Source organism: the organism of the source record quoted next, unplaced genomic scaffold, assembly GCF_019419815.1.
Source record: "Pyrus x bretschneideri cultivar Hongxiangsu unplaced genomic scaffold, Pyrus_bretschneideri_v1 Contig84, whole genome shotgun sequence".
NCBI lineage: Eukaryota > Viridiplantae > Streptophyta > Magnoliopsida > Rosales > Rosaceae > Pyrus > Pyrus x bretschneideri.
In genome coordinates this window covers 228,500-300,588 of record NW_025999825.1, presented here as the reverse complement: position 1 = coordinate 300,588, position 72,089 = coordinate 228,500, and positions in this window count along the sequence as shown.

The following is a 72,089-nucleotide window of genomic DNA, read 5'->3' as shown; positions in this document are numbered from 1 at the left end:
CTAGAATATAAGTGAATTTCACCTAATAGTTATGAACTTATTTTCACAAGTAGTGGAGGTTGCTTATAAACAATCGCGTTAAATAAATTCTTGGCATAAGTTTCATGCAATCATAGTAACGAATGCCTCGTCAATACTTATAGTTTTCATGATGCTTAATGATTCTTGCTTGTATCTCTATTATGCAATTCATGTAGGGAACTTGTGGGGAATGCTTTGGGTTGTCGCATGCAATCATCCAATTCATTAACTTAAGGAAAACTTGACGGTTAATTTAAGCGGACCTAATTAACCCGGGGTGTTGAGTTTCATAATTTATCGAAAGACCAACTGAAAATCATTTTGTATGCAAGTGTAACATGTGTGGAGAAGAACCTTCTAGCTAGCATTCATTCCATATTTCATCACATTCATATTTAAATTCTGCCTTTAAATTACAATCTGTGCATTTAATTTATTTTCGTCAAAACCACAATCCCCCTTTACCTTAGTGTCTAATTTAGTTAGAAAGTGTCTTAATTTGTGTTTATAAATGTTTTGTATTCTGTGAGTATTTTGATTTGTTTGAGTGTTTTTATTGTTAGTTTTGCATTCTTTGAGTCTAGTTTAGTGTTTCAAACTTTATTTTACGTTTTTGAGTCAGTTTCCAAGTGATTTTGCAATCCCTCCTAATCCCCGGTTAAGAACGATCCCTACTTATTTATATACTACAATTGTCACAAGAGGGTTTTAATTTGTGTGCTTACTTAGTTCGCATCAGAACTTGACGGTTAATTTAAGCGGACCTAATTAACCCGGGGTGTTGAGTTTCATAATTCATTGAAAGACCAACTGAAAATCATCTTGTATGCAAGTGTAACATGTGTGGAGAAGAACCTTCTAGTTAGCATTCATCCATATTTTCATCACATTCATATTTGCAATCTGCCCTTAATTACAATCTGTGCATTTAGTTTAATTTCGTCAAAACCTCAATCCCCCTTTACTTTAGTGTCCAATTTAGTTAGAAAGTGTCTTAGTTTGTGTTTCTAAGTGTTTTGATTCATTTTATTACCCAAATTCGTCCAAAGTAGTCAAAGTGCTCAAAACTGCCCAGAATGTGTTTTTAAGGCAGTTTTGAGTGTTTTGGGTGCTGTTTGAGTCGTTTGGTTTGTTTTAGTGTTTTAAGTGTTTAGTTTTGCATTCTTTGAGTCTAGTTTAGTGTTTTAAACTTTATTTTACGTTTTTGAGTCAGTTTCCAAGTGATTTTGCAATCCCTCCTAATCCCCGGTTAAGAACAATCCCTACTTATACATATACTACAATTGTCACAAGAGGGTTTTAATTTGTGTGCTTATTAAGTTCGCATCAAATTTTTGGCGCCGTTGTGATGCGAGAATTATATGCACACAAATTAACCCTCTTGTTGTCAAATTGTAGTAAGGATGCAAGTAGGGATCGTTCTAGACCGAGGATTAGGAGGGCTTGCTAAAACCTCTAAATTGACTCAAAAACATAAAAACAAAGTTAAAAACGTTCACAAAGACTCAAAGGACTCAAAACAGGTTCAAAAGACTCAAAACTGCCTAAAAACACTAACTAGGCAGTTTCTGACCTTAAACACAAATTTGGACGAATTTAAGATTAAAGGTTGAATCAAAATACTTAGAAACACAAATCAAAACACTTTCTAACTAATCTAAGACTTCAAATTAAAGGGGGATTTGTTTTGGAGGAAAATTGAAATAACGAAACAAGTTAATAAACTAGACAGAATGTAAATATGAAATTGATGAAATGGAATGAATGGATGCTAGCCAAGGGGTTCATCTCCACACATGTTACACTTGCATAATAAAAAGATTTCCAATTGCATTTCAATAAATTATGAAACTCATCACCCCGGGTTAATTAGGTCCTCTTAAATTAACCTTCAAATCTTCCTAACGTTATTGAATTGGATGATTGCATACGACAACCCAAAACATTTCCCACAAGTCCCCTACATGATTGCATAATAGAGATACAAGCAAGAATCATTATGCTCTATGAAAATTATAAGTGTTGACGAGGCATTCGTTACTATGATTGCATGAAACTTATGCCAAGAATTCGTTTAACGCGATTGTTTATAAGCAACCTCCACTACTTGTGAATATAAGTTCGAAACTATTAGGTGAAACTCACTTATATTCTAGCGTCATATTCATGCATGAAAATTAAGCGTGCACTCTCAATAAACAGACATAAATAAGTTATCAATCAAATAGTTAAACAAATTGAATCCACAACTTATGAAACGTAATTAGAAGTAATCAAATCAAAATGCAAGCATAAACATATATTTCGAATCCCCCCCTAGCCAAGGGGGGGTTTAGTTCCTCGTGATACAAAACAAAGAGAATCAAAGAAACACCTAAACATTCCAACAACTCAAACTTGAATTGTATGAACGTTTAGGCCCTCTTCTCTTCCATTCCTCATTCGTACAAAACAAAGAGTATTGAAATTAAACATTGAAATCAAAGAAACACCTAAACATTCCAACAACTCAAACTTGAATTGTATGAACGTTTAGGCCCTCTTATCTTCCTCTTCGTTGTAGCACAAGGTCTAATGGATAGTTTGATGGTGTGAATGGTTTGGGGAGTGGTGAAAATGGAAGGAGGAGGCCACGGCAATGGGATGATTTCTGGTGTGGTGTTTGGATTATTAGGGAGAGAGCAGGCACAAGGGAATGGTTGGTGTTTGTGACTGAAATGTGTATGGAAGAATGAGATGAATTGAATGAATGCAATGCATGGTTTTATAGGGAGAGAAGGGATGGGAGAACATGTGAATGGCAGCTAGGAATGATTAAAGAAGGGAATGCATGTGTAATGACAACTAGATTGGTTGGTGGAAATCTGAAAATGGATGGGAGAGGGAACATGACAGCTAGGTAAAGTGAATGTGGCTGCATGTTTGAATGATTAAATGATGCATGTGCGTTGGAAATGCATGTGCAATGATTCTTTGGTGCTGAAAATGCATGTGTAAGCATGTGTTGGCTGAATTAAAGAATGTGAGGGAATGATGAAAGGGGAAACATGACAGCTAGGTTGAATTATGAAGAGTGAATGCATGTGGCTGATTTATGTGAATGATTATGGGTGATTATGATAAGTGATAAGTGGTGATGATAAGTGTATGATATGTGATTATGATAAGTGATAAGTGGTGATGATAAGTAATGATTTATGATAAGTGATAAGTGGTGATGATAAGTAATGATATGTGGGAGTGTGGCTGAAATGAAGGAGTGGAATGTTGGAATGTTATGCACGGCTAAGGATATAGGAAAGGTTTAAATGTCCTAAAACTAAAGGGAACAAGGTTCCAACACTTTGGTCTTCAATTAGGTCTTCAATTTCGTCCAACACTTTGGCTCCAAGCATAGGCTATCCATCCTTAGCCCAAAAGTGCTCCAAAAGTCTCCAAAATGCATCTTTTTGCTCCTTTAGCCCTTTGGACCTACAAACACACAAAAATAGCTTAAAGTACTAAAATAACTAAAGAAACATAACGTAAATGCACGAGAACAAGCCATTTAAGTCGTATGAATATGCTCCTATCACGTTGCCAGGGATTAGCAACTTTGCTAATCCCTTGGATTGTTACTTTCTGTTTATTTAGTTTTTGTTAAAGTTTCTGACCTTGTTTTGTTTTCTTGTTTTAGGTACTAGTGTATGACTCGGAGTTCTCAACCGATTCGTGAGGATATCTTGGACTTTGACAACGATTTTGAGAGGACTTTGAGACAAAAGAAGAAGCAACACGAATCAAATCCACCAAGCCCGGAACCTGACCTTGAAGAACAAGTCCTAGAAGAGGAAGAAGAAGCCACGGCAGGGACATTTGAAGAGCCCACGGCAGGGATCTTTGAAGAACCACAAGGCATGGCCGTAGACACCCGGACACTCAAGGAGCTTTCCGCTTCGGGATTGGATAATGCCGCACCCTTGTGTATCCAATATCCCCCATCGGTCGAAGGCAAGACCGAGGAGTTCGAGTTGAAGTCAAGTTTGCTTCACCACATTCCGAAATACCATGGGTTGTCCATGGAGGATCCGAACAAGCATCTGAAGGAATTCGAGGTGGTGTGTTCAAGCATGACTCCCGTCAACGTCGACGGAAGTATTTTGAAGATGAAGGCTAAGGATTGGTTGTACGAATTAGCTCCCGGAACCGTCACTTCATGGGAGAGTATGAAGAGGGCATTTTTGGAGAAGTTTTTCCCAACTTCTCGAATCATCCTTTTACGTAAAAAGATAAGTGGAATTCAGCAAGATGAAGGTGAGTCTTTTCCTACGTATTATGAACGTTTTAAACTCTTGTTGCTTCTTGTCCACAGCATCAGATGAAGGAGGAGTTGCTTCTGCAATACTTCTACGAGGGGCTCCTACCAAGTGAACGACAAATGCTCGACGCATCGGTGGGTGGAGCATTGGTGGACAAGACACCCATGGCGGCCAAGGTCTTGATCCCTAACCGAGCGTTGAACGCTCAACAATACGAAGGAGTAGGCCAAAGAGGACCCCCATGGCAGCAAGTTCATGAGGTAAGTTCCACACCCGACATTCATTCACAATTAGCTAATCTTACTTCCATTGTGTCTCAGATGGCCGAGGGAATGAGGATGCAAGGACCAATTGTATGCGGGGTGTGTTCTATGCAAGGCCATGCTTCTGAGAAGTGCCCACAACTCATCGAAAATGGTGGATGGGAAAGCGCAAATGCAATTGGATTTCAGGGCCAAAACCAACCAAGGAACGATCCGTATTCTAACACCTATAATCCAGGTTGGAAAGACCACCCAAACTTCAATTGGAGGGAGCCCCAACAACCACCACAACAAGGAGGCTTTAGGCAACAACCCCCGGGCTTCTTCACCAAGCCATACGCACCCACACAAGCTCCACAACAATCTGCCCCAAATGCTTCAGGTATGTCCCTAGACAATGATACACTTCTTAAGTTACTAACTAATTTGTCTCAGGGGCAAGAGAATCAAGCCAAAGCAATGCAAAATCAAGAAAAAAAGGTGGATCAATTGGAGAAACAAATTGGGCAGATTGCAGAGTTTGTAGGGCAATTCCGAGACCAAGGCAAGCTCCCAAGCTCAACCATTCCAAACCCGAAGGGAGGCTTTGAAACCACCAACGCAATTACCTTAAGAAGTGGCAAGGAAGTTGGAACCACCCCACAATGATAGGAGCATATTTAGGCAACTTAGTTGGCTTGTTCTTGTGCATTTACGTTGTTATTTCTTAGTTCTTTAAGTCTTTTAAGTTATTTTCGTATGTTTTCAGGTTCTAATGGCTAAAGGAGCAAAGAAGTGCATTTTGGAGCCTTTTGGAGCACTTTTGGGCTAAGGATGGATAGCTTATACTTGGAGCCAAAGTGTTGGACGAAATTGAAGGCCTTGTATGCACTTTAGGACATAAAACAAAGGGCTTAGCCCAATCATTCATCCCTTGCCGTGCATCACACATCAATTCCAGCTTCCCACTTCATCATTGCACCACATTCTCTTCCATATTCCCTCTTTAATCCACATGCATTCATTATCATTCACCCTAGCTATCTTTCACATGCTTTCACATTCATTTCCAGCATCATTCATCCCTTGCCGTGCATCACACATCAATTCCAGCTTCCCACTTCATCATTGCACCACATTCTCTTCCATATTCCCTCTTTAATCCACATGCATTCATCATCATTCACCCTAGCTGTCTTTCACATGCTTTCACATTCATTTCCAGCATCATTCATCCCTTGCCGTGCATCACACATCAATTCCAGCTTTTCTCCTTCATTGCAGCCACACTTCCACATGCATTCCCTCTTTAATCATTCTTTTCCTAGTTGTTTTTCCATCATTATTTCAGCCACATGCACTCTCAATCATAAGAGCCACATGCACTCTTAAACAATCAGCCACATATTCTCCTATTCCCCCTATAAAAACCCATGCATTCATACACACTAGACACCATCTTCCCCTTAGAACTTCATTGCCGTGCAAAACAGCATTCTTCCCTTCCAATTCCAGCATTCTTCCCTTCCATTTCCACCACTCCCCATCCCTCCAAAACACTACCCAACCATTCCCCACTCCATTCCACATACAAACACCAACCCAAAACCTATCCTTAGACCTTGTGCCACAACAAAGAGGAGGAGAAGGGCCTAAACGTTCATACAATTCAAGTTTGAGTTGTTGGAATTTTTAGGTGTTTCTTTTCCTTGATTTCAATGGTTAAATTTACTTATCTTTGTTTTGTACGTATGAGGAACTAAACCCCCCATTAGCTAGGGGGTGATTCGAAACCATGTTTATGCTTGCAATATGAATTGATTACCTTTGGTTGGAATTTCATGAGTTTCATAATTCATCGAAAGACCAACCGAAAATCATCTTGTATGCAAGTGTAACATGTGGTGAGAAGAACCTTCTAGCTAGCATTCATCCATATTTTCATCACATTCATATTTACATTTTGCCCTTAATTACAATATGTGCATTTTAGTTTAATTTCGTCAAAACCTCAATCCCCCCCCATATTTTGTTTAGTCTTAATCTATCTTATTTTGTGTTTTTAAGTATTTGGAGTCTTGTGGACTTATTTTGAGTTTTCGTTAAGTGAATTAAGTGTTTAAATATTAGTTTTATTTATTTGAGTCAAGTGTTTAGCACCCCTAGTTAATCCCCGGTTAGAACGATCCCTACTTACATCATTACTACAATTGTCACAAATAGGGTTTAATTTATGTGTCACATTCGTAACGCATCACACAACTGATAGGAGCATATTTAGGCGACTTACTTAGCTTGTTTTTGTGCATTTATGTTGTTAATTCATGGTTGTTTTAGTATTTTAAGCCATTTTCGTATGTTTTTAGGTTCTAATGGCAAAGGGAGCAATAAAGTGCATTTTGAGGCTATTTGGAGCATTTTTGGGCATGGATTGGATAGCTTAACCATGGAGCAAAGAGGATGGACGAAATTCAAGACTAGAAGAGCTAGGAAAGGCTACAAATCTGGTGGAAGAAGTTCTACTCCAATGAAGATAAGGAAGAAGCAAGAAACAAGGAACCTTATCCAACCTTATCTTATCCTATCCTAGAAACCTTATCCTATCCTATCCAAATCAGATTGGGACTTAAACCTAGCTAATTAGGGGGAATCAATTACACATTTAAGCACCTATTTCAGTTTCTAGAAGACTTATCCATACCAATGCCGTAAGACACCATTCCTTGTAGGTTTAGGAATCACAATCCTTTTCCTACTCTTATATCACATGTCCTAGGCCCTTTAGGATTAGGAATCTGCCTTAAACACAGTTTCTAGAACACCTTATCCTATCCCTACATGTGTGCCGCACTTAGCCTTCTAGAACTCCCTAATTCCTAGCCGCACTACCTATTCCAATTCCCACTTGATTTCTGCCATTGAATTAACCCTTTTTCAATGGGAAAGTGCAATCGTTCTCCTTCACTAAGTGTGCCAAACTAGCCTATATAAACAGCCTTGCCGTGCCATTTAATGACCACCACCCTTCACACAACAATCATTCATTCATAAACACAACCATCCTTTGTCGTGACCTTACAACCACCCATCCATCATTCCCCTACTTCCACACCTCCATCCCAACCTCCATACACCACCATCAACCCTTGCCGCACCACCATACATACCTAAATCCATCCAAAACCCAGAAAATCATCCACAAACCCACCATAGACCTTGTGCCGTGACTTAGCAAGGAAGAGGAGAAGGAAGACCAAACCTTGGGCGTTTGTGCATTCGAGTTGGAGTGTTGGACGTTTCTAGGTGTAATCTATCTTTATTTTCAATGTTTAATTCTATATTGCTTTGTTTTGTCATGAACATGAGAGGCTAAACTCGTTTTAGCCTAGGGATGCTTTGAAACCATGATTACATTTATAATATGAGTTGATTAAGTCCAGTTGTTATTTCGTAAATTGTGAACGCAATTTACTTAACTGTTTGACGGATAACTTATTCTTGTATGTTTATTAGGGAGGCCTACTTAATTTGCATGCTTGAATTTGGAGCTAGAATATTAGGGTGTTTCACATAATCGTCACAAACTAATATTCACAAGTAGTTAAGGTTGTTTTCACAATCATGTTAAGTAAATTCTTGGCATAAGTTTCATGCAATTCATAGTAACGAGTGCTTCGTCAATGCTTATGGTTTTCAAAGAACTTAATGATTCTTGCTTGTATCTCTATTATGCAATTCATGTAGGGAACTTGTGGGGAATGCTTTGGGTTGTTGTATGCAATCATCCAATTCAATAACGTGAGGAAAATCTGAGGGTTAATTAGTGCAATTCACGGTTAATCTGGGGTGTTCAGGTTCATGGTTTATCGAAAAAGCAACTGGAAATCATTTTATGTTAGAAAGTATCATGTGTAGAGAAGTATCCCTTGGCTATCCCATCATCCATTAGTTTTTCTCAAATTCGTCCAAAATCTATTTTAAAGTTTTAAGTTACTTGTTTTCTTTTAAATTCGTCCAAAATCAAAACCCCTTTTCTTACTTGTTCCAAATCTGTCCAAAAGAGTCTTTTTGAGTCTTTAGAGTCAAAACTAAGTGTATTTTCGTCCAAACTAAGTCATAGAGTCTAAATTGAGTCTTTTTGGTTGTTTTGAGTTGTTTTGAGTCTTTAAAGTTTGTTTTGAGTCATACAAGTTAGTAAGAGTCTTGTGAGTTTATTTAAAGTGTTTTAAAGCCTATTTTCACTTCTTTGAGTCAATTTTCATTAGATTAGCAATCCCTCCTAATCCCCGGCCTAGAACGATCCCTACTTATATCTATACTACAATTGTCAAAAAGAGGGTTTAATTTGTGTGCTATCTTTTATCACATCAACAACCGCCAAAATCAAGCCAAGAAGAGGATGAAAGGTTGCTGCAAGAGGAAGAAAGGAAGGGCAAAGCCACGGCAAGGGCGGAGCAACCTTTGCCGCAACCACTTCAAGCTCATAGGCCGTCCAACAAATGTAAGGTAGGTCCAAACTCAATTGTTTCTAATGTGATTCCACCAAACGTGCCTTTCCCTAGCAGGTTTATTGATGCGAGAATTATACGCACACAAATTAAACCCTCTTTTTATCAATTGTAGTAAGTACGTAAGTAGGGATCGTTCTGGACCGGGAATTAGGAGGGATTGTTAATCACTTGGATTTGACTCAAAAACGTAAAAACACAATATAAAACACTATACTAGACTCAAAGAATGCAAAACTAAACTTTAAAACACCAAAACAAACCAAAAGACTCAAAACAGCACCAAAACACTCAAAACGGCCTTAAAAACACTTTCTGGGCAGTTTTGAGCACTTTGAGTACTTTGGACGAATTTGGGTAACAAATTGAATCAAAACACTTATAAACACAAACCAAAACACTTTGTAACTAATTTGAACAATACAAAGACTCAAAGGACTCAAAACAAGTTCAAAAGACTCAAAACTGCCTAAAAACACTAACTAGGCAGTTTCTGACCTTAAACCCAAATTTGGACGAAATTAAGTTGTAACTTGACTCAAGACTCTTAAAAACACAAACTAAATTGATTTCTAACTAATTTGGACATTAAAGTAAGGGGGGATTGAGTTTTGGACGAAATTAAACTAATTGCACAGATTCTAATTAAAAACAGAATGTAAATATGAATGTGATGGATTTGAATGGATGGGATGACTAGCTAAGGGGTTCATCTCCACACATGTTACACTTGCATAATAAAAAGATTTCCAATTGCATTTCAATAAACCATGAATTCTCAACGCCCCGGGTTAATTAGGTCCGCTTAAATTAACCGTCAAGTTTTCCTTAAGTTAATGAATTGGATGATTGCATACGACAACCCAAAGCATTCCTCACAAGTTCCCTATATGAATTGCATAATAGAGATACAAGCAAGAATCATTAAGCAACATGAAAACTATAAGTGTTGACGAGGCATTCGTTACTATGATTGCATGAAACTTATGCCAAGAATATGTTTAACGCGATTGTTTATAAGCAACCTCCACTACTTGTGAATATAAGTTCATAACTATTACGTGAAACTCACTTATATTCTAGCATCAAATTCATGCATGAAAATTAAGCGTGAACTCTCAATAAGCATACATAAATAGGTTATCAATCAAATAGTTAAACAAATTGAATTCACAACTTATGAAACGCAATTAGAAGTAATCAAATCAAAATGCAAGCATAAACATATATTTCGAATCCCCCCCTAACCTGGGGGGGTTTAGTTCCTCATGATACAAAACAAAGAGAATCAAAGAAACGCCTAAACATTCCAACAACTCAAACTTCAATTGTATGAACGTTTAGGCCCTCTTCTCTTCCATTCCTCATTTGTACAAAACAAAGGGTATTGAAATTAAACATTGAAATCAAAGAAACACCTAAACATTCCAACAACTCAAACTTGAATTGTATGAACGTTTAGGCACTCTTCTCCTCCTCTTCGTTGTAGCATAAGGTCTAAGGTGAGTTTTGGGGTGTTGAATGGATTGGGGAATTATGGAAATGGATGAGGGAGGCCACGGCACTAGTTGGTGTGTATGGATGATTTTCTGAAATGGAAGAGTGAATGAGAATGAATGGGAATGAATGAATTGTGGCTGCAATGGATGCTTATTTATAGGTGAAAAGGAGGGAATATGACAGCTAGGAACTTGGTGGAAATCTGGAATGGTGATGGGAGATGCATGTGGCTGATTTGTGCATGTGATTAAAGGGTAATGACAGCTAGGTTATGATGATGAATGCATGTGCAAAGTTGGTTGAATGATTATGGGTGCATGTGGCTGATTTATTTGAAGGGAATGCATGTGGATTAAAGTGGAATGACAGCTAGGTTATGATGATGAATGCATGTGCAAAGTTGGTTGAATGATTATGGGTGCATGTGGCTGATTTATTTGAAGGGAATGCATGTGCAAAACAGCTAGGAAAAGTTGTGGAATGGCTTTAAGCATATGCAATCCATTTAATGCCCCAAACTACTCCATAACTGAATTCAAGCCTTTCAAATTCGTCCATCCTCATGCCTCCATGCTTGCACTATCCAATCTTGGCCCAAAAATGCTCTAGAATGCTCCAAATTGCTTCTTTTTGCATACTTTGACACAAAAACCTGAAAACACACAAAAAAAGCATAAAGGACTAAAATAACTAAAGAAACATAATGTAAATGCACGAGAACAAGCCATTTAAGTCGCATGAATATGCTTCTATCATTTATGCAAACAAAGAAGGAGGAGCAGGAGAAAGACATTTTGGAGACATTTAGGAAGGTCCAAGTAAACATTCCTTTACTTGATGCCATTAAGCAAGTGCCCAGGTATGCAAAGTTTTTAAAAGAGTTATGCATAACTAGGAAAAGAATTTCAAACAAGGAAGTTGTGAAAGTAAGTGAAAATGTATCTGCGGTTTTGCAACGAAAGTTACCTCCAAAATGTAAGGATCCAGGGAGCTTTACTATCCTATGCATAATTGGAAACACTAAATTTGAACAATGCATGTTAGATTTAGGTGCTTCTATTAATGTCATGCCATATTCCATTTATGCATCTATGAACCTTGGTGAGTTAAAACAAGATGGCGTTATAATTCAATTGGCCGATCGTTCTAATGTTTATCCTAAGGGAGTTCTTGAGGATGTTTTAGTGCAGGTCAATCATCTCATTTTTCCTGCAGATTTTTATGTCTTAGAAATGGAGGATTCGAGCCATGCTCCATCATTGCCACTCTTGCTAGGCCGTCCGTTCATGAAAACAGCTCAAACAAAGATTGATGTGGCCAAGGAAGCACTAACAATGGAGTTTGGTGGTGATATAATTAAATTTAATGTTTATGACTCTATTAAGAATCCTAACGATAGTCATTCTTGTTTTGTCATAGATGTGCATAAGGACATAGGGCCGAAGGGATCCACACCTATCAAGAAGGATGTATCAAGAACTACCATTGGAAATGAACTTGGAGTGATTGCCCTACAACCACCCAATATGGCCGAAAGTAGCCATAGTAACATTGTTGATAGGGCTGCCACTTTTGAGCCCTCACCACACTATGATTGTAAGTCTTCAATTCCAATCTCAATTCCTATTTCAACTAATAGGTTGTTACCTTCATTGGTGCAGGTGCCCAACCGATATAAAGGTGGTGGTCGGAATCGAAACACCACCATCAGGGAGGATCACTATCCCATCCCATTCATTGAGCCGTATTATGGAAGTGTTGAAAGGCATGTTGGGGAGGAGATCCCGTTGCATGCCGTGAGCCCTAGTGAAGATTAAAAAAGGTTTCGTCCGGCTGGAAGACGTTAAAGCAAGCGCTTCGTGGGAGGCAACCCATGCATTCAACAAGGAGAAGATGGAATTTACACTCCATAACCAGATTTGCGTCCCTAACCTCTTCTCTTTGTTATTTACATTCTGCCATGTTTAATGAGTTTAGTTGCTGTTTATGTGTTTGCTTGTGTTTGGTGTGATTTTAGGCTTAAAACATTGAGGACAATGTTTGATTTAAGTGTGGGGGGGTAACTAATGTTGTTGATGCAAATTCGTGGGATTTTATCACCCATAAATTCCAATGTTGTTCCTTGATGTTTTTAAATTTTTTTAAGCTATTTTAGAGTGTTTTAGTGTGTGTTGACTTAAAAATCCGAAAAAACCATAAAAATTTGAAAGATTGTTTTGAAAGACCCAAAAAGAGTTGTTTTTGTGTGTTGTTTGTGTCGTAGGTCACCTTCCAACACAATGATGAGGATTTGGTTTTTAATTGCATGATGGTTAAAGAAAGTTACAAACATGGATGGACGTTTGATATACTCTTTGGTTTATGCTTGGTTGTAGTTATAGTTTACGAATTCACATGTAATCACAAAGAAAAAATTAGTTTTTGTAACATGCTGATAACTCACATATTGCATGCGTTTATATCTTCCATATTTGGCTTCTTTGTGATGTTTTTGAATTAAACTGGTTGCATTTTACATTATTTGGTGTTATTGTGCAGCCAAGTGTGTAATTGATGCGAGATTTATACGCACTCAAATTAAACCCTCTTTTTGACAATTGTAGTATAGATATAAGTAGGGATCGTTCTAGGCTGGGGATTAGGAGGGATTGCTAATCTAATGAAAATTGACTCAAAGATGTAAAAATATGTTTTAAAACACTTTAAATAGACTCACAAGACTCTTACTAACTTATATGACTCAAAACAAACTTTAAAGACTCAAAACAACCAAAAACAACCAAAAAGACTCAATTTAGACTCTAGGACTTAATTTGGACGAAAATACACTTGGTTTTGACTCTAAAGATTCAAAAGGACTCTTTTGGACAGATTTGGAACACATAAGAAGGGGGGTTTTGATTTTGGACGAATTTAAAAGAAAATAAGTGACTTAAAACTTTAAAACAGATTTTGGACGAAAATAAGAAAAACTAATGGATGATGGTATAGCCAAGGGATACTTCTCCACACATGATACTTTCTAACATAAATTTATTTCCAGTTGCTTTTCCGATAAACCATGAACCTCAACACCCCAGATTAACCGTGAATTGCACTAATTAACCCTCAGATTTTCCTAACGTTATTGAATTGGATGATTGCATACGACAACCCAAAACATTCCCCACAAGTCCCCTACATGATTGCATAATAGAGATACAAGCAAGAATCATTAAGTTCTATGAAAACCATAAGCATTGATGAAGCACTTGTTACTATGATTGCATGAAACTTATGCCAAGAATTTACTTAACATGATTGTGAAAACAACCTTAACTACTTGTGAATATTAGTTTGTGACGATTAGGTGAAACACCCTAATATTCTAGCTCCAAATTCAAGCATGCAAATTAAGTAGGCCACCCTAATTGATAGGAGCATATTCATGCGACTTAAATGGCTTGTTCTCGTGCATTTACGTTATGTTTCTTTAGTTATTTTAGTCCTTTATGCTTCTTTTGTGTGTTTTCAGGTTCTAAGGGCAAAGTATGCAAAAGGGTGCATTTTGGAGTAGTTTGGGGCGTTAAATGGATTGCATATACTTGAAGCCAAGTAGATGGACGAAATTGAAGACCAAAGGAGGCCCTTTGTACCAGAAATTCACACCAACACATCCCATTTCAGATTGCATTCCAATCATTCCAGCCAAGCCACATGCACTCCCTTTAATTTATTCAACCTAGCTGTCAAAGCACATGCACATTCACCCTAATCATTCACATACACAATCTGCCATCATTCACACATTCATTCCACATGCATTCATCAACATATCTAGCAACCACTTCACATGCATTCCCTTCATATAAATCAGCCACATGCACCCATAATCATTCAACCAACTTTGCACATGCATTCATCATCATAACCTAGCTGTCATTACCCTTTAATCACATGCATAAATCAGCCACATGCATCTCCCATCACCATTCCAGATTTCCACCAAGTTCCTAGCTGTCATATTCCCTCCTTACCACCTCTCATACACATTCATTCACGCCAGAAATTCATTCCCTCTCTCTAACACAACCATACTTCACCATTCTTCATATTTTCTGCCCAAAAACACGCTAATCCCTTGGATTGTTTTATTTTCGTTTGTTTTTATTTTATTCCAGATTCTTAATCTTGTTTTGTTTCTTGTTCTAGGTACTAGTTTATGACTCAGAGTTCTCATCCGATTCGTGAACATATCCTGGAGTGATTGGGTTCTTCGTCCGGCTGCAAGACGTAAAAGAAAGCGCTACTTGGGAGGCAACCCAATGCACTGAATAAAACAAAGCTTGTTCTAAAAAAAAAAAAAAAAAAAAAAAAAAAAAAAAAAATTTATCAACAACAAAGAGAAAGATGGAGTCTTCACAAAGGTTGTTTGCGTGAAGACCCACCACGAGGCAAAACTCTAGAAGCGGAAGGCATCAGAGCAGAAGGCATCGGAGCGGAAGGCATCGGAGATAGAGCATTCGAGGCCTCAAAACCTGGCGGAACGCTGGATGACCCAGGAAAAAGGTGCCTCTGGAAGAAAGCCGCAAGCCTTTGACGATCATCAAGCTCATCAAGCTTCCTCTTCATGCCTGTCGAATAATTGTTGGCAAGCAGGTGCAAACTTCGATTCTCGTACTTAAGCTGTTTGATTTCTTGCTTAAGATTCTCCACCTCCGCCATCAATGATTCAACCTGACGGGAGCGAGCAAGTAGGCGTTGGCCCATGTTGGACACAGAGCCAGCGCACTGAACACTGAGAGCCAGGGACTCTTGAACGGTCAACTCATCGGACCGTCCTGAAAGCAGCTGACTATCTTTGGGAGTGAGGAGGTTCCGAGCTACTATTTTAGCTGTTGTGGCATCCTGCATCACGGAGTCTTCACCTGTAAAAGGACCGTTAGAAGATAAGAAAAAAGGGCGCCATACGTTACCTTGACGCGGCGCGCCCGTATCACTGCTGAGACTCAATTCTAAGCTAAGGTTCGATGGGTTTGCCATTTTTCAAAAGTGTTCAAAGAGAAGGGCTGGATGGAGTTAAATTTCAAAGGGCCGGAGACTATTTTCACAGATGGGCAGTCTTCAGAGTGTGTATGTTGGTGGTGATCGATAGCTCTATAAAAAGCCAAGGTGACGCTCTCTCGACTTTTCAGAAAACGCGTTCAACTTTGTCAAAAGATCTCTGACAAAGTTGAAGACACGTGGAGGCCATCATCGCAACTACACATCTTTAGCCGACAAGCGCAAAGTTCGGCGACGCTTTCTCTGCTTTTCAGAAAACGCGTGTAACTTTGTCAAAAATGGCACTCGTTCAGATATCGAAGAGGCGTCGTTCAGAAATCGAAGGGGCGCATTCAAAGATCGAAGAGTCATTACTATTTCAAAAAGCCGGATTTACGGGATCAAAACGTTTGTCGACAACGGTAAAAGAACAGTACCACCACTTGCTATTGGGAAATCCCTATATATGTCGACCTTCATCTTTTATGGCAAGGCAGACCTGAAGAAAATGCCCAACTCTTCCTCACCTTTGAGGGCACACTCCCAGCAAAGCCTTTCGAAACACTCAATTCTTTCTTCTTCCCCAAAGATGATACTAGATGCCTGGAGTACAGATGACCCAGGAGGAAGCAGCACAACAAATACATGTGCTGATTCATTCACCGCTTCTTCAAAAGCAAAGGTATCTCATATCATCAAGGTCAAAAGCAAAAGTATCTCATATCATGCTCTTTCCCTATCTTTTTCTTTGTCCTTGTTCTTACTCGCATGGAAAGTGAAAGAAGCAATCAGCCGGCACTTGGAGTCAGTCTTCCGATTTGGTTCCGACTGCCTGGAATCTATTCCCTGGTTGCTTACCTAGCGTTGCTCTCGAGTAGTCATCTTCAACGGTTGATACACTTCTAGAGAAGGGACCACTTCTGCAAGGGAGAGCAAGTAACGCAAGTAAAAATGATACATTGAAGCATGTGGAGACAAGCAACAACTGCATATGCTGAGCTATCCTCTAACCCTCTTCAATACGAATTGGAAAGATTGAACAAAGAAACAGATAAAAGGAGAAAGCTCAGACCTTCGGGGGAGACCAAAAGAATCCTGCTGCCCAGTTCAAGAGTAGCACAAAGGAAAATCAACGAGTGGAGGAGACCAAAAGAATCCTCCAGCCCAGTTCAAGAGTAAGCCTGTGGAATCACCAAGATCATGCCCATGCATTCAACAAAGGAAGGCCGAGAAAGCACTCCAATTCCAGATTTGCGTTCCTAAACTCTTCTCTTTGTTGTTGATTTTGTTTATGCCATGTTAGGTTGTTAGATGTTGTTTTGTTTGTTTGTTTGTTATTTGTGTGAGTCTATGCTTGAAACATTGAGGACAATGTTTGATTTAAGTGTGGGGGGGTAACTAAGTATATTTGATGCAAATTCGTGGGATTTTATCACCCATAACTTCAAATGTTGTTCTTTGTTGTTTTAAGGTGTTTTTAAGATGTTTTAGAGTGTTTTAGTATGTTTTGTTTTGATAACTCTGAAAATCACATAAAAATTTGAAAAACATGTTTTGAAAAGCCTAAAAAGAGTGTTTTGAGTCGTTTTTGTGTGTTTGTGTCTTAGGGTACCTTCCAACAAAATGATAAGGATTTGGTTTGTAATTGCATGACTGTTAAAAAGAGTTATAAACATAGAGAAAAGTTTGATTTACTCTTGGTATATGCTTGGTTATGGTTATAATGTATGACTTCACATGCAATCATAAAAGAAAAATTCGTTTTTGTAACATGCTTGAAGGAAGGAAGTCAAACAAACGCTACAACCCTGTGAGACTCGAGCCATTACCTTTTTTGGAGAGTTATAATCTGTGATTCTTTGTTTTCTAAAGTTGTTGCATGATCTCATTATTCCTTGCTTGGTTGCTACTTAGAATGCAATTGTATCATGATAGAACTAAATGCTAGAACTTATATCCGTTTCATTCAAAGCATGACATTGAATTGCATAACATATATCAAGATGAAGTTGTGTAGTTGCTACCATAGCCAAATAGCCTTACTTCCCATATTTCGTATTTGTTGTAAGTTTTAACCCCGTTGAGCCTTGTTTAGCCTTTATTCTTTGTTTACCCACATTATCCTCACCTAGCCTAGTGTAGGACAGTCCACACCCTTGTTCTTAAAAGATAGTGAGCATGACTTAAATGAATTCCTTTTGAGTACATTATGAAAGAAAATGAGTGTGGGGGAAGGAATGCTTGTTCTTAAGTATGTTTTGAGATTCAAAAGAAAAGAAAAACAGAAAAGAAAAGAAAGAAAGAAAGAAAAAAAAAAAAAAAAAGCTTGAAAAAAATGAAAGAATGAGTGATTGAAGAAAGGGTCCAAAACACCAATTCTGGCCCTAAATTGTCTAAATTCTCCCTTTTTGTTCAAAAGTTGAGTTTTCATTCAAAAGTGAATTCTAAGTTGATTAAATTGCTTTGCTCACTATTTCTTTAAGAACCTTTGTTTTCCATATCACTTCTTTGTTAGCCAAACACCCCAAGCCCCATTACAACCCTTATGCTTCTATCTTGAGTGTTATGTGTTTCAATTTGTGGAGTTTGAACTTGGTATGAGCTTATGGAATCACTGGTTCTTGTTCTAAGTAGTAACATTCCATTCATGAGATCATATTCATATTATTGTCATAAATCCAGAAAATGCTTTCTTTGATATAACATATGTGAGTGTTAGTCTTCATATTTACATCAATCTTCTCACATATACCTAGTGTAGGGTGTGAAGTCAGAAAATCTGTGTGAAAATAGAGTGCATTCTAGTGAGGAATTGAGCAAATTCTCTAAGGCATGTTACTACATTCAAAACATGGTTTTAAATGCTTAATTGTGAACTAGTATGTGGTGACTATGAGTAAGAATGTACTTAAGTGTAAAGATGGCTAAAATCTGTGGGAATAATGAGTTTTAACTTGTCATGTGCATTGGAAATCCCTGAGACGATTGTTGGAAGGTGTAGGTTGTGTTTTGTTCGTTTTGTTTTGTTTTTGGTTTCTTTTGCTTTGTTTTGCTCGAGGACTAGCAAAAGCTAAGTGTGGGGGAATTTGATAGGAGCATATTCATGCGCCTTAAATGGCTTGTTCTCGTGCATTTACGTTATGTTTCTTTAGTTATTTTAGTCCTTTATGCTTCTTTTGTGTGTTTTCAGGTTCTAAGGGCAAAGTATGCAAAATGGTGCATTTTGGTGCATTTTGGAGTAGTTTGGGGCGTTAAATGGATTGCATATACTTGAAGCCAAGTAGATGGACGAAATTGAAGACCAAAGGAGGCCCTTTGTACCAGAAATTCACACCAACACATCCCATTTCAGATTGCATTCCAATCATTCCAGCCAAGCCACATGCACTCCCTTTAATTTATTCAACCTAGCTGTCAAAGCACATGCACATTCACCCTAATCATTCACATACACAATCTGCCATCATTCACACATTCATTCCACATGCATTCATCAACATATCTAGCAACCACTTCACATGCATTCCCTTCATATAAATCAGCCACATGCACCCCTAATCATTCAACCAACTTTGCACATGCATTCATCATCATAACCTAGCTGTCATTACCCTTTAATCACATGCATAAATCAGCCACATGCATCTCCCATCACCATTCCAGATTTCCACCAAGTTCCTAGCTGTCATATTCCCTCCTTTTCACCTATAAATAAGCATCCATTGCAGCCACAATTGATTCATTCCCATTCATACACAATTCATTCTTCCATTTTCAGAAATTCACCAAAGTGCTCAAAACTGCCCAGAAAGTGTTTTTAAGGCAGTTTTGAGTGTTTTGGGTGATGTTTGAGTCTTTTGGTTTGTTTTAGTGTTTTAAGCGTTTAGTTTTGCTTTCTTTGAGTTTAGTTTAGTGTTTTAAACTTTATTTTACGTTTTTAAGTCAGTTTCCAAGAGATTTGCAATCCCTCCTAATCCCCGGTTAAGAACGATCCCTACTTATATCTATACTACAATTGTCAAAAAGAGGGTTTAATTTGTGTGCGTATAATTCTCGCATCACTAATAAACATACAAGAATAAGTTATCCGTCAAACGGTTAAGTAAATTGCGTTCACAATTTATGAAATCACAACTGGACTTAATTAACTCATATTATAAATGTAATCATGGTTTCAAAGCATCCCTTAGCCATGGGGGGTTTAGTTCCTCATACGTACAAAACAGAGATATGTAAATTTAATCATTGAAATCAAGGAAAAGAAAACACCTAAAAATTCCAACAACTCAAACTTGAATTGTATGAACGTTTAGGCCCTTCTCCTCCTCTTTGTTGCGGCAAAAGGTCTAAGGATAGGTTTTGGATTGGTCTTTGTATGGAGGAATGGTTGGATAGTGTTTTGGAGGGTTGGGGAGTGGTGGAAATAGAAGAGAAGAATGATAGAAATGGAGTGGGGATGCACGGCAAAGGAATTCAGGATGTGTTTTGTGTTGTGTTGTGTATGAATGGAGGTGTGGAAAATGAATGGATGCACGGCACCAAGGGATCCTCTTCTTTGATGGTGAGGGAATGCATGGTTTTATAGGGAGAATGGGAGAATATGTGGCTGAAATAATGAAGGGAATGCATGTGAAAAACAGCTAGGAAAGAATGATTAAAGAGGGAATGCATGTGCAATGACAGCTAGGTTGGTTGGTGGAAAGCTGGAATTGCAAAAGGGGAATGCATGTGCACGGCAAGGTGTGGAGAAAGGGGTGAATGGCTGAATGTGGTGCAATGATGAAGGAATAATGTCATGGTGGCTGAAATGATGAAGTGGGATAGCTGGAATTGCAAGGGGAATGCATGTGGAATGACAGCTAGGTTGCTTGGTGGAAAGCTGGAATTGCCAAGGTTATGCACGGCAAAGGCTTGTTTGGGTGCATGTGATGATTTATGTGGTGGGTTATGCACGGCAAGGCTGGAATGTGGTGCAATGATGAAGGAATAATGTCATGGTGGTTGAAATGATGAAGTGGGATGGCTGGAATTAGGGGTGAATGTGCACGGCAATGGTTGTGTGATATAGAAATGGGAGAAAATGGATGAATGATTAAGAGTGCATGTGGGTTATGGCTGAAATATGTATGACAAAGTAAGGTGTTTAAGTGTTTAAAATAGGGAACAAAGCCCTTCCTTGTATGGCAAGGAAGGGAGACACAAGGAAACACACGGCATGGCTTAAGGTTACAAGTTTTGTGACCTAGAATAGGTAGGAGCCCTTGATATTGCTGAAACTTGGAGTCTTTAATTTCGTCCATTCCTTTTGCTCCAAACATAAGCTATCCATTCCAAGTCCAATTTTGCTCCAAAATGCTCCAAAATGCATCTTTTTGCTTCCTTAGCCATATGAACCTAAAAACACACGAAAATGGTTTAAACTACTAAAACAACTAGGAATTAACAATATAAATGCACGAAAACAAGCTAAGTAAGTCGCCTAAATATGCTCCTATCAGTAATAGGATCAATTGGAAGGCAAATGAAGTAAAAACACTCCTTTTGGTAGCTGAGCATTATTCCAAACATGGAGAGGATTCTGGGGAATTAATTTGGAGTCCAAATGAGGAATCTAGGACTAATTTGGCTGCTGGAATTTCAGGAAAAGATGTGGAAGGAAAGTGGTGCAATTTGGCCATATTGGGTGGTTCTAAACAAGGCAAAAACGTTGGAGTCAGATTTGGTGGTTCCACACAAGGCAAGAAGGTGTAAACCTGATTTGTAAATTGTGAAAACAAGGAAAAAACGCTCAAAACACATGCCATATGTGGAAATACCATTTACATCAGTTTTGAGCCATTTAACTCACCTTAAACACTTACCTTGTTTGTCATCCTCTCAACCATATTTTAAAGTAGTGAAAACCTGATTTGGAGGTGGAAAATAAGGAAACAAAGTTCAAAACAAATGCCATTCTCAGAAATACCTTTAAATCAGATTCTAGCTTTTATATCACCATCAACACTTACCTTTTATGCATCTTTCCAGCCCCTATTTAAACCAAGCGAATTAGGCATTTCAGAAACAACTTCTTCTTGGCTTCATTCCATTATTCCCACACCCTAGCCGCTCCACCTCTGTCCATTTTCTCTCCCATTTGCAGAAACCATTCAACCCTAGCCTCTCCACCTTCATTTACAACACACTTGGAGAGCCAACGCCGAAGGCCACCCTTAAGGGTTTTCGATATCAGTTTTGCTTCAAGGGTTCCTTCTCCTTAATTCTATGTTCACTCATGTTGTATATTTTTATGTCAAACATCCTGTAAACATGAAGTGTAACTAATCTCTTTCTAGGGATTCGATGTAGCCTTGCAAGATTGCCATGTGGTTAAGTTAGAATGCTCAGTTGACCCATCTATTTCTTGTTTCATTCTCTTATTTAATTGTGACTTTGTGTGTTGATTTTAATGTTGATCACCATTTGAATTAACCACAAGTTGTTTAGCCAAGATTAGAGCACACATCATGCATATTCTTGGTGGATATGTGAATGAATGAAGGGAATGTTTTGCAAACAACCTGCCGAGTGTTTCCTTTGGTTTTATGAAAGTTTGTTTTGAGTCATATAATTTAGTAAGAGTCTTGTGAGTCTATTTAAAGTGTTTTAAAACATATTTTTACATCTTTGAGTCAATTTTCATTAGATTAGCAATCCCTCCTAATCCCCGGCCTAGAACGATCCCTACTTATATCTATACTACAATTGTCAAAAAGAGGGTTTAATTTGTGTGCGTATAATGCTCGCATCAAATTTTGGCGCCGTTGCCGGGGACTACCAACTTTGCTAATCCCTTGGATTATTACTTCCCGTTTAGTTTTATTTTGTTTCTGTGTACATATTTTAGTTTTGTTTTGTTGATTTTAGGTACTAGAAAAGCAAGACATGGCACTTGATAATGCTTCTCTTTTGTCACAGCTCATGGAAAGGTCCCAAATGCAAAGAGTTGGTACATTTGATCATAATCAATCAAGGAATGACGTGTTTTCCAATACTTACAATTCAGATTGGAGTGATCATTCAAACTCTATGTGGTGGGAACCTCAACATATTCAACAAGAAGGATATTGGCAGCCATATGAGGAGTTCTATTCAACGTCTATGCATCCACCACAACCTAATATACAATATGCCCAACCAAACTCAGGTTTGTCAATAGATTATAATCAAGTTCTTAATGAATTAATTTCTTTGGTGTAGGGCTCACAAAACCAAGTCAAGGAGGCTCAACAAGGAGAATATTGGCAACCATATGAGGAGTTCTATACAACACCTATGCAGCCACCACAACCTGCCCAAACAAATTCAAGTAAGTCTTTGTATAATGATACGGTTAGTAAGTTACTTACCAATTTGTCTCAGGGGCAAGAAGATCAAAACAAAGCAATGCAAAATCAAGACAAAAGGTTGGACCACTTGGAAAAGCAAATTGGGCAGATAGCGGAGTTCGTAGGACAATTTCAAGACCAAGGGAAACTCCCTATTTCAACCATTGCAAATCCGAATGAAGGATTTGAAACTGCCAAGGAAATCATCTTGAGAAGTAGCAAGGAGGTTGGAACAGACCCTAAACCATCAAAATCAAATTACAAGGAAGATGAAAGATTGCAATTTAAGGAAGAGGAACACACGCAACCTATGGCAAGGGTGGAAACACCTTTGTTGCAGGCACCTATTGCTCCTACGCCATCCAATTCAGGTAAGGTTGTTCCAAATTTAATTATTTCTAACCCCGTTCCACCGAATGTCCCTATTCCTTGCAGAATCATGCAATCCAAGGAAGAAGAGGGTGAGAAAGGCATCTTCGAATCCTTTCCAAAGAATCAAGAGCAAGATGTGACTGGGGAATGTCTAGAATTCATCAAAGAGGATATACTTGAGACAACAATTCGCAAAGAAATTGGATTTTACGACACAGGACAAGTCATAACTCTCAAAACACCAAATCTAGCTGAATTTTCTAGTCCAACAACTTTCGAAGGGGTGTTTATTCTTGAGTTTATGTCGGAGCACACAGGTAAGCCACCTCCCCGAATTTCAATTTTGTTTTATACTAATATGTTGTTAATGATTCAGGCACCCACTCTAGAATTTAAACCATTACCGGATCATCTCAAGTATCACCCCCCATTCAAAGATCAATTCCATGTCGTGGGTCCTAAGTGAGAAAAGAAGGTCTCGTCCGGTTGCAAGACGTAAAAGAAAGCGCTACTTGGGAGGCAACCCAATACACTGAATAAAACAAAGCATGTTCATTGATTTCCGAGAAATTACAAGTGCGAAAAAAAAAAAAAAATGCAGCCTTCACAAAGGTTGTTTACGTGAAGCCCCACTACGTGGCAAAACTCTAGGAGCGGAGGCATCGAAGCAAGAGGCATCGGAATAGAAGGCATCGAAGCGAGAGGCATAGGAGCGGGAGGCACCGAAGATAGATCATTCGAGCCCCAATACTTGGTGGAACGCTAGATAACGCAGGAAAAATGTGCCTCTGGAAGAAAGACGCAAGCCTTTGACGGTCACTTTGAATTCGACCTTGAGATTCTTGCATCTCATCAAGCTTCCTCTTCATGCCTGTCGAATAATTATTTGCAAGTACGTGCAAACTTCTATTCTCATGCTTAAGCTGTTTGATCTCTTGCTTGAGATTTTCCACCTCTGCCATCAATGATTCAACCTGACGGGATCGAGCAAGTAGGCGTTGGCCCATGTTGGACACAGAGCCCGCGCACTGAACACTAAGAGCTAGGGACTCTTGAATGGCCAACTCATCGGACCGTCCTGAAAGCAGCTGACCATCTTTAGGAGTGAGGGGGTTCCGAGCTACTATCGTAGCTGTTGTTGCATCCGTCATCACAGAGTCTTCACCTGTAAGAGGGCCATTAGAAGATAAGAAAGACGGGCACCATGCCTTACCCTGACGCGGCGCGACCGGATCACTGCTGAGACTCAAATCTAAGCAAATGTTAGATGGGTTAGATGGGTTAGCCATTTTTCAAGAAGTTAAAAGAGAAGGGTTGGATGGAGTAAAATCTCAACGGGCCGAAGACGATTTTCACGAATGGGCAATCTTCAAAGTTGATAGGAGCATATTCATGCGACTTAAATGGCTTGTTCTCGTACATTTACGTTATGTTTCTTTAGTTATTTTAGTCCTTTATGCTTCTTTTGTGTGTTTTCAGGTTCTAAGGGCAAAGTATGCAAAAGGGTGTATTTTGGTGCATTTTGGAGTAGTTTGGGGCGTTAAATGGATTGCATATACTTGAAGCCAAGTAGATGGACGAAATTGAAGACCAAAGGAGGCCCTTTGTACCAGAAATTCACACCAACACATCCCATTTCAGATTGCATTCCAATCATTCCAGCCAAGCCACATGCACTCCCTTTAATTTATTCAACCTAGTTGTCAAAGCACATGCACATTCACCCTAATCATTCACATACACAATCTGCCATCATTCACACATTCATTCCACATGCATTCCCTTCATATAAATCAGCCACATGCACCCATAATCATTCAACCAACTTTGCACATGCATTCATCATCATAACCTAGCTGTCATTCCACTTTAATCCACATGCATTCCCTTCACAAATCAGCCACATGCATCTCCCATCACCATTCCAGATTTCCACCAAGTTCCTAGCTGTCATATTCCCTCCTTTTCACCTATAAATAAGTATCCATTGCAGCCACAATGGATTCATTCCCATTCATTCTCATTCACTCTTCCATTTCAGAAAATCATCCATACACACCAACCAGTGCCGTGGCCTCCCTCATCCATTTCCATAATTCCCCAATCCATTCAACACACCAAAACTCACCTTAGACCTTGTGCTACAACGAAGAGGAGGAGAAGAGTGCCTAAACGTTCATACAATTCAAGTTTGAGTTGTTGGAATGTTTAGGTGTTTCTTTGATTTCAATGTTTAATTTCAATACCCTTTGTTTTGTACGAATGAGGAATGGAAGAGAAGAGGGCCTAAACGTTTATACAATTCAAGTTTGAGTTGTTGGAATGTTTAAGAGTTTCTTTGATTCTCTTTGTTTTGTATCATGAGGAACTAAAACCCCCCTGGTTAGGGGGGGATTCGAAATAAATGTTTATGCTTGCATTTTGATTTGATTACTTCTAATTGCGTTTCATAAGTTGTGAATTCAATTTGTTTAACTATTTGATTGATAACCTATTTATGTATGCTTATTGAGAGTTCACGCTTAATTTTCATGCATGAATTTGACGCTAGAATATAAGTGAGTTTCACGTAATAGTTATGAACTTATATTCACAAGTAGTGGAGGTTGCTTATAAACAATCGCGTTAAACATATTCTTGGCATAAGTTTCATGCAATCATAGTAACGAATGCCTCGTCAACACTTATAGTTTTCATGTTGCTTAATGATTCTTGCTTGTATCTCTATTATGCAATTCATGTAGGGAACTTGTGAGGAATGCTTTGGGTTGTCGTATGCAATCATCCAATTCATTAACTTAAGGAAAACTTGACGGTTAATTTAAGCGGACCTAATTAACCCGTGGCGTTGAGAATTCATGGTTTATTGAAATGCAATTGGAAATCTTTTTATTATGCAAGTGTAACATGTGTGGAGATGAACCCCTTAGCTAGTCATCCCATCCATTCAAATCCATCACATTCATATTTACATTCTGTTTTTAATTAGAATCTGTGCAATTAGTTTAATTTCGTCCAAAACTCAATCCCCCCTTACTTTAATGTCTAAATTAGTTAGAAATCAATTTAGTTTGTGTTTTTAAGAGTCTTGAGTCAAGTTACAACTTAAATTCGTCCAAAATTGGGTTTAAGGTCAGAAACTGCCTAGTTAGTGTTTTTAGGCAGTTTTGAGTCTTTTGAACTTGTTTTGAGTCCTTTGAGTCTTTGTATTGTCCAAATTAGTTAGAAAGTGTCTTAGTTTGTGTTTATAAGTGTTTTGATTCAATTTGTTACCCAAATTCGTCCAAAGTACTCAAAATGCTCAAAACTGCCCAGAAAGTGTTTTTAAGGCAGTTTTGAGTGTTTTGGTGCTGTTTTGAGTCTTTTGGTTTGTTTTAGTGTTTTAAAGTTTAGTTTTGCATTCTTTGAGTCTAGTAGAGTGTTTTATATTGTGTTTTTACGTTTTTGAGTGAAATCCAAGTGATTAACAATCCCTCCTAATCCCCGGTCCTGAACGATCCCTACTTACATTCTATACTACAATTGTCAAAAAGAGGGTTTAATTTGTGTGCGTATAATTCTCGCATCAAAAGTGTGCATGTTAGAAGTGATCGATCACCTCTATAAAAGGAGAGGCGACACAATCACCAATTCAGAATTGAAGAGACGCCACTCTTCAACGCCGGATTTTCTTGCGTAAAGTTCGCCAACTCTTCAAACACAATCTCGGCTTTTCAGATAAAGCGTTCAACTTTGTCAAAAGATCTCTGACAAAGTTGAAGACGCGTGGAGTGATAGGAGCATATTTATGCACCTTAGTTTAGCTTGTCTTGTGCATTTAAAGTGTTTTTCCTTAGTAAAGTAGTCTTTTAAGCTAGTTTTATGTATTTTCAGGATTTAAGGGCAAAGTATGCAAAAGGATGCATTTTGGAGCAAAATTGGGCTTGGAATGGATAGCATATGCTTGGAGCAAAAGGAATGGACGAAATTGAAGACCTAAAGGAGGATTTGGAGTTACATCCTTTCCTAAACTAAGTAATAAAGCCTTAGGATATTTTCTACCCAATATTTCCCACCATAGCAGCACCCTACATGCATTCACTCTTGACAATTCACTCACATGCTCTCCCATCATCATTCCACACCTCCATTGCAGCCACCAACCAACCTAGCTGTCACCCACATGCTCTCCCATCATCATCCCCTCTCTATAACACATCCATACTTCACCATTCTTCATATTTTCTGCCCAAAAATAAGCCTTGCCATCCCCTACATCCATCCCTATCCTAAACACATCATTCTACACCATCCATAACCCCCAAAACTCACAACAAACCCTTGTGCCGCAACAAAGAGGAGGAGAAGAGGGCTTAAACGTTCATACAATTCAAGTTTGAGTTGTTGGAATTTTTAGGTGTTTTCCTCTCCTTGATTTCAATGTTTAAATTCAATTCTCTTTGTTTTGTGCGTATGAGGAACTAAACCCCCCCTTGGCTAGGGGGGGATTCGAAATACATGTTTATGCTTGCGATATGATTTGATTACTTCTAATTGCGTTTCATAAGTTGTGAATTCAATTTACTTATCTATGTGAATCACATTGATTTATGTGTGTTGGTTGAGAGTGCACGATTAATTATCATGCATAAATTGGATGCTAGGATATAAGGAAATTTCACCTAATCGTTATGGAATTATATTCACAAGTAGTAAAGGTTGATGATCTCAATCGCGTTAAGTAAATTCTTGGCATAAGTTTCATGCAATCATAGTAACAAGTGCTTCGTCAATGCTTATGGTTTTCAAAGAACTTAATGATTCTTGCTTGTATCTCTATTATGCATTCATGTAGGGGACTTGTGGGGAATGTTTTGGGTTGTCGTATGCAATCATCCAATTCAATAACGTTAGGAAAATCTGAAGGTTAATTGTTATTGAATTGGATGATTGCATACGACAACCCAAAACATTCCCCACAAGTCCCCTACATGATTGCATAATAGAGATACAAGCAAGAATCATTAAGTTCTATGAAAACCATAAGCATTGACGAAGCACTTGTTACTATGATTGCATGAAACTTATGCCAAGAATTTACTTAACGCGATTGAGATCATCAACCTTTACTACTTGTGAATATAATTCCATAACGATTAGGTGAAATTTCCTTATATCCTAGCATCCAATTTATGCATGATAATTAAGCGTGCACTCTCAACCAACACACACAAATCAATGTAATTCACATAGATAAGTAAATTGAATTCACAACTTATGAAACGCAATTAGAAGTAATCAAATCATATTTCAAGCATAAACATGTGCTTCGAATCCCCCCCTAGCCAAGGGGGGTTTAGTTCCTCATACGCACAAAACAAAGAGAATTGAAATTAAACATTGAAATCAAAGGAAAAGAAACACCTAGAAATTCCAGCGACGCGAACTTGAATTGCATGAACTTCCGAGCTTCCTTCTCCTCCTCCTTGGTGCGGCAAGGGTCTAGGGACAGGTTTTAGGGCCTTAGGTGTATGGATGTATGGTTATGGAGGGATGTAGTAGTGTTTAGGGGAAGGGGATGGTGCGGCAAAGGTCTAAAACTAAGGAAAAAGGTGTTTGGTGGCTGCGGCAAGGGTGTAGAGAGGTTTGGACGAATTTCTGGAATGAATGAATGTGTATGAGAGGTGGTAATCTGATCTAGGGGTTAACATGAGTATATATAGGCACTTAAAACCCTAGGGGAATCAGATATGGACTTAAATAACCCAAATCCACCAGGAAATAGGCTTAGAAATCAGAAATAAAGTGGAATAATGCTTCCTAGGTGCGGCAGGTAAGGGATAATGTGATAAGGCTTCTAGAATGCCTTGCAAGGCAAGGGAAATCAGATTTCTAGAAGGGTTTGGGCGCCACCTTTGTAAGAGATAAGATAAGGTTCCTAGAATCATGATTTAAGTGCCAAATTTGTAGGGAAAAAGAGATAAGGGTGCGGCAAGGCTTAGGGATAATGTTTACGGCTTCTAGAAAGCCTAAAACTAAGGGGAATTGGATAAAACCCACGGCAAGGATAGGATAGGGCATCTAAGGCTTCTAGAAACCCTCCAAGATAAGGTAAAGTGCATGGCATCCCTATAGGATTAGGATAAGGTGTCCTAAATGGATAAGGACTCCTCATTGTACTTGGAAACTTTGCCTATTAGGATTAGGAAACCTTGTCTTCATCATTCCTTCTTCATCTTGGACTCCTTTTCCTTCTTGGACTTGGAAAACTTCTTTGTTGCTTCACTTAAGACCATTTGGATTTTGACTTTCCTACTTCAAGTAGGAAACCTTATTTGAGTAGGAATCTTCATTCTTCTAGGAATTCATCTTCAACTAGGAAACCCATTTTCATTAGGGACTTTCCTACTTCAACTAGGAAACCTTGTTCAAGTAGGAAACATCATCTTCAAATCTTCAATTTCGTCCATCCTTTTGGCTCCAAGCATATGATGTCCATTCCAAGCTCTAATTTGCTCCAAAATGCATCCTTTTGCATACTTTGCCCTTAAAACCTGAAAACACATAGAGCTAGCTTAAAAGACCACTTTACTAAGGAAAAACACTATAAATGCACAAGAACAAGCTAAACTAAGGTGCATAAATATGCTCCTATCACAATTCACGGTTAATCTGGGGCGTTGAGAATTCATGGTTTATTGAAAAGCAATTAGAAATCGTTTTGTGTGCAAGTGTGACATGTGTGGAGAAGAACCCTCTAGCTAGCATTTCATCCATATTTTCATCAAATTCATCTTTACAATCTGTTTGAATTACATTCTGTGCATTTTATTTAATTTCGTCAAAACCTCAATCCCCCTTCACTTTAGTGTCCAATTTAGTTAGAAAGTGTCTTAGTTTGTGTTTCTAAGTGTTTTGATTCAATTTATTACCCAAATTCGTCCAAAGTAGTCAAAGTGCTCAAAACTGCCCAGATTGTGTTTTTAAGGCAGTTTTGAGTGTTTCGGTGCTGTTTTGAGTCTTTTGATTTGTTTTAGTGTTTTAAGTGTTTAGTTTTGCATTCTTTGAGTCTAGTTTAGTGTTTTAACCTTTGTTTTACGTTTTTGAGTCAGTTTCCAAGTGATTTAGCAATCCCTCCTAATCCCCGGTTAAGAACGATCCCTACTTACATTCTTCACTACAATTGATAAAAAGAGGGTTTAATTTGTGTGCGTATAATTCTTGCATCAAATTTTGGCGCCGTTGCCGGGGATTAGCAACTTTGCTAATCCCTTGGATTATTAACTCCTGTTTAGTTTTATTTTGTTTCTGTGTATATATTTTAGTTTTGTTTTGTTGATTTTAGGTACTAGAGAAGCAAGACATGGCACTTGATAATGCTTCTCTTTTGTCACAGCTCATGGAAAGGTCCCAAATGCAAAGAGTTGGTACATTTGATCATAATCAATCAAGGAATGACGTGTTTTCCAATACTTACAATTCAGATTAGTGGCATTCAGCAAAACCAAGGTGAATCATTTCCAACTTATTATGAACGTTTTAAAACTCTTTTTGCTTCATGTCCATGATAGGAGCATATTTATGCACCTTAGTTTAGCTTGTCTTGTGCATTTAAAGTGTTTTTCCTTAGTAAAGTAGTCTTTTAAGCTAGTTTTATGTATTTTCAGGATTTAAGGGCAAAGTATGCAAAAGGATGCATTTTGGAGCATTTTGGAGCAAAATTGGTCTTGGAATGGATAACATATGCTTGGAGCAAAAGGAATGGACGAAATTGAAGACCTAAAGGAGAATTTGGAGTTACATCCTTTCCTAAACTAAGTAATAAAGCCTTAGGATATTTTCTGCCCAATATTTCCCACCATAGCTGCACCCTACATGCATTCACTCTTCATAATTCACTCACATGCTCTCCCATCATCATTCCACACCTCCATTGCAGCCACCAACCAACCTAGCTGTCACCCACATGCTCTCCCATCATCATTCCCTCTTTAACCCATTCAACCACATCCATGCACTCTTCATGATGGCAGCCACCAACCAACCTAGCTGTCATATTCCCTCTTTAATCATTCATCCACCTATAAATAAACATCCATTGCAGCCACAAAAGAACCATTCATTCACCAATTCACACCAGAAATTCATCCCCTCTCTATAACACATACATACTTCACCATTCTTCATATTTTCTGCCCAAAAATAAGCCTTGCCATCCCCTACATCCATCCCTATCCTAAACACATCATTCTACACCATCCATAACCCCCAAAATTCACAACAAACAACAAACCCTTGTGCCGCAACAAAGAGGAGGAGAAGAGGGCTTAAACGTTCATACAATTCAAGTTTGAGTTGTTGGAATTTTTAGGTGTTTTCCTCTCCTTGATTTCAATGGTTAAATTTACTTATCTTTGTCTTGTACGTATGAGGAACTAAACCCCCCTTGGCTAGGGGAGGATTTGAAACCATGATCATGCTTGCTATATGATTTGATTACCTCTAATTGCGTTTCATAAGTTGTGAATTCAATTTACTTATCTATTTGAATTAAACTGATTTGTGTGTGTTGGTTGAGAGTGCACGCTTAATTATCATGCGTAAATCTAATGCTAGGATATAAGGAAGTTTCACCTAATCGTTACAAACTTATATTCACAAGTAGTAAAGGTTGATGACCTCAATTGCGTTAAGTAAATTCTTGGCATAAGTTTCATGTAATTCATAGTAACGAGTGCTCCGTCAATGCTTATGGTTTTTAAAGAACTTAATGATTCTTGCTTGTATCTCTATTATGCAATTCATGTAGGGAACTTGTGAGGAATGCTTTGGGTTGTCGTATGCAATCATCCAATTCAATAACGTTAGGAAAATCTAAGGGTTAATTAGTGCAATTCACGGTTAATCTGGGGCGTTGAGAATTCATGGGTTATTGAAAAGCAATTAGAAATCGTTTTGTGTGCAAGTATGGCATGTGTGGTGATGAACCCCTTAGCTAGCTTCCATTCCATTCATTAAATCCAAATTCGTTTTAAAATCTGTTCGTTTTACAAAGTTTTAAGTTTTGTTTTCAAATTCGTCAAAAACTCAATCCCCCTTTGCTTTAGTGTCCAACTTAGTTAGAAAGTGTCTTAGTTTGTGTTTTTAAGTGTTTTGATTCATTTTATTACCCAATTTCGTCCAAAGTAGTCAAAGTGCTCAAAACTGCCCAGAAAGTGTTTTTAAGGCTGTTTTGAGTGTTTTGGGTGCTGTTTGAGTCTTTTGGTTTGTTTTAGTGTTTTAAGTGTTTAGTTTTGCATTCTTTGAGTCTAGTTTAGTGTTTTAAAACTTTATTTTACGTTTTTGAGTCAGTTTCCAAGTGATTTTGCAATCCCTCCTAATCCCCGGTTAAGAACGATCCCTACTTATACTTATACTACAATTGTCACAAGAGGGTTTTAATTTGTGTGCTTATTTAGTTCGCATCAGTGACACATTCTTGATTAGGAACCGAAGTTGCACATCACAATTAGGTTCAAGATTAGGAACATTTGATCAAATCCACACATCATATGGTTGATCATATCTAAGTGAAACAAACTCAGGAAATAGGTAGATGGCTGAGTATAAACTGACTTAACAAACATGGACTTGGTTTAGCAAGGGTGAAATCGAATCCCTAGCTTCATCTCCATTGGTGTTACCCCATTTTATTATTTGTTGATTCATTTTCTTGTGTTTACTTCATTTTCTTGTGCTTCCAAGTTACAACAACAAATCTGTCTAAATTGATTAGTTTTATTCTCTAATAGGGTTCTTGCAGAACAAGTGGTTGTATAGGTCCAATTAGTCCCTGTGGATTCGACACCCTTACTTGTGCCATTATACTAAACACATTTTAGCACTAGGAAGGAATATAACAACACATGCTTGAAGGAATGAACTCAAACTAACGCTACATCCCGGTGAGACTTGAGCCTAAATGTTTATTTGGAGAGTAAAAATCTGTGCATCATTGTTTTCTAAAGTCGTTGCATGATCTCATTATTCATTGCTTGGTTACTACTTAGAAGGCGTTTCATCACTTAGTTCCAAATGCTAGAACTCATGCCCATTTCATTCAAAGCATGTCATTGATTTGCATAACACATATTCAAGATGAAGTTGTGTAGTGACCACCATCAAAGCCAAACAGCCATGTGCCCTTCATTCATTTTGTGTTTAAGTTTAACCCCATTGAGCCGTGTTAGCCCATGTTTTTTGTTAACCCACATTATCCTCACCTAGCCTAGAATAGGACCATCCTTACCCTTGTTCTTGAAGCATAGTAAGCAATGAATTCCTTTTGATTAATGTGTTGCAGAAAATAAGTGTGGGGGAAAGAGTATTTATGTGAGTTGATGTGCCATAGGCACGGCTAGATAAAAAAAAAAAAAAAAAAAAAAAAAAAAAAGAAAGAAAGAAAGAAAAAAAAAAGTGAAAAAAGAGTTGAAAAAAAAAAGTGAAAGAGTTGCAAAGTATTGTTTGTTGAAGTAAGGGCCCAAAACAATGAATTAGGCCTTAGGAGTTGTTTGAATCTCCCCTGTTTGTCTAAAAGTTGATTTCTGCATTCTAAGGGAATTCTAGGTCTCAATTTCATTACTTTGCTTGCTATTGTTTAAAGAACTTTTGTTTATCCCTACCTTTCCTTGTTAGCCAATACCCCAAGCCCTGTTACAACCCTTGACTTCTATCTTGAGTGTTGTGCAATTCAATTGTGGAGTTTGAATTTGGTATGAGCATATGGTGTCACTGGTTCTCGCATTTAAGTAGTAGCATTCCATTCATGAGATCATATCCAAACACGTTTAATTACTCCATAAATTGCGTTCTTTGTTATAACATATGTGAGTACTAGTCTTTCATGTTTACATCAATCTTCTCACATATAACTCCTGTAGGGTGTGTAGTCAGAAAATCTGAGTGCAAATTGAGTGCATAACTAGTGAGGAATTGAGGGAATTCTCTAAGGCATGTTACTTCATTCAAAATGTGTTTTATTTGATTAAATGCGAACTAGTGAATGGTGACTATGATTAAGTATGTGCTCGAGGGGAAGGAAGACTAAAAGCTATGTGAGTAATGATCTTTGACATGTCATGTTGATAGAAGCATATTTAGGCAACTTAGTTGGCTTGTTCTTGTGCATTTACGTTGTTATTTCTTTGTTCTTTAAGTCTTTTAAGTTATTTTCATATGTTTTCAGGTTCTAAGGGCTAAAGGAGCAAAGAAGTGCATTTTGGAGCCTTTTGGAGCACTTTTGGGCTAAGGATGGATAGCTTATGCTTGGAGCCAAAGTGTTGGACGAAATTGAAGGCCTTGTATGCACTTTAGGACATACAACAAAGGGCCTAGCCCATTCTCTTCCCAAAAACCAACCCCAAGGCCGTGCCTTCCCTTGCAATTCCAGCATCCACAATCACTTCAAAGCCATGCAAAACCTTTCAACACCATAAATCAACACCTTGCCGTGGCCTCCCCTTGCCTTTCCAGCTTTCCCACTTCATCATTGCAGCACATTCTCTTCCATATTCCCTCTTTAATCCACATGCATCTTTACTCATTCACTCACATGCTTTCCTAACAAATAATTCAGCCACATGCACCCAAACAATCCTTTGACATGGCTTTCACATTCATTTCCAGCACATCCACACCTTGCCGTGCATCCCATTCCATTTTCCAGCTTTTCTCCTTCTCTTTGCAGCCACAGTTCCACATGCATTCCCTCTTTAATCATACTTTTCCTAGCTGTTTTTCCATCATTATTTCAGCCACATGCACTCTCAATCATTGATAGGAGCATATTTATGCGCCTTAGTTTGCTTGTTTTCTTGCATTTATGTTGCTAGTACTTAGTAATTTTAGTACTTTAAGCTATTTTCGTGTGTTTGTAGGTCCAAAGGGCTAAAGGAGCAAGAAAGTGCATTTTGGTGCATTTTGGAGTAGTTTGGGGCATTAAATGGATTGCATATGCTTAAAGCCAAGTAGATGGACGAAATTGAAGACCAAAGGAGGCTAGGAATAAATAAAGGGATGAAGAAATGAAAATGAAGAACAAAGAGTTCACATTCATCACCAACACAACCATGCATCCACACATTCTTTCTCCATCATTGTCGTGCATAACTCCATCAATTCCAGCCACATTCCACATGCATAACCAACCTAGCTGTCAAAGCACATGCACTCCCATCCTTTAATCCATTGCAGCCACATGCACTCCCATTCTCTCCCAAAACCGTGCATCCCATCACCCATTCACCTTTGCCGTGCATTACTCCCTTCATTCCAGCCAATCCACACACATTTCCAACCTAGCAGCACCCTTTAATCATTCACCCTAGCTGTCACTCCCATGCTCTCCCATTAATTAATTCAAGTCCATATCTGATTACCCTAGGGTTCTAAGTGCCTATATATACTCATATTAACCCCTAGATCAGAGAACCACCTCTCATACACATTCATTCATGCCAGAAATTCATTCCCTCTCTCTAACACATCCATACTTCACCATTCTTCATATTTTCTGCCCAAAAACACTCCTTGCCTTCCCCTACATCCATCCCTACCCTAAACACATCATTCTACATCATCCATAACCCCCAAAACTCACCAAAACCCCTTGTGCCGCAGCAACTAGAGGAGAAGAGGCTTAAACGTTCATACAATTCAAGATTGAGTTGTTGGAATTTTTAGGTGTACTTTGATTCTTGTTTTCAATGTTTACTTTGTTATTACTCTCTAAGTTTGTTGTAATCATGAGTGGCTAAACCCCTAATTAGTTAGGGGAAAGTTTGAAGCCATGAACATGTTTGAAATATGAATTGATTTCTTCCAATTGTGATTTGTTAAGTTGTGATTGCAATTCAATTATCTGTTTATTAAAAACTTGTTTTTGTATGTTAATTAGGGATGCATACTTAGTCTTCATGCATAAACTCGATGCTAGTTTATAAACGAGTTTCACCTAATCGTCACAAGTTTATAAACATGAGTAGTGAAGGTTGCTAGTCACAACCGCGTTAATTGAATTCTTGGCAAGAGTATCATGCATTCATAGTTACAATTGCCTCGTCAACACTTATAATTTTCATAGAGCATAATGATCTCTCATTGTATCTCTTCTATGCATTCATGTTGAGAACCATTGGAGAATGATTTGAATTGTCACATGCATCATCCAATTCAATAACATAAGGAAAATTTGAGAGTTAATTAGTGCATCACGGTTAACTTGGGGTGTTGAGCATCATAGTTAATGAAAAGCAATTGGAGAATCGATTCATATACAAATGTGTCTTGTGTGGAGAATGGACCTCTAACTAATCCATCCATCATCTTGTTTCTCAAATCCATTTTATAACCTGCCTAGTTTTACAACTTGCTTTGTTATTTCAATTTTCATCAAATCAAAACCCCCCTTTACTTTCTTGTTCTTTAGTGCTTAGAATCTGTTTAGTTTATGTTTTAAAATGTTTTGAATCAAGCCATAATCTTAAATTCGTCCAAAATTGGGTTTAAGGTCAGAAACTGCCTAGTTAGTGTTTTTAGGCAGTTTTGAGTCTTTTGAACTTGTTTTGAGTCCTTTGAGTCTTTGTGAACGTTTTTAACCTTGTTTTTATGTTTTTGAGTCAGTTTAGAGGTTTTAGCAAGCCCTCCTAATCCCTGGTCTAGAACAATCCCCACTTGCATCCTTACTACAATTTGACAACAAGAGGGTTAATTTGTGTGCTTAACTATTTTCGCATTAATCATAAGAGCCACATGCACTCTTAAACAATCAGCCACATATTCTCCCATTCCCCCTATAAAAACCCATCCATTCATACACATTTCACACCATCTTCCCCTTAGAACACCTCCTAGCCGTGGCTTACCCAACCATTTCCAGCATCTCATCTTCCATTTCCACCACTCCCCATCCCTCCAAAACACTACCCAACCATTCCCCACTCCATTCCACATACAAACACCAACCCAAAACCTATCCTTAGACCTTGTGCCGCAACAAAGAGGAAGAGAAGGGCCTAAACATTCATACAATTCAAGTTTGAGTTGTTGGAATTTTTAGGTGTTTCTTTTCCTTGATTTCAATGGTTAAATTTACTTATCTTTGTTTTGTACGTATGAGGAACTAAACCCCCCATTAGCTAGGGGGTGATTCGAAACCATGTTTATGCTTGCAATATGAATTGATTACCTTTGGTTGGAATTTCATGAGTTGTGGATTCAATTTGTTTAACTATTTGATTGATAACTTATTTATGTATGTTTATTGAGAGTGCATGCTTAATTTTCATGCATGAATATGACGCTAGAATATAAGTGAGTTTCACCTAATGATGCGTTAAATATATAAGCACACAAATTAACCCTCTTTTTATCAATTGTAGTAAGTATGTAAGTAGGGATCGTTCTAGGCCGGAGATTAGGAGGAATTGCAAAATCACTTGAAAACTGACTCAAATACGTAAAAACAAGTTTAAAACACTATACTAGACTCAAAGAATGCAAAACTAAACTTTAAAACACTAAAACAAACCAAAGGACTCAAAACAGCCCCAAAACACTCAAAACTGCCTTAAAAACACAATCTGGGCAGTTTTGAGCACTTTGGTGAATTTGGACGAATTTGTGTAATAAATTGAATCAAAACACTTATAAACACAAACTAAGACACTTTCTAACTAAATTGGACACTAAAGTAAAGGGGGATTGAGGTTTTGACGAAATTAAACTAAATGCACAGATATAAAGGGCAGATTCTAAATATGAACTTAATGAAAATATGGATGATGGAATAGCTGAGGGGTTCATCTCCACACATGCCATACTTGCACACAAAACGATTTCTAATTGCTTTTCAATAACCCATGAATTCTCAACGCCCCAGATTAATCGTGAATTGCACTAATTAACCCTCAGATTTTCCTAACGTTATTGAATTGGATGATTGCATACGACAACCCAAAACATTCCCCACAAGTCCCCTACATGATTGCATAATAGAGATACAAGCAAGAATCATTAAGTTCTATGAAAACCATAAGCATTGACGAAGCACTTGTTACTATGATTGCATGAAACTTATGCCAAGAATTTACTCGACGCGATTAAGATCATCAACCTTTACTACTTGTGAATATAATTCCATAACGATTAGGTGAAATTTCCTTATATCCTAGCATCCAATTTATGCATGATAATTAAGCGTGCACTCTCAACCAACACACACAAATCAATTTAATTCACATAGATAAGTAAATTGAATTCACAACTTATGAAACGCAATTAGAAGTAATCAAATCATATCGCAAGCATAAACATGTATTTCGAATCCCCCCCTAGCCAAGGGGGGGTTTAGTTCCTCATACGTACAAAACAAAGAGAATTGAATTTAAACATTGAAATCAAGGAGGGGAAAACACCTAAAAATTCCAACAACTCAAACTTGAATTGTATGAACGTTTAAGCCCTTTTCTCCTCCTCTTCATTGTGGCATAAGGGTTTGTTGTGAGTTTTGGGGATTATGGATGGTGTAGAATGATGTGTTTAGGATAGGGATGGATGTAGGGGACTTCAAGGCTTATTTTTTGGGCAGAAAATATGAAGAATGGTGAAGTATGGATGTGTTATAGAGAGGGGATGAATTTCTGGCGTGAATGGTGAATGAATGAATGTGGAAGTGTGGCTGAAATGAAGGAGTGGGAAGGTTGGAAAGTGGAAAGGGAAGGCACGGCAAGGGATGAATTTGTGTGTGTATGGGAATTTCTGGTTCTAAGGCTTTGTTTGATTTGGGCTAGGCCCTTTGTTTTATGTCCTAAAGTGCATACAAGGCTTCAATTTCGTCCAACACTTTGGCTCCAAGCATAAGCTATCCATTCTAAGCCCAATTTTGCTCCAAAATGCTCCAAATTGCACCTTTTTGCTTCCTTAGCCATATGAACCTAGAAACACACGAAAATGGCATAAAGGACTAAAATAACTAAAGAAACACAACGTAAATGCACGAGAACAGGCCAATTAAGTCGCATAAATATGCTCCTATCAAATTCCCCCACACTTAGCTTTTGCTAGTCCTCGAGCAAAACAAACAAACTAAACAAAACAAAACGAAACAAAACAAACAGAAGACAATCTAAACCTTCCAACGTTGCCTCCGGGATTTCCAATGCACATGACATGTCAAAATTCGTTATCTCCACAGATTTTAGTCATCTTCACACTTAAGTACATACTTACTCATAGTCACCACATACTAGTTCACAATTAGGCATGCTTTTAGAGAATTTGCTCAATTCCTTACAAGATATGCACTCAATTTTTACTCAGATTTTCTAACTACACACCCTAGTCTAGTCATATGTGAGAAGATTGATGTAAACATGAAAACGAACACTCACATATATGTATCACAAAGAAAGCAATTTCTGGAGTTAATAAGCATGTTTAGATATGATCTCATGAATGGAATGCTACTACTTAGACGCGAGAACCAGTGACACCATATGCTCATACCAAGTTCAAACTCCACAAATTGAAACACATAACACTCAAGATTGAAGTCACGGGTTGTAATGGGGCTAGGGGCGTGTGGATAACAAAGAAGGGATATGGAAAACAAAGGTTCTTAAAGAAATAGTGAGCAAAGCACTTGAATCAACTTAGAATTCACTTTTGAATGAAAACTGAACTTTTGAACAAAAAGGGAGAATTTAGACAATTTAGGGCCAGAATTGGTGTTTTGGACCCTTTCTTCAATCACTCATTCTTTCATTTTTTCAAGCTCTTTTCTTTCTTTCTTTCTTTCTTTTCTTTTCTGTTTTTCTTTTCTTTTGAATCTCAAAACATACATAAACACTTAAGAACAAACATTCTCTCCCCCACACTCATTTTCTTTCATAATGTAACTCAAAAGGAATTCATTTAAGTCATGCTCACTATCTTTTAAGAACAAGGGTGTGGACTGTCCTAAACTAGGCTAGGTGAGGATAGTGTGGATTAACAAAGAATGTAAGCTTAACAAGGCTCAATGGGGTTAACTTAAACATATAATGAAGTAGGATACACGGCAATTTGGCTTTGGTGGTGGTCACTACACAACTTCTTCTTGAATATGTGTTATGCAAAACAATAACATGCTTTGAATGAAATGGGCATGAGTTCTAGCATTTGGAACTATATGATGAAACGTGATAGGAGCATATTCATGCGACTTAAATGGCTTGTTCTCGTGCATTTACGTTATGTTTCTCTAGTTATTTTAGTCCGTTATGCTTCTTTTGTGTGTTTTCAGGTTCTAAGGGCTTAGGGAGCAAGAAAGTGCATTTTGAGGCTATTTGGGGCACTTTTGGGCATGGATTGGATAGCTTAATCATGGAGCAAAGAGGATGGACGAAATTAAAGCCTTGTATGCTCTTTGGGGACATAAAACAAAGGGCCTAGCCCAATCAAACAAATCCCTTGAGCCATGGAAAACCCCTAGCCCAATCAAACATTCTATGCCATGCAAATCAACCTATTTTAGGCCCATTCTATGTACTTAAACCCTAGCCCTTTAAACTTGCAGCCCTATTATGATTTATACACCCCACATGTCCCTTTAATTCAACCACATTCCAATTCAACACATGCATACATACACTATCTTCCCCTTTACAAAACCCTTTGCCATGCATCACATGCATTTCCAACACTTCCCATTTTGGTGCCGTGCCTTCCCTTCACTTTCCAGCCACATTCTTCCACCCCCTTAAATCATTTAACTCACCTACATTCCACCTAATCCACATGCCTTCCCAACAATACAAAACAGCCAACACATGCACCAAAACACTCTTTGCCGTGCCTTTCAAAGCAATTCCAGCATCTTCACATGTTTTCCAGCTTTCCACCTTGCATTTCCAGATTATTCCTTCATCATTGCATCCATTCCTCATGCATTCTTCATCATTGCACCACAATTCAATTAATCCCACACTTCATGCCGTGGCTTACTCACATTTCTAACACCTTCACATGCCATTTTCAGCTTTCCACCTAGCTTTCCACCTCACAACCACCAGAAATCAACCATGCCGTGCATTCCCTTTCAAATCTGTCAACATACAAACACCTTCACATGCATTTCCCACTTAACATTTCCCCCTTTAATGCACATGCATGCCCTTCATAAATCAGCCACATTCACACACCTTTTCTCCACCCTTTGCCGTGCAAATCACCACATATTTCCAGCTTTCCAAATCAGCCACCTTCACATGCATTCACTCATAATCATTCACTCACCTTGCAGCCACATTTCCACCCACCTCCTAGCTATCATGTTCCCTCCACTCCTCCTATAAATACTGATAGGAGCATATTCATGCGACTTAATTAGCTTGTTCTCGTGCATTTATGTTGTGTTTACTTAGTTGTTTTAGTGTTTAAGGCCACTTTTGTGTATTTTCAGATTATAAGGCCAAAGTGTGCAAGAAGATGCAAATTGGAGTCTTTTGGAGCGAAATAGGAACGAATGAGTTGAAGACTTGAAGAAATGACGAAATCCTACTCCAACGATGAATTCTTACCAAAACGAGGAATCCTACTCAAACAAGGCTTCCTATTTTAGGAAAGTTGACCCTAAGTTTCCCGTTTTGGTAACCTTTCCTAATTCTAAACGTCCATATTTTCTAGCCACTTTATAGGCCTCGTATGCACTTTAGGACACAAAACCAAGGCCCTAGCCCTATTTCCCTTCCTAGCCGCACCTTTATATTTATGTTTTAATTTCCTATTTTCGTAAGCCTTTGATTTAATTTAAAATAAGCTAGGGTTTATTTTCTAAAACCCTACATATTTTTACAACCAAGCCACCATTATTCTCTCCAAAAACCCTAAGCTAATGTAGCCAATTCCCATTAATATCAGCCGCACTATATCCCATTTTTATTATCAATCCGCAAATCCCATTCCTTTGTTTTTTTAGCCGCAAATCCCATTTGACTTTTATTCCATTCTTTCCCATTTTTTTACCCTAATTCACGTGCATCCATATTCAACCTAATATCCCATATTTCTTGTCCTTTAGTCGCAGCCATATTTTTCCCATAAAAAAACCCAATCAGCCGCAATACTTTCACCCTAAGCCGTGACATCATTCATCCATTCCAGTCCCGTGCCTTTCCCTCCTAAGCCGCAAGCCACTCCATTAATATTCACCCTTATTTCTCCAATCCCTGGCATTCCACCAACCCTAATTTTAATCAGCCATCTATCCCAGTTTGACTCCCAAAAAAACCGTGAGCCTTCACAACCTAAAAAAACCCTTGCAGCCGCAACACCTTCCCACATATAAACATCAGCCGCACCATTCTCCCAGGTTTCCAATCTGCCGCAGCCATCATTTTGTCCCCAAAAACTGTCCAGCCGTGCATTCCTACCCTACTCCATATTCTCCCCTGCAATTCCAGCCTTCCTCCATATTCACGCAGCAACCTAAAACAATTCAAAGCAGCGGCAGCAACCATTTTTCCCAAATTCTGTCCAGCCGCAGCCTTCCTTCACACTTTCCACCACCATACAAACCTTCACACACCACCCCATAGCCTTGCCGCATCCCTAAACCACCTTAAATCTATCCCTAACCCAGAAAACCATCCAAAAACCACCCATAACCAAACTGTCGCAGCAAGGAGAAGAGGAAAGAGGACTTAGACGCGCAGAAATTCAAGTGGATTCGTTGGGCGTTCTAGGTGTAATCCATCCTTTGTTCTTTATGTTTAAATTCAATTTTATTTTTCTTGTTGTGACCATGAGAGGCTAAATCCCCCTAGTTAGCTAGGGGGTGATTCGAAACCATGTTTATGCTTGCAATATGAATTGATTACTTTTGGTTGGAATTTCATGAATGTTGGATTCAATTCGTTTAACTGTTTGATTGATAACTTATTTATGTATGTTTATTGAGAGTGCACGCTTAATTTTCATGCATGAATATGACGCTAGAATATAAGTGAGTTTCACCTAATAGTTATGAACTTATATTCATAAGTAGTGGAGGTTGCTTATAAACAATCGCGTTAAATGAATTCTTGGCACTAGTTTCATGCTCATCATAGTAACGAATGCCTTGTCAACACTTATAGTTTTCATGATGCTTAATGATCTTTGATTGTATCTTTATTGTGCTTTTCACGTAAAGGACTTTTGGAGAATGTTTTGAATTGCGTTGCGCTAACCCATCCAATTCATTAACTTAAGGAGAACTTGACGGTTAATTTAAGCGGACCTAATTAACCCGGGGTGTTGAGTTTCATAATTTATCGAAAGACCAACTGAAAATCAAAGTGTATGCAAGTGTGACATGTGTGGAGAAGAACCTTCTAGCTAGCATTCATCCATATTTTCATCACATTCATATTTACATTCTACCTTTAAATTACAATCGTTGCATTTAATTTAATTTCATCAAAACCACAATCCCCCTTTACTTTAGTATCCAATTTAGTTAGAAAGTGTTTTAATTTGTGTTTATAAGTGTTTTGTATTCTTTGAGTCTTTTGGTTTGTTTGAGTGTTTTATTGTTTAGTTTTGCATTCTTTGAGTCTAGTTTAGTGTTTTTAACGTTTATTTTACGTTTTTGAGTCAGTTTCCAAGCGATTTTGCAATCCCTCCTAATCCCCGGTTAAGAACGATCCCTACTTATTTATATACTACAATTGTCACAAGAGGGTTTTAATTTGTGTGCTTACTTAGTTCGCATCAAATTTTTGGCGCCGTTGCCGGGGATTAGCAACTTTGCTAATCCCTTGGATTGTTTAATTTCTGTTTATTTATTTATTTTGTTAAAGTTTCTGATTTTGTTTTGTTTTCCTTGTTTTAGGTACTAGTGCATGACTCGGAGTTCTCAACCGATTCGTGAGCATATCTCAGACTTTGACAGCGATTTTGAGAGAACTTTGAGACGAAGGAAGAAGCACCACGAGTCGAATCCACCAAGCCCAGAACCTGAGCTTGAAGAACAAGGCCTAGAAGAGGAAGAAGAGGCCACGGCTGGGATCTTTGAGGAACCCACGGCAAGAGTATTTGAAGAAGTCCAAGACATGGCCGTAGACAACCGGACACTTAAGGAGCTTTCCGCTTCGGGATTGGCTAATGCAGCACCTTTGTGCATCCAATATCCCCCACCGGCTGAAGGGAAGACCGAGGAGTTTGAGTTGAAGTCAAGCTTGCTCCACCACATTCCGAAGTACCATGGGATGTCCATGGAGGATCCGAACAAGCATCTAAAGGAATTCGAGGTGGTGTGCTCAAGCATGACTCCCGTCAACGTTGACGGAAGTATATTGAAGATGAAGGCTTTTCCATTCTCTTTAATGGACAAAGCCAAGGATTGGTTGTACGACTTAGCTCCCGGAACCGTTACATCGTGGGAGAGCATGAAGAGGGCTTTTCTGGAGAAGTTCTTCCCAACTTCTCGAATCATCCTTTTGCGTAAAAGGATAAGTGGCATTCAACAAGATGAAGGTGAGTCATTTCCTACATACTATGAACGTTTTAAATCTCTTGTTGCTTCATGTCCACAGCATCAGATGAAGGAGGAGTTGCTTCTGCAATACTTCTATGAGGGGCTCCTACCAATCGAACGACAAATGCTCGACGCATCGGCGGGAGGAGCACTGGTGGACAAGACGCCCATGGCGGCCAAGGTCTTGATCGCGAACCGAGCGTTGAACGCTCAACAATATGAGGGAGTAGGCCAAAGAGGACCCCCACGGCAGCAAGTGCATGAGGTAAGTTCTACACCCGATATTCATTCCCAGTTAGCTAATCTTACGTCCATTGTGTCTCAGATGGCCGAAGGCATGAGGATGCAAGGACCGGTTGTATGCGGGGTGTGTTCGATCCAAGGACATGCTTCTGATAAGTGCCCGCAACTCATAGAAAATGGTGGATGGGAAAGCGCCAACGCGATTGGATTTCAGGGTCAAAACCAACCAAGGAACGACCCGTACTCGAACACTTACAATCCGGGTTGGAGAGACCACCCAAACTTCAAATGGAGAGAGCCCCAACAACCACCACAACAAGGGGGCTTTAGGCAACAACCTCCGGGCTTCTTCACCAAGCCATTCGCACCCACACAAGCACCTCCACAATCTGCCCAAACAAGTTCAGGTAACTCTTTAGACAATGATACACTTATTAAGATACTAACTAAGTTGTCTAATGGGCAGGAAGATCAAGCAAAGGCTATGCAAAACCAAGATAAGAGGGTGGATCAACTTGAGAAACAAATTGGGCAGATTGCCGAGTTTGTAGGTAAGTTTCGAGATCCCGGACAACTCCCTAGTTCCACCATTCCAAATCCGAAGGGAGGTTTCGAATCAGCTAAAGCAATCACCCTAAGAAGTGGTAAGGAAGTTGGGGCAGGTCTTACATCAAAAACAGGTCATAACGAGGATGAAAAGCTGCAACATGAAGAAGAGGAAGAGAACAAGCCCATGGCAAGGGTACAAACACCTTTGCCGCAACTACCAAGGGACATTAATGCACCCAACTCATCTCATTCGGCCACCAAAGGTAAGTTGGGGTCAAAATTGATTAATTCTAACTTTGTTCCACCCGATGTTCCTTTTCCTAGCAGATTTTTGCAATCCACGAAAGAAGAGGAGGAAAAAGATGTTCTAGAGACATTTAGAAAAGTTCAAGTCAACATACCCCTTTTGGATGCAATCAAGCAAATCCCGAAGTATGCGAAGTTCTTGAAAAAGCTTTGTACAACAAGGAAACGGATTCAAGAAAAAGAGGTGGTTCATGTAAGTGAGAATGTCTCTGCCATCTTGCAACGCAAACTACCACCCAAATGCAAAGATCCAGGTAGTTTCACGATCCCGTGTGTAATTGGAAATACAAAGTTCGAACATGCTATGCTAGATTTAGGTGCATCAATTAATGTCATGCCATACTCTGTTTATGCATCTATGAATCTAGGAGAGCTTAAAAATGATGGTGTTGTTATACAATTAGCTGATCGATCTAATGCATACCCGAGAGGAGTCTTGGAAGATGTTTTGGTGCAGGTAGAACATTTGATTTTTCCTGCAGATTTCTATGTGCTTGACATGGATGATTCAACCTACTCTCCACCATCATCGCTCTTACTTGGACGACCTTTCATGAAAACAGCCCACACCAAGATTGATGTGGCCAAGGGAGCTTTAACTATGGAGTTTGGTGGTGATACAATTAACTTTAAAGTTTCTGAATCCATTAAGAGTACTAATGATGTTCATTCTTGTTGTGTTATAGATGTGCATAAGGACTTAGGGCCGAAAGGATCCGCACCAATCAAGAAGGATGCATCTAGAATCACCATCAAGGAAGGAATTGGATTGGAGCACAAAGAGCACGCCATTACCATAAAAACATCCAATATGGCCGTGCCTTGTGCTAAAATTGGCGAGATAGTGGCTGCCCTAGGGACATTGCCACAACATCCTAGTAAGTCTCCAATCCCAATTCCGATTCCCATTTCAAGTAATAGGTTGTTACCTTCTGTGGTGCAGGTGAAAAACCAATTTAGAGGTGGTGGGAGCATGTACATGGAGTGTCGGAACCCAAGCACCAAAATCAGGGAGGATCACTATCCCCTCCCATTCATCGAGCCGTACTACGAGAAATTTCAAGGAGTATACCGTGGAGGACATAACCCTCCATTCCGTGAGCCAGAGTGAGGAGTAAAAGAAGGTTTCGTCCGGCTGGAAGACGTTAAAGCAAGCGCTTCGTGGGAGGCAACCCATGCAATCAACAAAGGAAGAACTCGGGAATCGCTCCACACTCAGATTTGCGTCCCTAAACCCTTTCCTTTGTTGCTTATTTTATGTTATGTGTATTATGTTTTTAATTGTGTCTAAAACATTGAGGACAATGTTTAGTTTAAGTGTGGGGGGGTAACATTCTGTTTTGAGATATTTGTGCCTGAAATTCGTAGGGTTTTACCACCTAACATGTCTAAACTTGTTCTTTGCTGTTTTTAAGTGTTTTTAAGCCATTTTAGAGTGTTTTAGTGTGTGTTGACTTAAAAATCCGAAAATATCATAAAAATTTGAAAAATTGTTTTGAAAAAACCCAAAAAGAGTTGTTTTTGTGTGTTTGTTTGTGTCGTAGGTCACCTTCCAACACAATGATGAGGATTTGGTTTTTAATTGCATGATGGTTAAAGAAAGTTACAAACATAGATGGACGTTTGATATACTCTTTGGTTTATGCTTGGTTGTAGTTATAGTTTACGAATTCACATGTAATCACAAAGAAAAAATTAGTTTTTGTAACATGCTTGAAGGAAGGAACTTAAACAAACGCTACATCCCTGTGAGACTTGAGCTTAAACGTTATTTGGAGAGTTAAAATCTATGCATCATTGTTTTCTAAGTCGTTGTATGATCTCATTATTCATTGCTTGGTTACTACTTAGAAGGCGTTTCATCACTTAGTTCCAAATGCTAGAACTCATGCCCATTTCATTCAAAGCATGTCATTGATTTGCATAACACGTATTCAAGATGAAGTTGTGTAGTGACCACCACCAAAAGCCAAATAGCCGTGTGCCCTTCACTCATTTTGTGTTTAAGTTTAACCCCCTTTGAGCCGTGTTAGCCATGTTCTTTGTTAACCCATATCATCCTCACCTAGCCTAGATTAGGACCATCCGTACCCTTGTTCTTGAAGCATAGTAAGCATGAATGAATTCCCTTTGATTAATGTGTGCAGAAAATAAGTGTGGGGGAAAGTGTATTCATGTGAGTTTTTGTGCCATAGGCACGGTTAGAAAAAAAAAAGAAGAAAAAAAAAAAAAAAAAAAAAAAAAAAAAAAAGAAAGAAAGAAAAAGAAAAGAAAAAAAGTGGAAAAAGAGTTGAAAATAGTTGAAAAGTATTGGTTGTTGAAGTAAGGGCCCAAAACAATGAATTAGGCCCTAAGAGTTGTTTGAATCTCCCCTATTTGTCTAAAAGTTGATTTCTGCATTCTAAGGGAATTCTAAGTCTCAATTTCATTACTTTACTTGCTAATGCTTAAAGAACTTTTGTGTATCCCTACCTTTCCTTGTGAGCCAATACCCCAAGCCCTGTTACAACCCTTGACTTCTATCTTGAGTGTTGTGCATTTCAATTGTGGAGTTTGAATTTGGTATGAGCATATGGTGTCACTGGTTCTCGCATCTAAGTAGTAGCATTCCATTCATGAGATCATATCTAAACACGTTTAATTACTCCAGAAATTGCGATTCTTTGTTATAACATATGTGAGTACTAGTCTTTCAAGTTTAAATCAATCTTCTCACATATAACTAGTGTAGGGTGTGTAGTCAGAAAATCTGAGTGAAAATTGAGTGCATAACTAGTGAGGAATTGAGGGAATTCTCTAAGGCATGTTACTACATTCAAAATGTGTTTTATTTGATTAAATGCGAACTAGTGAATGGTGACTATGATTAAGTATGTGCTTGAGGGGAAGGAAGACTAAAAGCTATGTGAGTAATGATCTTTGACATGTCATGTTTCATTGGAAATCCCTGAGGCAAACGTTGGAAGGTTTAGGTTATGTTTTGTTTGTTTTGTTGCGTTTTGTTTACTTTAGTTGTTTTGTTTTGCTCGAGGACTAGCAAAAGTTAAGTGTGGGGGAATTTGATAGGAGCATATTCATGCGACTTAATTAGCTTGTTCTCGTGCATTTATGTTGTGTTTACTTAGTTGTTTTAGTGTTTAAGGCCACTTTTGTGTATTTTCAGATTATAAGGCCAAAGTGTGCAAGAAGATGCAAATTGGAGTCTTTTGGAGCGAAATAGGAACGAATGAGTTGAAGACTTGAAGAAATGACGAAATCCTACTCCAACGATGAATTCTTACCAAACGAGGAATCCTACTCAAACAAGGCTTCCTATTTTAGGAAAGTTGACCCTAAGTTTCCCGTTTTGGTAACCTTTCCTAATTCTAAACGTCCATATTTTCTAGCCACTTTATAGGCCTCGTATGCACTTTAGGACACAAAACCAAGGCCCTAGCCCTATTTCCCTTCCTAGCCGCACCTTTATATTTATGTTTTAATTTCCTATTTTCGTAAGCCTTTGATTTAATTTAAAATAAGCTAGGGTTTATTTTCTAAAACCCTACATATTTTTACAACCAAGCCACCATTATTCTCTCCAAAAACCCTAAGCTAATGTAGCCAATTCCCATTAATATCAGCCGCACTATATCCCATTTTTATTATCAATCCGCAAATCCCATTCCTTTGTTTTTTTAGCCGCAAATCCCATTTGACTTTTATTCCATTCTTTCCCATTTTTTTACCCTAATTCACGTGCATCCATATTCAACCTAATATCCCATATTTCTTGTCCTTTAGTCGCAGCCATATTTTTCCCATAAAAAAACCCAATCAGCCGCAATACTTTCACCCTAAGCCGTGACATCATTCATCCATTCCAGTCCCGTGCCTTTCCCTCCTAAGCCGCAAGCCACTCCATTAATATTCACCCTTATTTCTCCAATCCCTGGCATTCCACCAACCCTAATTTTAATCAGCCATCTATCCCAGTTTGACTCCCAAAAAAAACCGTGAGCCTTCACAACCTAAAAAAACCCTTGCAGCCGCAACACCTTCCCACATATAAACATCAGCCGCACCATTCTCCCAGGTTTCCAATCTGCCGCAGCCATCATTTTGTCCCCAAAAACTGTCCAGCCGTGCATTCCTACCCTACTCCATATTCTCCCCTGCAATTCCAGCCTTCCTCCATATTCACGCAGCAACCTAAAACAATTCAAAGCAGCGGCAGCAACCATTTTTCCCAAATTCTGTCCAGCCGCAGCCTTCCTTCACACTTTCCACCACCATACAAACCTTCACACACCACCCCATAGCCTTGCCGCATCCCTAAACCACCTTAAATCTATCCCTAACCCAGAAAACCATCCAAAAACCACCCATAACCAAACTGTCGCAGCAAGGAGAAGAGGAAAGAGGACTTAGACGCGCAGAAATTCAAGTGGATTCGTTGGGCGTTCTAGGTGTAATCCATCCTTTGTTCTTTATGTTTAAATTCAATTTTATTTTTCTTGTTGTGACCATGAGAGGCTAAATCCCCCTAGTTAGCTAGGGGGTGATTCGAAACCATGTTTATGCTTGCAATATGAATTGATTACTTTTGGTTGGAATTTCATGAATGTTGGATTCAATTCGTTTAACTGTTTGATTGATAACTTATTTATGTATGTTTATTGAGAGTGCACGCTTAATTTTCATGCATGAATATGACGCTAGAATATAAGTGAGTTTCACCTAATAGTTATGAACTTATATTCATAAGTAGTGGAGGTTGCTTATAAACAATCGCGTTAAATGAATTCTTGGCACTAGTTTCATGCTCATCATAGTAACGAATGCCTTGTCAACACTTATAGTTTTCATGATGCTTAATGATCTTTGATTGTATCTTTATTGTGCTTTTCACGTAAAGGACTTTTGGAGAATGTTTTGAATTGCGTTGCGCTAACCCATCCAATTCATTAACTTAAGGAGAACTTGACGGTTAATTTAAGCGGACCTAATTAACCCGGGGTGTTGAGTTTCATAATTTATCGAAAGACCAACTGAAAATCAAAGTGTATGCAAGTGTGACATGTGTGGAGAAGAACCTTCTAGCTAGCATTCATCCATATTTTCATCACATTCATATTTACATTCTACCTTTAAATTACAATCGTTGCATTTAATTTAATTTCATCAAAACCACAATCCCCCTTTACTTTAGTATCCAATTTAGTTAGAAAGTGTTTTAATTTGTGTTTATAAGTGTTTTGTATTCTTTGAGTCTTTTGGTTTGTTTGAGTGTTTTATTGTTTAGTTTTGCATTCTTTGAGTCTAGTTTAGTGTTTTTAACGTTTATTTTACGTTTTTGAGTCAGTTTCCAAGCGATTTTGCAATCCCTCCTAATCCCCGGTTAAGAACGATCCCTACTTATTTATATACTACAATTGTCACAAGAGGGTTTTAATTTGTGTGCTTACTTAGTTCGCATCAAATACCCTTGCATTCATTCATTCATGCATCATTCCATTCACAACACAACACACAACACAAACACAACCTTGTGCCGTGCATCACCTTCCATTTCTGCACCATTTCTTCTCCTCCATTGCAGCCACTCCAATCATTCCCCACTCCATTCCACATACACCTAAAGCCCTAAACATCTCCTTAGACCTTGTGCCACAACGAAGAGGAAGAGAAGAGGGCCTAAACGTTCATACAATTCAAGTTTGAGTTGTTGGAATGTTTAGGTGTTTCTTTGATTTCAATGTTTAATTTCAATTCTCTTTGTTTTGTAAGTATGAGGAACTAAACCCCCCTTAGCTAGGGGGTGATTTGAAATATATGTTTATGCTTGCAATATGATTTGATTACTTCTAATTACGTTTCATAAGTTGTGAATCCAATTTGTTTAACTGTTTGATTGATAACCTACTTATGTATGTTTATTGAGAATGAACGCTTAATTTTCATGCATGAATATGACGCTAGAATTTAAGTGAGTTTCACGTAATAGTTATGAACTTATATTCACAAGTAGTGGAGGTTGCTTATAAACAATCGCGTTAAACAAATTCTTGGCATAAGTTTCATGCAATCATAGTAACGAATGCCTCGTCAACACTTATAGTTTTCATGTTGCTTAATGATTCTTGCTTGTATCTCTATTATGCAATTCATGTAGGGAACTTGTGAGGAATGCTTTGGGTTGTCGTATGCAATCATCCAATTCATTAACTTAAGGAAAACTTGACGGTTAATTTAAGCGGACCTAATTAACCCAGGGCGTTGAGAAATCATGGTTTATTGAAAAGCAATTAGAAATCGTTTTGTATGCAAGTATAACATGTGTGGAGATGAACCCCTTAGCTAGCTTCCCATCCATTCATTTTCGTCAAATCCGTATTTACAATTTGTTTTCTTTGCAATCTATCCATTTTAGTTTAATTTCGTCTGAACTCAATCCCCCCCCATACTTTGTTTAGTCTTAGTCTTAGTCTTAATCTATCTTATTTTGAGTGTTACATTCTTTGAATCTAGTATAGTGTTTTATATTGTGTTTTTACGTTTTTCAGTCAAATCCAAGAGGTTAACAATCCCTCCTAATCCCCGGTCCAGAACGATCCCTACTTACGTACTTACTACAATTGACAAAAAGAGGGTTTAATTTGTGTGCGCATAAATCACGCATTAAACAAAATCAAGGTGAATCGTTTCCTTCTTATTATGAACGTTTTAAATCACTTGTTGCTTCTTGTCCACAGCATCAAATGAAGGAGGAGCTGCTCATTCAATACTTCTATGAAGGACTCCTTCCAATGGAACGCCAAATGCAAATTTTGGCGCCGTTGCCGGGGATTAGCAACTTTGCTAATCTCTTGGATTGTTTTATTTTCTTTTGTTTTTATTTTATTCCAAATTCTTAATCTTGTTTTGTTTCTTGTTTTAGGTACTAGTTTATGACTCGGAGTTCTCATCCGATTCGTGAACATATCTCGAGCTTTAACGCCGATTTCGAGCGAGAATTGAGACGAAAGAGAAAGAACTCAGAACCTAGCGAATCAAGTGAAAGTTCCGAGTCCGTTTCTGAATCCGAAGAAGAACCCAAGATAACAGTGGGTGAAGAAGACATGGCAGCAGATAACCGAACAATCAAGGAGCTTTCCGCTTCGGGATTGGCTAATGCCGCCCCATTATGCATTCAATACCTGATAAGCGCATATTCATGCGACTTAATTAGCTTGTTCTCGTGCATTTATGTTGTGTTTACTTATCTATTTCAGTGTTTAAGGCCACTTTTGTGTATTTTCAGATTATAAGGCCAAAGTGTGCAAGAAGATGCAAATTGGAGTCTTTTGGAGCGAAAGAGGAATGAATGAGTTGAAGACTTGAAGAAACGACGAATTCCTACGCCAACGATGAATTCTTACCAAAACGAAGAATCCTACTCAAACAAGGCTTCCTATTTTAGGAAAGTTGACCCTAAGTTTCCCGTTTTGGTAACCTTTCCTAATCTTAAACGTCCGTATTTTCTAGCCACTTTGAAGTCCTTGTAGGCGCTTTAGGACACAAAACCAAGGCCCTAGCCGCACCATTTTAATCTTCCCCCTTTAATTTCTGATTTTATTCCCTAATTCTAGCAGCCTTTAGGTGAATTTTAGTTAATAAAAATAAACTAGGGTTTGAATTTCTAAAACCCTAGGGTTTCCACCATTTAGCCACGTCCTAGGGACCTCTCATCATTTATTTTCATATTTTTTCAGCCACAAAAAGGATCACAGCCGTTATTCCCTTTCAAAAAGACCCTAGCTCCCCTACTTTTCATTCATATCATGCAGCCACCTAAAAATCTAATTTAATTCCTCTTGCCGCAGCAACATACCCCATTAGCCATTCACCATAATAAATTATTCTACCATTCAATTCCAGCGGCATGCATTCATATTTTCAGAATTCATAACAGCCGCACGTAATCAGCCACTTTTCCCATTTATTTCAATCAATCCGTGCATGTTTTCTACCCTAATTCCCATTATTGCCGTGACATTCCATCACCAAATAATCACAGCCGCAAGCCACATTCCACAGATTATCACCCTAACAGCCGCAGCACCCTTTTCCCATCCCATTATTTTTCATTCAGCCACTAACAGCCGCACCATAGGCCTTTCATCCAACAGCCGCAATCCATTCTCCCAGGATTCCAAATAGCGCAGCAGCAACCATTATCAAAGAAACTGTCCAGCCGCACCTTTTTCCTTCTCTGCAGCAGCCTTCCTCCACTTTCCACCACCATACAAACCTTCACACACCACCCCATAGCCTTGCCGCATCCCTAAACCACCTTAAATCTATCCCTAACCCAGAAAACCATCCAAAAACCACCCATAACCAAACTGTCGCAGCAAGGAGAAGAGGAAAGAGGACTTAGACGCGCAGAAATTCAAGTGGATTCGTTGGGCGTTCTAGGTGTAATCCATCCTTTGTTCTTTATCTTTAAATTCAATTTTATTTTTCTTGTTGTGACCATGAGAGGCTAAATCCCCCTAGTTAGCTAGGGGGTGATTCGAAACCATGTTTATGCTTGCAATATGAATTGATTATTTTTGGTTGGAATTTCATGAATGGTGAATTCAATTTGTTTAACTGCTTGTTCGATAACTTATTTATGTATGTTGATTGAGAGTGCACGCTTAATTTTCATGCATGAATATGATGCTAGAGTATAAGTGAGTTTCACCTAATAGTTATGAACTTGTATTCACAAGTAGTGGAGGTTGCTTATAAACAATCGCGTTAAATGAATTCTTGGCACTAGTTTCATGCTCATCATAGTAACGAATGCCTCGTCAACACTTATAGTTTTCATGATGCTTAATGATCTTTGATTGTATCTTTATTGTGCTTTTCACGTAAAGGACTTTTGGAGAATGTTTTGAATTGCGTTGCGCTAACCCATCCAATTCATTAACTTAAGGAGAACTTGACGGTTAATTTAAGCGGACCTAATTAACTTGGGGTGTTGAGTTTCATAATTTATCGAAAGACCAACTGAAAATCAAATTGTATGCAAGTGTGACATGTGTGGAGAAGAACCTTCTAGCTAGCATTCATCCATATTTTCATCACATTCATATTTACATTCTACCTTTAAATTACAATCGTTGCATTTAGTTTAATTTCATCAAAACCTCAATCCCCCTTTACTTTAGTATCCAATTTAGTTAGAAAGTGTTTTAATTTGTGTTTATAAGTGTTTTGTATTCTTTGAGTCTTTTGATTTGTTTGAGTGTTTTTATTGTTAGTTTTGCATTCTTTGAGTCTAGTTTAATATTTCAAACTTTATTTTACGTTTTTGAGTCAGTTTCCAAGTGATTTTGCAATCCCTCCTAATCCCCGGTTAAGAACGATCCCTACTTATTTATATACTACAATTGTCACAAGAGGGTTTTAATTTGTGTGCTTACTTAGTTCGCATCAATACCCCTTGGCTGCCCAAGGCAAGACCGATGAATTCGAGTTGAAGTCAAGCTTGTTGCACCACATTCCGAAATACCATGGGCTTTCCATGGAAGATCCCAACAAGCATCTCAAGGAGTTCGAGGTTGTTTGTTCGAGCATGACACCCATAAATATCGACGGAAACATTCTGATGATGAAGGCTTTTCCATTCTCACTTTTGGAAAAAGCGAAGGATTGGTTGTTCGAATTAGCACCCGGAACGGTTACATCTTGGGATAGTATGAAAAGAGCTTTCTTGGAGAAGTTTTTCCCAACTTCAAGAATCATTCTCTTGAGGAAACGGATTAGTGGTATCCAACAAAATCAAGGTGAATCGTTTCCTTCTTATTATGAACGTTTTAAATCACTTGTTGCTTCTTGTCCACAGCATCAAATGAAGGAGGAGCTGCTCATTCAATACTTCTATGAAGGACTCATTCCAATGGAACGCCAAATGCTTGATGCCTCGGCGGGAGGTGCGTTGGTGGATAAAACTCCGTGGGCTGCAAAAGTTCTAATTGCCAACCGAACGCATAATGCACAACAATACGAAGGTGTTGGACAAAGAGACCCCCCACGGCAACAACAAGTCAACGAGGTAAGTGCCATAACCGAACTTCAAAATCAAATGGCTAACCTTACTACGTTGCTTTCTCAGGTGGTGGAAGGTCCAAAAGTCAAAACCGTAGCTCCTTGTGGAGTATGTTCCATGCAAGGACACCCTACAGACACGTGCCCACAATTGATTGAGAATGGGGGATGGGAGAGTGCAAATGCCATTGGATTTCCAAGCCACAATCAACCAAGGAATGATCCATATTCCAACACATACAATCCAGGTTGGAGAGACCATCCAAACTTCAAGTGGAGGGAGCCCCAACAACCTCAACAACAAGGAGGCTTTAGACAACAACCCCCGGGGTTTTACACCAGAACCCACAGCCAAGACCAAAACCAACCACAATCCAGCCAAAACCATCAAGGTATGTCTTTAGATAACGCTACAGTTCTTAAGTTACTTACTAGTCTGTCTCAGGGACAAGAAAATCAAAACAAGGCGATGCAAAACCAAGACCAAAGGGTGGACCAATTAGAGAAGCAAATAGGGCAGATTGCGGAGTTTGTGGGACAATTCCGAGATCAAGGCAAGCTTCCAAGCTCAACAATTGTCAATCCAAAGGGTGGCTTTGAAACCGCCAATGCAATCACCTTAAGAAGTGGCAAGGAAGTTGGAACCACCTCACAACCACCAAAATCTAGTCAAGACGAGGAGGACAAGTTGTTGCAAGAAGAAGCACAGGGAGCAAAGCCCACGGCCAAGGATGACCAAACCTTACCAAATTCATCTAGACCTCCTAAACCATCCCAAACCACCAAGGTAAGTCCCAATTCGACTTTTTCTAGTTCTATTCCACTAAACGTGCCCTTTCCTAGCAGGTTTAAGCAATCAAAGAAGGAAGAAGCCGAGAAGGACATTCTAGAGACCTTTCGGAAAGTTCAAGTCAATATCCTGCTCCTTGATGCGATTAAGCAAGTTCCGAGGTATGCTATGTTTTTAAAAGAACTTTGTACAACAAGGAAAAGGATCTCGAACAAAGAAGTGGTTCAGGTAAGTGAAAATGTCTCTGCTGTGTTACAAAGGAAATTACCCCCTAAATGCAAAGATCCGGGTAGTTTTACAATTCCGTGTGTTATTGGTAATACTAAGTTTGAACAATGCATGTTAGATCTAGGTGCTTCAATTAACGTCATGCCATACTCTATTTATGCTTCAATAAACCTTGGTGAATTGAAAAATGATGGTGTGATTATTCAATTGGCCGATAGATCTAATGCCTATCCAAAGGGCGTATTGGAAGATGTCTTAGTACAGGTGAATAATTTGATCTTCCTGGCGGATTTCTATGTCCTTGAAATGGAGGAAACCACCCATGCTCCACCCTTGCCGATTCTTCTTGGGAGGCCATTCATGAAGACGGCCCGAACAAAGATAGATGTGTTTAAAGGCACTTTAACGATGGAATTCGATGGGGAAGTGATTGATTTCAATATTTCTGAAACTATGAAAGTTCCTAATGATAATCACTCATGTTTCTCTATTGATATTCTTGATTCTTTGGTGCAGGTACCCGATCTATTCCACGCCATGGGTTCCAATTGAGCCTAAGAAGGTCTCGTCCGGCTGCATGACGTAAAAGAAAGCGCTACTTGGGAGGCAACCCAATACAGTGAATAAAGCTTGTTCATTGATTTCCGAGTGATTACAAACAAACAAAAAAAAAAAAAAAAAAAAAAAAAAAAAAAAAACATGGCAGAAAGATGGAGCCTTCACAAGGGTTGTGTATGTGAGGCCCCACTACGTGGCAACACTCTCGGAGCATGAGGCATCGGAGCAGGAGCCATAGGAGCGGGAGGCATATGAGCGGGAGGCACCGAAGATAGATCATTCAAGGCCCCAAACCTTGGTGGAACGCTGGATGACCCAGGAAAGAGGTGCCTCTGGAAGAAAGCTGCAAGCCTTTGACGGTCATCAAGCTCATCAAGCTTCCTCTTCATGCCTGTCGAATAATTGTTGGCAAGCACGTGCAAACTTCGGTTCTCGTACTTAAGCTGTTTGATCTCCTGCTTAAGACTCTCCACCTCCGCCATCAAGGATTCAACCTGACGGGAGCGAGCAAGAAGGCGTTGGCCCATGTTGGACACAGAGCCAGCACACTGAACGCTAAGAGCCAAGGACTCTTGAACGACCAACTCATCGGACCGTCCTGAAAGCAGCTGACTATCTTTGGGAGTGAGGAGGTTCCGAGCTACTATCGTAGCCGTTGTTGCATCCGTCATCACATAGTCCTCATCTGTAAGAGGGCCATGAGAAAATAAGAAAGACGGGCACCATACCTTATCTTGACGCGGCGCAACAGGATCATTGCTTAGACTCAAATCTAAGCAAATGTTCGATGGGTTAGATGAGCTAGCCATTTTTCAAGAAGTTAAAAAAGAAGGGCTGGATGGAGTGAAATCTCGACGGGCCGGAGACGATTACTGGGCAATTTTCAAGTGTGCATACTAGAGGTGATCGATCACCTCTATTAAAGGAGAGGCGTTCACCGATTCAGAAATGAAGAGACACCACTCTTCAAAACCGGAATTTCCGGCGTAAAGATCGCCAGCTCGTCAGACACAATCCCGGCTTTTCAGAAAGCGTGTGTAACTTTGTCAAAAGCTCCCAGCTTTTCAGAAGACGCGTGGAAGGCGAGAAATCAGCTGCACACTTTAGCCGACAAGCGTGGGAGACAAAGCCGAAAGCTCCCGGCTTTTCAGAAAGCGTGTGCCACTTTGTCGAAAGCTCCCGGTTTTTCAGAAAACACGTGGAAGACATTGCCGCATCCGCACTGCCATTTGCCATTACAATTCCTATATACATCAACATTCATGGCAAAGCATACACCCACAAACGCATAACTTTCCTTCTCGGCCGAAAATGTAAGCAGCAACCAACCCTTGATAAGTCACATTTTGCATGCATTTATATCTTCCTTATTTGGCGTCTTTGTGATGTTTTTGGATTAAACTAGTTGCATTTTACATTATTTGGTGTTAGTGTGCAGCCAAGTGTGAATTTGGATCAATGGGAAGGCAAATGAATTAAAAACATTCCTTTTGGTAGCTGAGCATTATTCCAAACGTGGAGAGGATTCTAGGGAGTTAAATTGAAGTTCAAATGAAGAATCTAGGAAACATTTGACTGCTGGAATTTCAGGAAATGATGTGGAACTGTTAAGTGGTGCAATTCGGCCATATTGGGTGATTCTAAACAAGGCAAGAAACATTGAAGTCAGATTAGGTGGTTCCAACACCAAAACATGCATTCACATGCATGTTTACAACCTTGCCGTGCAGTCCCATGTGGTTCCAGCTCACTAATGCACTTCTAGCTCTAAAACAGCTTCCACACATCCATTCCGTGCATTCCATTACCTTTCCAGCTCCCTTTTGCACCAAGAACATGCACTTTCATTACTTAATTCATTCAGCCATATTTTCACCAACAAACACAATCATGCCATGCAAATCCCTTGTCCCAGCTTGGTGCAACCAATTCCAGGTTGTCCACTCCTTTGTTGCAGATATCACACATGCATCTTTAATTAAATAAACCACATACATGCAGATTATCTTTGTGCCATGCAATTCCAGCTCACATTATGCCATTCCAGCTCCCTCTTGTCTATGCCGTGCACCTTCATGTCCTTTCCAGATTTGGACAACCAATTCCAGGTTGTCCATTTCAGCTTTGCAGCCAATACACATGCATGATTCAATTAAAATAGCAACATGCTTGGACATTGCCCATGCCGTGCGTCCACCACCTCAGAAACCCATTCATTCCAGCTCATTTATGCACTTCCATCTCACATGTGCAATTCCAGCTGAATTCTTAATGATGGCAGTGACATTTCCCTTCTATAAAACCATGCACATTTCACACACAAATCTTCTTCCATCATTCCATGATTCACACGCATAACCACTCCATTTCACTCCATCTCTGTCCATTTGTTCTCCCAAGTGCAGAAACCATTCAACCATAGCCAATCTACCTTCATTTACATCACACTTGGAGAACCAACACCGAAGGCACTCTTCAAGGAATTCAACATCAGTTTTGCTTCAAGGGTTTCTTCTTATTAATTCTATGTTCACTCATGTTTTATATTTTTATGTCAAACCTTTTGTAAACATGAAGTGTAACTAATCTCCCTTTAGGGATTCGATGTAGCCTTGCAAAGTTTGCCAGGTAATCAAGTTAGAATGCTCAGTTTGTCCATCTATTTCTTGTTTCATTCTCTGATTTAATTGTGACTTTGTGAGTTGATTATAATGTTTGATCACCATTTGAATTAACCACAGGTTGTTTAGCCAAGATTAGGGCACACATCATGCATATTCTTGGTAGATATGTGAATGGATGAAGGGAATACTTTGCAAACAACCTGCCAAGTATTACCTTTGGTTTTATGAAAGTTTCTTGTTCGTAACACCTTCTTGATTAGGAACCAAAGTTGCACATCACAACTAGGCTCATGATTAAGGACATGTGATCAAATTGATGCGGGAATTATACGCACACAAATTAAACCCTCTTTTCGTCAATTGTAGTAAGTATGAGAGTAGGGATCGTTCTGGACCGGGGATTAGGAGGGATTGTTAACCACTTGGATTTGACTTCAAAAACGTAAAAACAAGTTTAAAACACTATAATAAACTCGAAGAATGCAAAACTAAAAGTAAGAAAGATTAAGACTAAAACTTAAACAAAATATGGGGGGGGGGGGGGATTTAGGTTTGGACGAGATTAAACTAAAATGGATAGATTGCAAAGAAAACAAATTGTAAATACAAAATTGACGGAAATGAATGGATGGGAAGCTAGCTAAGGGGTTCATCTCCACACATGTTATACTTGCATACAAAACGAATCTAATTGCTTTTCAATAAACCATGAATTCTCAACGCCCCGGGTTAATTAGGTCCGCTTAAATTAACCGTCAAGTTTTCCTTAAGTTAATGAATTGGATGATTGCATACGACAACCCAAAGCATTCCTCACAAGTTCCCTACATGAATTGCATAATAGAGATACAAGCAAGAATCATTAAGCATCATGAAAACTATAAGTGTTGACGAGGCATTCGTTACTATGATTGCATGAAACTTATGCCAAGAATTTGTTTAACGCGATTGTTTATAAGGAACCTCCACTACTTGTGAATATAAGTTCATAACTATTACGTGAAACTCACTTATATTCTAGCGTCAAATTCATGCATGAAAATTAAGCGTGAACTCTCAATAAACATACATGAATAGGTTATCAATCAAATAGTTAAACAAATTGAATTCACAACTTATGAAACGTAATCAGAAGTACTCAAATCATATTGCAAGCATAAACATATATTTCGAATCACCCCCTAGCTAAGGGGGGTTTAGTTCCTCATACTTACAAAACAAAGAGAATTGAAATTAAACATTGAAATCAAAGAAACACCTAAACATTCCAACAACTCAAACTTGAATTGTATGAACGTTTAGGCCCTCTTCTCTTCCTCTTCTTTGTAGCATAAGGTCTAAGGATAGTTGGTTTGGGGGAATGGAAGTGTGGAATGAAGTGAGGAGTGATGGAAGTGGAAGAGGATTGGTGTTTGGATTATAAGAGAAGGGGGACTCACGGCTAAGGAAAGAATGGAAGTGTTTGTGGTGTGTTGTGTATGAAATGAGATGATGTTGAATGAATGGGAATGAAAGGGTTTTTATAGGGAGAGAATGGGTGAGAATGGCTGTTTGTTTAAGCATGCAAGTGGCTAGTTAATGATGGAAAAACAGCTAGGAAAGCATGTGAAAGCTGGAATTGCATGTGAAGATGTTGGAATGTCAATGTGAAGTGCACGGCATTGAGTGTTTTCTTGCTTATTTTCTGGCTACATGATGAAAGGTTAATGAATAATGCATGTAGGTGGCTGCAATGATGAAGAATGAGAGCAGGAAATGAGAGGGAAAGTTGGAAAGGCATGTGAAGATGTTGGAATGTCAATGTGAAGTGCACGGCAAGGATTTTCAGGATGGGTCTTTGTGTTGTGTAGTGTGTTGTTGTGGTTTTGTTGTTGGTTAAAGCTTGTGAAAGCATGATTAAAGATGCATGTGAATGAATTATACAATGGGAAAGTATGTGATTGACAATTAGGGTGAAGTGGCTGCAATGATGAAGTGTGATGGTTGAAAATGGCAAGGGAAGGCACGGCACAAGGATGTTTTGTGAATGATGGCAGGTTGTGTGATGGTGTTTTTGTTGGTTAAAGCTTGTGAAAGCATGTGCAAAGTGTGGTGGATGAATGAGATTGCATGTGGCTTTATGGTTGAATGATTAAAGGGTGCATGTGGTGGATATGTGGCTGAAATGATGAATTGGATAACCTGGAAATGCAAAGGAAATGCACGGATTAGACTTGTTGTTTGTGTGAAGTGTGTGTGAATGCATGTGAATTAAAGGGATGAAGGTGGGTTATGCATGGCATGGGTAGGAGTGGAATGAATATGGATTTGCATGGCTTTTGAAGTGATTGTGGGTTTTGGAATTGGAAGGAAATGCATGGCCTTGGGGTTGGTTTAAGAGAGAACGGGCTAGGCCCTTTGTTTTATGTCCAAAGTGAATACAAGGCCTTCAAATTCGTCCAACACTTTGGCTCCAATCATATGCTATCCCTTCCAAGCCCAATTTTGCTCCAAAATGCTCCAAAATGCATCTTTTTGCTTCCTTAGCCATATGAACCTAAAAACACACGAAAATGGCTTAAACTACTAAAACAACTATGAATTAACAACATAGATGCACGAAAACAAGCTAAGTAAGTCGCCTAAATATGCTCCTATCAAACTCCCCCACACTTATCTTTTGCTAGTCTGATGCGAACTAAGTAAGCACACAAATTAAAACCCTCTTGTGACAATTGTAGTATATAAATAAGTAGGGATCGTTCTTAACCGGGGATTAGGAGGGATTGCAGAATCACTTGGAAACTGACTCAAAAACGTAAAATAAAGTTTGAAATACTAAACTAGACTCAAAGAATGCAAAACTAACAATAAAAACACTCAAACAAATCAAAAGACTCAAAGAATACAAAACACTTATAAACACAAATTAAAACACTTTCTAACTAAATTAGACACTAAGGTAAAGGGGGATTGTAGTTTTGACGAAATTAAACTAAATGCAACGATTGTAATTTAAAGGCAGAATGTAAATATGAATGTGATGAAATATGGAATGAATGCTAGCTAGAAGGTTCTTCTCCACACATGTCACACTTGCATACAAAATGATTTTCAGTTGGTCTTTCGATAAATTATGAAACTCAACACCCCAGGTTAATTAGGTCCGCTTAAATTAACCGTCAAGTTTTCCTTAAGTTAATGAATTGGATGGGTTAGCGCAACGCAATTCAAAACATTCTCCAAAAGTCCTTTACGTGAAAAGCACAATAAAGATACAATCAAAGATCATTAAGCAACATGAAAACTATAAGTGTTGACGAGGCATTCGTTACTATGATGACATGAAACTTATGCCAAGAATTTATTTAACGCGATTGTTTATAAGCAACCTCCACTACTTGTGAAAATAAGTTCATAACTATTAGGTGAAATTCACTTATATTCTAGCGTCATATTCATGCATGAAAATTAAGCGTGCACTCTCAATCAACATACATAAATAAGTTATCGATCAAGCAATTAAACAAATTGAATCCACAACTTATGAAATTCCAACCAAATATAATCAATTCATATTGCAAGCATAAACATGGTTTCGAATTACCCCCTAGCTAACTAGGGGGATTTAGCCTCTCATGTTCACAACAAGAAAAATAAAATTGAATTTAAACATAAAGAACAAAGGATGGATTACACCTAGAACGCCCAACGAATACACTTGAATTTCTGCGCGTCGAAGCTCCTCTTTCCTCTTCTCCTTGCTGCGACAGTGAAGTTAAATGGTGTTTTTGGTTGATTTTCTGGTTTGGGAATGGGTTTAGGGTAGTGTGGTGGTGTGGCAAGGTGGTGGATTGATGGAGGAAAGGTTGTTGCGGCAGGATGGATTCTTGGATGGTGTTGCCGCTGTTATGAATCTAAAGTGGCTGGAATAGTTGGGAAAAGGCACGGCTGGAATGGTTTTTGAATGGGAAAAATGGCGGCTGTTATTGTAAAAAAATGGGTGGAAAATGGGATAGTATTTTGCGGCTTAGGGAGAATGGAAGTCACCGCCTAGGGTGGGATAATGGGAAAGAATATGTGGCTGTGATGGAGAAAAAAATTAATGGGCGATGTGTTGGTGGCTGCAGACATGGAATAAAATATGAGAGATTCCTTGCGGCAATAATAGGAAATTAGGGTTATATGGTTGAATAGAAAAATATAGGAAACTAATGGTTGCATGCGGCTGATTAGAATAAATGGGATATGGGCTGAATATTAGGATCAAATAAAATGGGAGGCACGGCTTAATTGTAAAATAGGTTTTGTGGCTGCATGATGTGAGAAAAAGGATGGGGTTTTGCGGCTAGGGTTATTAGGGAAATGTATGATTTCAGAAAACTAATCCTAGCTTATTTAAAATTAAATCAAAGGCTTACGAAAATAGGAAATTAAAACATAAATATAAAGGTGCGGCTAGGAAGGGAAATAGGGCTAGGGCCTTGGTTTTGTGTCCTAAAGTGCCTATAAGGCCGTCAAAGTGGCTAGAAAATACGGACGTTTAAGTTTAGGAAAGGTTACCAAAACGGGAAACTTTAGGGTTAACTTTCCTAAAATAGGAAACCTTGTTTGAGTAGGATTCCTCGTTTTGGTAAGAATTCATCGTTGGAGTAGGATTTCGTCGTTTCTTCAAGTCTTCAACTCATTCGTTCCTCTTTCGCTCCAAAAGACTCCAATTTGCATCTTCTTGCACACTTTGGCCTTATAATCTGAAAATACACAAAAGTGGCCTTAAACACTAAAACAACTAAGTAAACACAACATAAATGCACGAGAACAAGCTAATTAAGTCTCATGAATATGCTCCTATCAAATTCCCCCACACTTAACTTTTGCTAGTCCTCGAGCAAAACAAAACAACTAAAGTAAACAAAACGAAACAAAACAAAGAAAACAACATAAACCTTCCAACGTTTGCCTCAGGGATTTCCAATGAAACATGACATGTCAAAAATCATTACTCCCATAGCTTTTAGTCTTCCTTCCCCTCGAGCACATACTTAATTATAGTCACCATTCACTAGTTCGCATTTAATCAATTAAAACACATTTTGAATGTAGTAACATGCCTTAGAGAATTCCCTCAATTCCTCACTAGTTATGCTCTCTATTTTCACTCAGATTTTATGACTACACACCCTACACTAGTTATATGTGAGAAGATTGATGTAAACATGAAAAACTAGTACTCACATACGTTATACAAAGAAAGCCATTTCTGGAGTAATTAAACGTGTTTGGATATGATCTCATGAATGGAATGTTACTACTTAGATGCGAGAACCAGTGACACCATATGCTCATACCAAATTCAAACTCCACAATTGAAACGCACAACACTCAAGATAGAAGTCAAGGGTTGTAACGGGGCTTGAGGTTTTGGCTAACAAGGGAAGGTAAGGATAAACAAATGTTCTTTAAGCAATAATAAGTAAAGTAATGAAATTAAGACCTAGAATTCCCTTAGAATGCAGAAATCAACTTTTAAACAAATAGGGGAGATTCAAACAACTCTTAGGGCCTAATTCATTGTTTTGGGCCCTTACTTCAACAACCAATACTTTGGAACTCTTTTTCACTTTTTTTTTTTATTCTTTTTTTTCTTTCTTTTTTTTTTTTTTTTTTTTTTCTCTTTTTTTTTTTTTTTTTTCTAACCGTGCCTATGGCACAAAAACTCACATGAATACACTTTCCCCCACACTTATTTTCTGCACACATTAATCAAAGGGAATTCATTCATGCTTACTATGCTTCAAGAACAAGGGTACGGATGGTCCTAATCTAGGCTAGGTGAAGATAATGTGGGTTAACAAAGAAAGTAGGCTACACAAGGCTCAACGGGGTTAAATCCTACAAAACAAATGAAAAGGGAAATATGGCAATTTGGCTATGGTGTTCACTACACAACTTCATCTTGAATACGTGTTATGCAAATCAATGACATGCTTTGCATGAAATGGGCATGAGTTCTAGCATTTGGAATAAGTGATGAAACGCCTTCTAAGTAGTAACCAAGCAAAGAATAATGAGATCATGCAACAACTTAGAAAACATTAATGCACAGATTTTAACTCTCCAAATAACATTTAGGCTCAAGTCTCACAGGGATGTAGCGTTTGTTTAAGTTCCTTCCTTCAAGCATGTTACAAAAACTAATTTTTTCTTTGTGATTACATGTTGATAAGCGCATATTCATGCGACTTAATTAGCTTGTTCTCGTGCATTTATGTTGTGTTTACTTATCTATTTCAGTGTTTAAGGCCACTTTTGTGTATTTTCAGATTATAAGGCCAAAGTGTGCAAGAAGATGCAAATTGGAGTCTTTTGGAGTGAAAGAGGAATGAATGAGTTGAAGACTTGAAGAAACGACGAATTCCTACGCCAACGATGAATTCTTTCCAAAACGAAGAATCCTACTCAAACAAGGCTTCCTATTTTAGGAAAGTTGACCCTAAGTTTCCCGTTTTGGTAACCTTTCCTAATCTTAAACGTCCATATCTTCTAGCCACTTTGACGGCCTTATAGGCACTTTAGGACACAAAACCAAGGCCCTAGCCCTATTTCCCTTCCTAGCCGCACCTTTATATTTATATTTTAATTTCCTATTTTCGTAAGCCTTTGATTTAATTTTAAATAAGCTAGGGTTAGTTTTCTGAAATCATACATTTTCCTAACCCTAGCCGCAAAACCCCATCCTTTTTCTCACATCATGCAGCCACCATCTCATTTTAATTATTATTCCATAAACCGTATCCATTCATTCCCATTAAACCACAACCTAATCCCATAATTCATCCATCTTTATGCAGCCACATTTTTAAAACCTACAAGCCGCAAGAAATATAGCATCCAATCTCTCATATTTTATTCCATTTTCACGCCACCACCATAACCTAAAAAAAACCAATCAGCCGCATAAATGATTAAGCCACTTTTTTCCAACAAAAGTCCCGTGCCTTTCCCCAAAGTATTGAAGCCATAATCCCATAAAACCCAAAAACCCGTGCATTCCATGATTTCTCCCAAAAAGCCGTGACTTCCATCTCCCATTCTCCCTAAGACACATCCATCCTATTTTTCCCTTAACAGCCGCCATTTTTCCTATAAAAAAACCTAATCAGCCATCTATCCCAGTTTTACTCCCAAAAACCGTGAGCCTTCAAAAAAAAAAACATCAACAGCCGCAAGACCAATTCCATCTTTTCCTTCTCTGCCGCAGCACCACCATCCATTGCAGCCACCATTCTACACCACTCAACACTTTCCTACCACCTTGCCGCACCACTTTAACCATCCATTGCAGCCACCATTCTACACCACTCAACACTTTCCTACCACCTTGCCGCACCACTTTAACACCCTAAATCCATCCCTCACCCAGAAATTCATCTAAAATCATCCATTTAACCTCACTGCCGCAGCAAGGAGAAGAGGAAAGAGGACTTAGACGCGCAGAAATTCAAGTGGATTCATTGGGCGTTTTAGGTGTAATCCATCCTTTGTTCTTTATGTTTAAATTCAATTTTATTTTTCTTGTTGTGAACATGAGAGGCTAAATCCCCCTAGTTAGCTAGGGGGTGATTCGAAACCATGTTTATGCTTGCAATATGAATTGATTACTTTTGGTTGGAATTTCATAAGTTGTGGATTCAATTCGTTCATCTATTTGATTGATAACTTATTTGTGTATGTTGATTGAGAGTGCACGCTTAATTTTCATGCATGAATATGATGCTAGATTATGAGGGAGTTTCACCTAATAGTTACAATCTTATAATCACAAGTAGTGAAGGTCGCTTGAAAACGATCGCGTTGAATGAATTCTTAGCATAAGTTTCATGCAATTCATAGTAACGAATGCTTCGTCAATGCTTATGTTTTTCATAGAACTTAATGATTCTTGCTTGTATCTCTATTATGCAATTCATGTAGGGAACTTGTAGGGAATGTTTTGGGTTGTCGTATGCAATCATCCAACTTAATAACTTGTGGAAAAACTGATGGTTAATTAGTGCAATTCACAGTTAACTTGGGGCGTTGAGTATTTATAATTTATCGAAAGACCAACTGAAAATCAAATTGTATGCAAGTGTGACATGTGTGGAGAAGAACCTTCTAGCTAGCATTCATCCATATTTTCATCACATTCATATTTACATTCTGCCTTTAAATTACAAACGTTGCATTTAGTTTAATTTCGTCAAAACCACAATCCCCCTTTACCTTAGTGTCTAATTTAGTTAGAAAGTGTTTTAATTTGTGTTTATAAGTGTTTTGTCTTCTTTGAGTCTTTTGATTTGTTTGAGTGTTTTTATTGTTAGTTTTGCATTCTTTGAGTCTAGTTTAGTATTTCAAACTTTATTTTACGTTTTTGAGTCAGTTTCCAAGTGATTTTGCAATCCCTCCTAATCCCCGGTTAAGAACGATCCCTACTTATTTATATACTACAATTGTCACAAGAGGGTTTTAATTTGTGTGCTTACTTAGTTCGCATCAAATTTTTGGCGCCGTTGCCGGGGATTAGCAACTTTGCTAATCCCTTGGATTGTTTAATTTTTGTTTATTTATTTATTTTGTTAAAGTTTCTGATTTTGTTTCGTTTTCCTTATTTTAGGTATTAGTGCATGACTCGGAGTTCTCAACCGATTTGTGAGCGTATCTCGGACGTTGACAGTGACTTTGAGAGGACTTTGAGACGAAGGAAGAAGCACCACGAGTCGAATCCACCAAGCCCAGAACCTGAGCTTGAAGAACAAGGCCTAGAAGAGGAAGAAGAGGCCACGGCAGGGATCTTTGAGGAGCCACAAGACATGGCCGTAGACAACCGGACACTTAAGGAGCTTTCCGCTTCGGGATTGGCTAATGCAGCACCCTTGTGCATCCAATATCCCCCACCGGCCGAAGGGAAGACCGAGGAGTTTGAGTTGAAGTCAAGCTTGCTCCATCATATTCCGAAGTACCATGGGTTGTCCATGGAGGATCCGAACAAGCACCTAAAGGAATTTGAGGTGGTGTGCTCAAGTATGACTCCCGTCAACGTTGACGGAAGTATATTGAAGATGAAGGCTTTTCCATTTTCTTTGATGGACAAAGCCAAGGATTGGTTGTACGATTTAGCTCCCGGAACCGTCACATCGTGGGAGAGCATGAAGAGGGCCTTTCTGGAGAAGTTTTTCCCAACTTCTCGAATCATCCTTTTACGAAAAAGGATAAGTGGTATACAGCAAGAAGATGGTGAGTCTTTTCCTACGTATTACGAACGTTTTAAATCTCTTGTTGCTTCTTGTCCACAGCATCAGATGAAGGAGGAGTTGCTTCTGCAATACTTCTACGAGGGGCTCCTGCCAATTGAACGACAAATGCTTGACGCATCGGCGGGTGGAGCATTGGTGGACAAGACACCCATGGCGGCCAAGGTCTTGATCGCGAACCGAGCGTTGAACGCTCAACAATATGAGGGAGTAGGCCAAAGAGGACCCCCACGACAGCAAGTGCATGAGGTAAGTTCCACCCCCGATATTCATTCCCAGTTAGCTAATCTTACATCCATTGTGTCTCAGATGGCCGAAGGCATGAGGATGCAAGGACCGGTTGTATGCGGGGTGTGTTCGATCCAAGGACATGCTTCTGATAAGTGCCCGCAACTCATAGAAAGTGGTGGATGGGAAAGCGCCAACGCGATTGGACTTCAGGGTCAAAACCAACCAAGGAACGACCCGTACTCGAACACTTACAATTCGGGTTGGAGAGACCACCCAAACTTCAAATGGAGAGAGCCCCAACAACCACCACAACAAGGGGGCTTTAGGCAACAACCTCCGGGCTTCTTCACCAAGCCATTCGCACCCACACAAGCACCTCCACAATCTGCCCAAACAAGTTCAGGTAACTCTTTAGACAATGATACACTTATTAAGATACTAACGAAGTTGTCTAATGGGCAGGAAGATCAAGCGAAGGCTATGCAAAACCAAGATAAGAGGGTGGATCAACTTGAGAAACAAATTGGGCAGATTGCCGAGTTTGTAGGTAAGTTTCGAGATCCCGGACAACTCCCTAGTTCAACCATTCCAAACCCAAAGGGAGGGTTCGAAACGGCCAACGCAATCACCTTGAGAAGTGGAAAAGAAGTTGGCATTACATCCAAACCATCACCATCAAGCCCCGAAGAGGAGGAAAAATTGAGAATCGAAGAGGAGGAGATAGGCCAACCCACGGCAAAGGTGTTTCCACCTTTGCCGCAAGTTTGTATTGATCCAAACTTGTCTAATTCGGCCAAAAAGAGTAAGAATGTGTCAAATTCGGTTCCGACTAATGTTTTTCCTTTCAATGTGCCTTTTCCTAGTAGGTTCATGCAAACAAAGAAGGAGGAGCAGGAAAAAGACATTCTGGAGACGTTTCGGAAAGTCCAAGTAAACATTCCTTTACTTGATGCCATTAAGCAAGTGCCCAGGTATGCAAAGTTTCTAAAAGAGTTATGCACAACTAGGAAAAGAATTGCAAACAAAGAAGTTGTGAAAGTGAGTGAAAATGTATCAGCGGTTTTGCAACGAAAGTTGCCTCCAAAGTGTAAGGATCCAGGGAGCTTTACTATACCATGCACAATTGGAAACACGAGATTTAAACAATGCATGTTAGATTTAGGTGCTTCTATTAATGTCATGCCATACTCCATTTATGCATCTATGAACCTTGGTGAGTTAAAACAAGATGGTGTTATAATTCAGTTGGCAGATCGTTCTAATGTTTATCCCAAGGGAGTCCTTGAGGATGTTTTAGTGCAGGTCAATCATCTCATCTTTCCTGCAGATTTTTATGTCTTAGAAATGGAGGATTCGAGTGATGCTCCATCATTGCCACTCTTGCTAGGCCGTCCGTTCATGAAAACGGCTCAAACGAAGATTGATGTGGCCAAGGGAGCACTAACAATGGAGTTTGGTGGTGACATAATTAAATTCAATGTTTATGATTCTGTTAAGACTCCTAATGATAGCCATTCTTGTTTTGTCGTAGATGTGTCTAAGGACAAAGGGCCGAAAGGATCCACACTTACCACGAAGGATGTATTGAGAACTACCGTTGGAGAAGAACTTGGAGTGATTGCCCTACAACCACCAAATATGGCCGAAACTTCAAATAGAAACATTGTTGATAGGGCGGCCACTTTTGAGCCCTCACCACACTATTTTTGTAAGTCTTCAATTCCAATCTCAATTCCTATTTCCACTAATAGGTTGTTACCTTCTGTGGTGCAGGTGAAAAACCAATTTAAAGGTGGTGGGAGCATGTACATGGAGTGTCAGAATCCAAGCACCAAAATCAGGGAGGATCACTATCCCCTCCCATTCATCGAGCCGTACTATGAGAAATGTCAAGGAGTATACCGTGGAGGACATAACCCTCCATTCCGTGAGCCCTAGTAAGGAGTGAAGAACGTTTCGTCCGGCTGGAAGACGTTAAAGCAAGCGCTTCGTGGGAGGCAACCCATGCAATCAACAAAGGAAGAACTTGGGAATCGCTCCACACTCAGATTTGCGTCCCTAAACCCTTCCCTTTGTTGCTTACTTTATGTTTTGTGTAATGTTTTTAATTGTGTCTAAAACATTGAGGACAATGTTTAGTTTAAGTGTGGGGGGGTAACATTCTGTTTTGAGATATTTGTGCATGAAATTCGTAGGGTTTTACCACCTAGCATGTCTAAACTTGTTTCCCACTGTTTTTAAGTGTTTTTAAGCTATTTTAGAGTGTTTTAGAGTGTGTTGATTTAAAAATCCGAAAATACCATAAAAATTTGAAAAACATTGTTTTGAAAAACCCAAAAAGAGTTGTTTTTATGTGTTTGTGTCGTAGGTCACCTTCCAACACAA